This window comes from Rhinolophus ferrumequinum, chromosome 6 (assembly GCF_004115265.2).
Source record: "Rhinolophus ferrumequinum isolate MPI-CBG mRhiFer1 chromosome 6, mRhiFer1_v1.p, whole genome shotgun sequence".
Classification (NCBI taxonomy): Eukaryota; Metazoa; Chordata; class Mammalia; order Chiroptera; family Rhinolophidae; genus Rhinolophus; species Rhinolophus ferrumequinum.
In genome coordinates this window covers 72,536,854-72,608,942 of record NC_046289.1, presented here as the reverse complement: position 1 = coordinate 72,608,942, position 72,089 = coordinate 72,536,854, and the positions used below count along the sequence as shown (strand labels likewise).

At 37.7% G+C, this 72,089-nt stretch overlaps 1 pseudogene and 5 gene segments (V, D, J or C); 1 reads left to right on the top strand and 5 right to left on the bottom strand.

Moving 5' to 3' along the window:
* LOC117023173 (T cell receptor alpha variable 9-2-like) overlaps positions 1-3,247 on the bottom strand; it is an 8,127-nt gene extending 4,880 nt beyond the window's left edge. Inside the window, 1 exon segment of the V gene segment in view lies at positions 3,199-3,247. Coding sequence covers positions 3,199-3,247 — 49 coding nt within the window.
* Positions 3,248-8,348: 5,101 nt separating this feature from the next.
* Positions 8,349-8,985, bottom strand: LOC117023172 (T cell receptor alpha variable 13-2-like). The segment is given in 2 exon segments: positions 8,349-8,728; positions 8,885-8,985. Coding segments are annotated over 2 exon segments (444 nt in total).
* Positions 8,986-13,984: 4,999 nt separating this feature from the next.
* On the bottom strand, positions 13,985-16,367 carry LOC117023171 (T cell receptor alpha variable 9-2-like). The segment is given in 3 exon segments: positions 13,985-13,995; positions 15,767-16,135; positions 16,257-16,367. Coding segments are annotated over 3 exon segments (426 nt in total).
* Positions 16,368-40,085: 23,718 nt separating this feature from the next.
* On the top strand, positions 40,086-40,275 carry LOC117022743 (cytochrome c oxidase subunit 7C, mitochondrial-like; annotated as a pseudogene).
* A 12,593-nt stretch (positions 40,276-52,868) lies between these two features.
* Positions 52,869-53,461, bottom strand: LOC117023170 (T cell receptor alpha variable 13-1-like). The segment is given in 2 exon segments: positions 52,869-53,245; positions 53,407-53,461. Coding segments are annotated over 2 exon segments (432 nt in total).
* A 15,213-nt stretch (positions 53,462-68,674) lies between these two features.
* On the bottom strand, positions 68,675-69,473 carry LOC117022739 (T cell receptor alpha variable 14/delta variable 4-like). The segment is given in 2 exon segments: positions 68,675-69,174; positions 69,343-69,473. Coding segments are annotated over 2 exon segments (423 nt in total).
* Between the last annotated feature and the right edge of the window lie 2,616 nt (positions 69,474-72,089).

Genomic DNA, 72,089 nt, shown 5'->3' with positions numbered 1-72,089 from the left:
ACCGATAAACACTGCAGTTTCATCCACAGCAATCATGTTGGAGAGTTGGTGTTTAGAAAAGTCGATGCCGTCAACAAACGACTTGAATGCAAGTGCACGTTTAATAACTTCAATATCTTCCAGCTTGAACAGTATTGTCGATCATAGAGACAGTACATATCACTGAAGGATGCCATCCAGCCAGTGTTTTGATGCTTTGAATTCTTCTGGGGATATTTCTAACTGTGGTGCCACTGCAAGGGCAAATGCTTGAATATCAGCCCTGCACACGACCAAAGCCTTTGCTCTCCTGTCAGCAATCCATTCACAGATGATGTCTTCCAGCTCAGGAAATAATGGTTGCTGACCTGATCCACACTTGTGTTTCTTAGCATTTCCCTCGTCCACCTGTTGGCTGAGGTTATCGTACTCTGCTTCCAGCATTATCTCCATTTTCAGACCATTGAGAGATTCAACTTCTTCTCTTTGCAGTAAGCTGTAAGATTCTTGCCCTGGGAGTCCTCCACGATACCTTTTTTATACTTGATGGAACAGCTCTTTCTTTTTGCACTCATCTTGTCTGGGGGTCAAAATATTATTCCCTTTAAATCTACCATTATGTCAAGTGTTAATTGAAGACTTACGAGACAGGAGTGGCAACAAAAATGATGATAGTTAAGAGTGATGGTCCACACAAAAGCGACGAAAAATTGCAGACACCAAAATTCAGAAAATGTTTCTTTATTTCACATGAGTGCATTAAGTACGTCCATTACAATACACGACGTATTGAATTATGAAGGTTCATATTTCCTAGTTTCGTTCTTTCACCAAAGAGGAAAGAAAGTTCACTATACTATTATTTCAGTTCAAGAGCTGACAGTCAGAGGCTTGACCATTCCTTTCAGAATAATTGTGAGACACCCACTTGAGCAATGCATTGTAGCAAGGGTGATAAACTAGGTTTTGTGAATCACATTCCTCTTCTAAAACCATTTTCATTCATAGCTAAAATCACTTTTTCAATGATTGTTGAAATTTGCTTTTAATAAAGCAGTTTAGAGCATAATTTTTCAAATTAATCACTATAACGTTTCAAAAACTTTTTCAAATAGAATTGCCATATGTACCAGCAATTCTACTTCTGAGTACATACTCAAAAAAATTGAAAGAAGCTGTGTATATACCAAAAATATTGGTATATTTATATACATTTTCAGCAGCCCAAATGTCCAAAACACCTGAGTGGATAAACATAATGTGGTGAATACATACACTGGAATGTTATTCGACTTGAAAGAAGACAGAAATTCTAACACACACTAAAACATGGGTGAACAGTGCAACATTGCGCTAGGTGAATGTATCACAATATGACCAATATTGCATGATTGCTCTTATAGGTGGTATCTGAAATAGTCAAAGTCTACAAAGAGACAGAAGAATGATCATTGCCAGGCATTATAGGTACAGGAAAATGGGGAGTTATTGTTCAATGAATACAAATTTTTACTTTTTCAAGATGAAAAGAGATATAATGATAGATGGTGAACAACAATGAATATGAAGTTAATAGCAGTGGATTATACACTTAAAGTTATTAAAGTGATAAACTTTTATGGTAAAATTTTAAAAACTTAAAACACTTTTTAAAAACTTAAAACATTGTTTAAAGACATGCCTTTTCAGGTTTCTGTGTATCTGCTTTCCAAATGCAAATATAAAAATGGGTTACAAGGTACACCTGAAACTTTTGTAACTTTACTAAAAACTATCACCCCAATAGACTTTAATTTTAAAAATATGAGTGACAAGATTACTTAGAAAGCAAACATTACTACTCAAATTTTAAGGCACTGAGAAAATGGGTTAGAAGAGCAAGGTAAGAAATAGGAGAGAATGCAGGGTTTAGATTGTAGAACATTGAACAAAGAGAGCCTGAAGGTGTGCAAATGAGTCACAGATGGTAAAAATGCTTTGGGAGGAGTGGTGAAATGAAAGGCAAGAGTAGAGAAGAAAAGATACTTCACACTTTGCTTCTTCACAATGTCTCCTATTAGAAATAATAATTAGAAACAGTAATTATTGATCATTTTGTGAATAAGGTGGGGAGGGGGAGTTAATTCTACATTATGGAACTGAGTTCTTCTGTGCTGGAGTTAATAAGACAGAAAGAGGAGCAGCACAAAGTTTGTCACATAGTAGACATCCTAGGAAATAAATGAGAGCATCCTTAACTCAGCTAACAAATCTGAAGAAAACTAATTCATTAAACAGTATAACATACAATAGCATAATATACAATAAGAGGAAAAACAGACAGATTTATTCGCTTTTTAAAATTTAGAACAATGCCTATAACATAAAATATATTCCCTAAATATTTATGGAAATATTGATCTCAAAAATCCAATGATTCACACATAGTCACACTGAATTTTGAGTCAGATGTTTCTGAATGCCCTTAGTCAATTCTTTTAGCTCAACCTTTTACCAACAACAAATTATTTATTTTAGCTGATCCATATCTTTAATAAACAATTTAAAACCAAATATTCCATCTTTGATAAATGATAACTCTACACATGGTATATGAACCTAGATTTTTTTAGATTGTTTGCCCTTGAACACTACCGACACCTGTGCTACCATAACCCTTGCCACTTCCTGTCTCTGATGGCACTTCCTAGCCTTCCTCTCTACAGCAGGTGGAGACATCAAGCAGAGCCCTGGCATCCTCCAACAGGTCTCTCACTGTGGGCTCTCTCAGGGCACAGAAATACAATGCAGCATCCTCCAGTTGTGAGGCTGAGATGATAAGCTGGACAGAATTCTTTGCTTTCTGAAAATTCAAGGAGTAGCGACCTTCTGTGGCCTTTTGCTTATTGTAAGAGTCCTGACGAATAAGGAAAATCATTGCTCCACTGCTGAGCTGCTTGTACCAGAATAGACTATAAGTACCAGCAGTCGTGTCATATGTGCAGTCCGGGGTCACAACCTCCTTCTCCTGCACTAACAATGCTGGTTGGCCTGCTGGGCAATGTTAGCTCCTAAAAGAAAAAAGATACAATCACAAGGCTTTGGGATAAGTGGTATAGGGCAAAGAATTTATTTTTCACACCCCACTACCTTTCCTTCCCACGATACCCATCAAATGCTGCCTGGACCCCCAATCCTAGGGTCATAGAGAAGGCCAATTCCCACGGGTGCCATCCTTACCCAGCAACGTGGAAGCCATGACCACCTTCAGAAGGATGGAAAGCAACATCTTTGATTTATGCTACTAGACTGACAATGTCTTGTTCTTCCTCATGTCAGGGATCTACAAGGAGAGATGACTCTGAAGGGAGAGAAGAAATGCTGGTCTGCTGCTGCCCTAAAACCCCTCAAATAGGGTTTCCTGGTGTAGCAAGTTGCTGTGTTAAGGTCAAACTTATCTATGTTCTGGCTGAGAGGCTCACCCAACCCAAAGTTCCTTTTGAATTAATCAGCTAACTCTTTGTTTAAAAAGAATTACAACTGAAAATCAACACTAGTAAAATTGTATATTGAATATTTGATATTTCTAATATTCCTGATTTTGCTCTCTTGCTAATACAATGACTTCTTACACACAGCCTTTGTTTGAGATAATTCCAACACTAGTGCTACAGTTCAGCTCTACAAAGGCATTGCTAGTGCAACAAAGTAAACAATTATTGGATATCTCATTCAATGCCAAGTCCTGGAAAAGTCAAATAATAACTGTACCCCAATAGGTACTGCTAGAGTGAATCATCATCGATAGAAATTCAAACAATTAAAATGATGAACTATGCCTTTAAAGTTTACTGAAAAGTTCAAAACACCAAGCTAGAAAAACCTGAGAGTGGTGGCAGTGACGGAAATCATGCAGGAGCCCAGTGGCATGTGCTTCCTCTCCCCAAGATTCAGACACCTCAAAAGACTTTGTGCTATATGGTTCCATTCATATAACAGTCTTAGAAGGATAAAAATATAGAAGAACCGATGAACGTTTGCAAGATTTAGGAATAAGGGAGTGCATAATTGCAAAAGTGCAGCAAAAGGGAATTCGGAAAGCAGTGAAATTTTTTGAATCCTGATCATGTGTTGGTTTATGACCTACACAATGTACTCAAAATTCACAGACCAATGCACCAAAAATATGCAATTTTTCTATGTGATTATTTAAAAATACAAATTAGAAACACTGAGATAAAAATGACAGAACAGGAATTATCTGCCATCACACCCACCCCCCCAAAAATTTCAACATTCACAATCATACACTAAATAGAGTACCTTTGGGGAAGTCCAGTAGCCCAGCAGAGAAGGTACACTGTGGGAGAAGAACACTGTGTGGGACAAAAATATCAGAGACTGGAAGTATGGAAAAGGGTGGAAGAACTATTTCACTTTACCCTAATCATCTGAGCCCACAATACGCACAGCTCAGTGCCAAGAGGAATCTTCTAGTCCTTTGATTTTCCCATAGGGGAAAGTGATAGCATGTGAGTGAGTACCTGCCTGCCCATCTTTGGGGGACACTGCCGAAGAGACCCATCTCTTTCTTGCTTCATCCAGAACAACGAGGTGTGCTGACCAACTGGGAGTTGGGTGCACCTGAGAGAACAGCTGCCAGGGCCTCAGGGGGTATTAAAGGGCCACAGAGCCTACTAACCACAGACTCCATCAGGAACCTGCCCATGAGCTGCTGGGGATGCAGTGCCAGAGGATCGTAACAATGGCCCACAGGCATCCCAAGGCTCAGCGCTCGTCTACACACCATTCCACCCTGTGGATGGCTATCACTGCACACTGAGGGCAACAGGAGTGAGCTTTGACCACAAAGAGATCCCTACCTCACTCCTGTTGGAATGGCTATTATCAATCAATGAGACAAAATCATAACAAGTGTTGGAGAGGTTCTAGAAAAAGAGGAACTCTCACACACTGCTGGTCGGAATGTAAATGGTGCAGCCACTGTGGAAAATAGTATGGATGCTCCTCAAAAATTAAAAATAAAGCACTTGTGAACCCTGCAATTTCTCTCCTGGGTATCCACCCCAAAAGTGTGAAAACATTTATCTGTAAAGATATATGATCACGATGTTCATTGCAGCATTATTCGTGGTGGCCAAGTCATGGAAACAACCAAAGTGTCTTTGTATAGGAGATTAAATAAAGAAGGTGGGGTACATACAAGGTCAGACAATTAAGTTCGCAAACTCATCCTAGAAAAAGTGCTACATACCTCATTGGTGAATATCACAATGTTCACTTTCAAAGTACTCCACTTGGGAAGCTATGCACTGATGCCAACACCTAGTCCACCCTTCAAAGCAATTTTGGAACTCATTTTCTTCTGGAATGGCCATCAGAGGTGTCTCTGTATTACCTTGATGTCCTAAATGTCATCAAATGTCTTCCTTTCAAAATATTTATAAAGGAAAGATAAATGTCTTCCTTTCCAAATGCTTATAAAGGAAAGATAAAAAAATTATAAAGGAAAGACAAATGTTTTCCTTTCCAAATATTTATAAAGGAAAGATAAATATTTCCTTTATCTTCAGGTAAAGAAAGAAGTCATTGGGCTCCAGATCAAGTGAGTAGGGAGGGTGTTCCAATACAGTTATTTGTCTACTGGTTAAAAACTCCCTCACAGACAGTGCTGTGTGAGCTGGTTCATTATCATGATGCAAGATCCATGAATTGTTGGAGAAAAGTCCAGGTCGTCTAACTTTTTCATGTAGCCTTTTCAACAATTCTAAATAGTAAAGTTGGTTAACTGTTTGTCCAATTGGCACAAACTCATAATGAGTAAGCCCTTTGATATCAAAAAAAAGTTAGCAACATCATTGCAACAAGTTCCCAAACTTAATTATCAGACCTCACATATACAATGGAATATCACTCAGCTATTAGAAAAATGAGTCACTGCCTTTGCAATAACGTGGATGAAATTTGAGAATATCATGGTAAGTGAAATAAGTCTGACAGAAAATGTCAAGAACCATATGATTTTACTCATATGTGGGATATAAAACGGAAAGCAACACACAAACAGACAAGATAAACAAACACACAAAAACTCATAAATACAGACAGTATGCTGGTTATCAGAGGGAAAGGAGTGGGGGGAAGGTAGAAGACGTATAGGGGGTGGAAAATATGGTGATGGAAGGAGACTTGACTTTGGGTAGTGAACACAATGCATATACAGAAGATGCATTATGGAATTGTACACATGAAATCTATATAATTTTGTTAACCAATATTACCACAAGAAATTTAATAAATTTAAAAGAAAAACAGTGAACCTTTGCACATGTGCTCCAGTGAGCATGTGCAGAAAGTGTCCCACTTTGCAGACGTGGAAGAAACCGCACAAATTTGAACAGTCTGTACCACTGTAGGAAGGCAAGACAAAGGCAGGCTGTTAACACGCAGTCGGGCTTTGTGGGATCAAGAGAAGGCCATACAGTTTGTAGTAAATTGCCCAGAGACAATAGAAAACCAATCCAATAAAGGTGGTGAAGATTTCAAGTTTGAATGTGTCTAAGTATGTACTGATTCTGCACACTCTGACAAGAACATTGATTTTTTCTTTCATTAAATAAATTCTCATCTAAGTGGGCTAAAGCAATTAAGTCCATAATAACTGGACACTCTCTCTGTTGTAGCTTGGTTTAAGAAGAATAAACCAATAAAATAGAAGCAGTGCATCCTTCTCACCCCATCAGACTTGTCGGAAATGGACCAATCAAGAGTCACCTTGCTTTCACTGCACAGGAAATAGTGATTATAGTGACGGAATAAATATAAGCCATTAGGGAAATGGGCCTTTCTTGCTCAGATGTTATAAACCTAATTTAACCTGATGACTTTCCTCACAAAAACAAACCAGTTAGTTAATAACCACAAACATAACTCAGCCAGGAGAGATCATCTCACCCTATTCTCACAGACAGTATAAGGGTTCTTGAAAATAGCCTCACCTTAACCAGGGGTGGGAGAAGTAGGCAATGAAGTATTTACGCAGCATCTTTCATTCCATTGCTTCTCTATAACACTAAAAGTAGTAACTTTACCAAATATTGTGGTTAGCACTGTTTAATTCAGCCATATGAAGATGAGGCAGAGAGATTGGCAACAAACTGTCTCTAAATTAACCATTATTCTAATGCCTTTCTGCAATCTACTAACAATAGTCAGGTAGCAGACAAATACATATAAAAATTTACCCACCCACCCCAGAGAGAAGGATTTTATTGATAGTAACAAAAATCACAAGTCAGGGAATAAATTTAATTACCTTAGAACAACACAACTTTATTGAAAAAGAAAGACAGTTACAAACGGAAAAAATAGTACATTCTAGAACAATCTAATAATTTAATATACATGGTAGCAGTTTTGTTTTTCATAAATCAATTTCTAAATTTAATTCTATCACAAAGCTTTTTTTAAATTTTTGAATAAATAGAAAAAATCACCTTTCCTTCTTCCTTTAACAAACATCTACTGATTATCAACTACGTGAAAAAGTTTGTGTAGGTGCTGCAGCTATGGCAGTGACTAGTACAAAACTCCGGTCGAAAATCTATCAGAGAGTAACTGTGAACAGACACGTATAGGGTTTGGTAAAAAAGAACAGATCAGTGAGTTTAAATGAAAATCACATTCTGAAATCACTACTTATCCTGTTTCTTCAAACGCACAAGTAATATATACCATAACTGGGCTCTAAAAACAAAGTGGTCAGAGCACGTAGAAAGAACTGTCAAACGAGCCACAAATATAAAAGCAAAAAATTAATATAAAACTGAAATTTATTAAAATCTCACAAAACTATTAAGAAGCAATTATTTGGAGAGAAAAATGATGAACTGAGGAATGTTCAATTCAAGATAGAACACTGAGCAAAATTAATATGACACTAAGTACAATAAAAATTGATAGAACAAATAATCTGAATATTAGCAATATTATATGATTACAGAATTATAGATTTCATTATTTTATTTTGTACATGATTTCTATACATGGTATATAATGGTTAATAACCAAAAAAATAATAAATACTGTTTTCAAAACACAGTCATTAAGACTTCATTACTAATAAAAGATTGTGATATCGAGGCTAAGGTTTTATTTATCAGACCAGAATCTGAATAACAAATATAGAGTCATTGTTATAGCTTAAATATCAATAAAATATAACTAACTCCCATCAAGAATTCACAAAGCAACAGTTACCCAACACAATGTTCTAATCCTTCCTGGGTCATCTTGAACCCAACCTACCTACTATGTGTTTTTAACATCCAACACATTAGTTTTCACTTGCAGGCAAAATATGACAAATACTATCTATGCTTCAAGATTGTCCCAAAGGAGAGCGGTGGCTCCTCCCACAGGTTTGCGTACAGGTTGCAGGTGCCTGAGAAGCAATGTGTACTCGCTGCGCAGAAGTAGACAGCTGAGTCTCCAGGTTGGGTGGCCTCGATGTGCAGGGAGAGCTGTTTGGTTGCCTTATTCAATGAAACAGTGAATCTTCCATCTTCGGTTTTGTCCTGATTTGAACGAATGTGTATAATAAACTGGGGACCTTTTCCAGCTTCTTGCTTATACCAAGGAAAGTAGTCTAAGGCACTGTTTGAATAAGAACAGTTCATGGCACAGCTGTTTCCCTCCTGGACACTCAGGGTGGGAGGACTCTGATCCACATTGTCACCACCGCTGACCCCTGTGCAGAAAGAAAAAGTCAGAGGAAGAGTTACCACATCATTATGCTTCAGAATTTTCTTTTTCTACAGCAGATAGGGGATACCCGAATTAAGCCACTCTTGGCTACTAAACAATATCCACTAATATCAACTGTTTCCCAAAAGCCTCAACTTACAGTCCAGCTGCAGATAAAAGAACATGAATAAAGCACCAATGGATGTCTTCAGCATTCTTCCCATTTAGGATCAACCGTGCACCTGCAAACTACAGCCGGGGAGATATTTCTAGTATCAGGTTATCTCTTCTTTCCTCTAAAAACACAGGGGTTTCTAACACTCTACCCAGCCAATAAGAAAGAGGCTCCACATCTGCCTTAGCCCATTCATTCAGAATCCACTGAAATGAGCCTCCACATGTTCTGTATCAGCAGATGTGCACTACCACCTTGTGGTCACATCTGTAACGACTGAACGCACTGGTTAAATGTTTTCTTACCCTGTGCCACTGAGACTCGGATATGTAAGTAAAGGCAGCAATAAGTCAAATGAATTAAGTCTTAAATCAGAGATTAAGTAAGAATGTAGAGATCAAGGTTTATATCTATGTACACTACTGAGTCATTATTAATCTATAGGAAAGAGACCGATGCTGGTAGTTATTCAATGATGGCCTGGATATAAGTGCTTGAAAACAGGAAAATGCCAAGATTCACTCTCTTAAACATAGAAATTACAAAACCTTCCTTTCCAGCTAAATCTGCCATCCTCATTTGTCTGTTATGGAGGAAAACTCTTTCTAAAAGCAACGTGTAAGTCAAAGATCAGAATAAGAGAGAATCATTCGATATTCCTAGTGCCCATTATCTCAGACTCTGCCCCTCTCAGCTGGCCTTGCCTGTGACCTTGTTTTTCCCAGAGAACAGACAGTACCAACAGTCAAAATGAGGAATCTTCCCTCAGTTAAGATGATTGTGATAAAAAGTAAAAGAGCAAACCTTACTGTTAAAGGAGCAGGGGGATATCTTCCACAAGTTATTAACACTTCAGCCATAGGAAACCATTTGACCCATGGTTGGATCTGACAGGCTTAAACACATCTATTTCAGTGCTCTGTGTCTTACATGCTTCAAAGTACTGAAAGAGTACAGCTTCTGAGAAAACATCGAGCTGTAGATTCAGAAATTGGACCACATGTCAGTTTATTCTAGAGGTGGTTTCATTTTCTCATGTGAACATGGATGACATGTCCTAAAATTACTGACTCATATCCTCAGCGGAATCTCTTCTAACATATAAGCCACCTCTCCTGGCTTGTGTTCCTGCTTCCCTGACCATTGCTGGCTCATATTTCATACTCAGTCACTTTTCTCCCAAGCTCCACTACAGTGTACTTTCCCTAAGACATTGATAAAGTCCTCCAGTCCTCAGAGTATTCAGAATTACGTTTCCCGACCAAATTCCTTTCTCATCCACTTTAATTGCTTGGAATTTTCTGATTACCTCTGTGAGAATAAATCTACAGAAGCCCAAATATTGCCTGAGTCTGCCAGGGGCATCTTACAAATAGAATCGGGTGCTAAAAAGCTGACCGTGAAAAATGGTCCCTGGGAAACCGAGACTACCCCATTTCCAGAAGTGTGAGCTCCTTTCCTGTGATTTGAACTCAGTGTTCCTCTGAAATTACAAGAAGAATTCCACTCTCTCTTCCACATCTTACTCCCTTGACAATTTAAAGACAGTGATGGTGAAGACTATCAACTTACTCTATAAATATATGTGTATGTGTAAAATGTGTGTTTTTATGTATGTAAAACATCCTGATTTTGAGGAATTTCCATTCTCTCCCATTCCTCATAATATAAGATTTCTCAAATCCTTCCCCGTATTGGGTTCCCTTTTTGGGGAGATAGATGCTTAGGTCGATATTTGCCCTTTTGAAGTATGCATACAGAACTGAATGTAATTGTGTGAATGTTTATATGAAAATCACTGTGTCACATATTAACTACAGCACACATATAGTCATACCTTGGAAAAAATTCACAGCTCCATGATGATTTCACAGAATATTGCTTTACTTGCTGTCAAAGCTTTGGCCTAGAAAACCTTCATGTAGCATCTCCATGGACTGCCAGCTGCATGAGTCTTCCAATTCCAATTATTGCTTTTGCTGACAGTGTGTGAGTTATGCTCAATATACTCATATCCTGCCTTTAAGGAATGTCCACCTGTGATAATGAATATATTTTCTATTTCCAGGCAAGTCTTTAGAAATACATCTGGGTGTTGAGGATGGCCCCATCATCCTTGGCTTATTCTTACGGAGGCCAGTGAGTGATGCACTGGTTTCCTGGTAGAATAAGGGGCTCAGCATGAGTCTCCTTTCCTGCTCAGTATGTCAAACAATTACACCAACTGGAATTCTCATTCAGGTGGTCAAACATTGAACATGGCTTTGCTGGATCATATTGCAGATATCTAAGTACCTGGACGTGCACTAGACAGTTTCTCTTTGCCCAGCAGTATGACCCTGCAAGAAGGAAGCAGGGGAAAGAATGTTAAAGACGAAGTGAAAACGTGCAGGATCTTCCTTCCCCCACCTCATATATTACCTAATTGTTTCATATTGGCATTTTATTTTAGTCTGTTTTTGTAAAGTAAGGTTGGACTAAAAGTTTTTTGGAGCTCTAAAATTATTTTAATTGAGGACTGGTTGTGTGCAATGTAGAGTTGTGTGAGAGTGGGGAGAAATTGTCCTGCATCATAGAACCGCAAACCCATTTTCACATCCACATGCAACTACACATCCACATGGGTCTGAGGTGCCCCTGAGCAATCCTGGGGCCTCTTCACTGGCACAGAAGGGTCCTCCGGATGAGTTCCTATCTAAGTTTTCATTTCTCCTATAAGATCTCTGATGGATCAGGGAGAACCTAAGTCCATAGTAACATGAATAAAATGGGATTTTACCACTGAGTATAAAGGTCATTACACACATGTGGTCAGGGTGGCTCCATGATTGAACCATGGGTAAGCAGGATGTTCTTCTGGAGACATATATCTGATATGTGTATCTATACCTGATCATTCAGATCATGTGGGGGAAAAGAAGATACTCTCCACAACTGGGAGAACCTAGAGGTTCTGGGTGAGCTTTCTCATCTGAAAAGCAAGAAGCACTTTGTAAAACCACCTAATTACACTCTGCCTTCTTGCCCTTCTTCTTGCAAGGTTAGTTTGGGGGTTCAAAATTCCGAACCAGGGCTAGATATATAATTTTTGAGATCAAGTGGAAAATGAAAATTTGTGGTCTCTTATTCAAAAAAGCAGGGGAAATTCCATAACATTTCCAGTGGAACAACTTTTTAAAAATACTTAACTCTTCATACAAATCACTTTCATGTAAGTCTGAGATTAATTTTTAAGACTTTTTTTTCAGTCATTTGAGAGTTACAGAAAAATGAAGAATGTACAGAGAGTTCCAATATTCCTCCGGCCCTCACGCATGAATTTCCCCCATGAGAGTGATATATTTCTTACAATTGATAAATGTACATTGACACATTATAATCACCCAAAGTAAATAGTTTATTATTAAACAGGGTTTACTGTTGTTCTTGTACATTCTTTGGGTTTACACAAATGTATAATGGCATATATCCATCATTATAGTATCAAGAGACTAGTTTCATCACCCAAAATTTCCTCTTTGCTCAGCCTAGTCACCCCTCTCGCGCCCCTCAACACTGGCTACCACTGGTCTTTTTACTGTCTCCATTGTTTTGCCTTTTCCAGAATGTCACATGCTTAGAATCATACAGTACGTATGTAACCTTTTCAGATTGGCTTCTTTCCCTAAAAGGAACGAAGACTAAAAGTTATATCATCCCAGAGGAAGAAAACCTACATGTATGTGGAGTAGCTGAATAAAATCCTATGAAGAAAATGTGATTTTCTACTTTCCCCATTTATTGATGAGAAGAAGAGAAATGGATAATGCTTTACAGTGGCTTATGACTTTAATTATTTTTAATAATAGGAGGAATTCATGAATATATGAATTATTAAAATTAATAAAACATTACACATAGACTAAAATACCGTTTGAAAACCATTCCCAATTCTCATTCTCCATCACTTAATACCCTGATTCTTTCTTCACCTTGATTACTTTGTATGGATACTTTCAGGTTTTTTACTGTAGGTGTAAATCAAAAGAAAATATATAGTATTACATTTGTACTTTATTATAATACATATACATTGAGTATTCCATACTTTAACTGATTTTTATAACCTTAATAATAAACATGTATGTCTTGTTATGTTAGCACACACAGATCCTTTGCTACATTATATCCTATGTTATGGATATAATACCATTTATACAACCCTTCCTATATTGACAAACACTTAGGATATTCATGTATTTTTGTCTATGCAATGCAACACTACAATAAACCTTTTTGCGATTCATCTTTATTCACATGTACACATGTTTGCCTAGGAGCAGAGACTAGAAGAAATGAAGGTACATTGTGAGGCTACAAGGTGAAAGTCACTCCAGGCAAAGGGAAGATCAGGCAGAAAGGAGTGAATTCATGTTCTGATTATTGTGTTAAATGGTTTTTCTATTTTATTCCTCTTAATGTGCATTAGAACTGAAGTTTTTGAGCTCATTCGATAAACTCTCTCTGAAATTACTGTCCTAATATATCGCTGGAGTGTAATTTGCTACGACAGCCACTGAGTTCATTCTAAAGATTGTAAATCAGCAAGACAAAAAGTATCCTCAATGAGAAGGAGTAGCATATACAAGGGTGGAAATGGTATAAAATAACACACACATAATTTATGGATACTTGTCTAGAAAAAGAAAGTGTGTGTATATTCATACAACACTCAATATTTCCTAAATCAACAGAGAGAGAAAAAATTTATAAATGCAACAGAGGACAGACTACAAAAGAAAACAACAAGCGCATGTGGAGCAAAACAAAAACTTTTAGAAATGAGTTTAAATATATCAGGAATCAAAATATATACAAAGAGATTATTTGATGGAATCAAAATTTACAAAATTGCTACATATTGCTTAAGAGAAAAAAATGAAGGAAAACAACTAAGAAAGCTGTCACATTGGAAGGGATTCTTCCTGCTTCCACTCTGTCACACACTAATCCCACCATACTCACCACAGGAAGGCCAATTCTGCGAAGAGTAGTCAAAGAGGACTCCAAAGAAACACCAAGTTAGTGAACTAAGTTAACTCCTACCTAGGTGAGATCTAAGAAAAAAGAAAAAAGACAAAGGTTTAAAAAATTAATGTATAGATAAAAAAGAGAACAGAAAAAAAAGGAAAACTTGTAGAGTGGAAACACCAGCAAGATATTAAGATTTACAGGAAAGCAGGAAACTAAAATTAAGGAAATCTATACCTTGGTTTACAGGAATGCAGAGAATAAAAAAGTCAAGTGTTGGTAACAGCTTTTACACTGTTATAAGTTATCCCTCCACCTTCATTCTTTTACGATATGGAATCTTTTATGAACAACTTATAAAAGCACATTTCTAAATCTCCTTAAAATCTATTAAGAGAAGGTGGAAAACCCCCTTCATGAAAATAACGTACAATTATCTGTACACAAATAATTAGCGGAAAGTTGAATTAAGAGGGTTTTAACGTTTAATTTATAAACTTCATATTTATTTACTAGGAGGATTGATTTTAATATCTTATATAAAACATACCACAAAAAGATTTTGATCAAAGTAAAGACCTTCTGCACAGCAAATGAAACCATCCACAAAACAAGAAGGCAACCAACCGAATGAAAGAAAATATTTGCAAACAACACCTCCGATAAGGGGCTAATATCCAAAATATATAAAGAACACATACAACTCAACAACAAAAGAACAAACAAAATAAATTAAAAATGGGCAGAGGACCTGAAACACATTTATCCCAAGAAGACATACAAATGGCGGAAAAATATACTAAAAATGTGCAACTTCACTAGCTTTTAGGGAAATGCAAATCAAACCCACAATGAGATACCGCCTCACACCTGTTAGAATGGGTATCATCAACAAGACAAGTAATAGCAAATGTTGGAGAGGCTGTGGAGAAAAAGGAACCCTCATACACTGCTGGTGGGAACATAAATTCGCACAGATGCTATGGAAAACAGTATAGAGGGTCCGCAAAAAATTAGGAATGGAATTACCATTTGACCGAGCGATCCCTCTTCTGATTATCTACCCACAAAATCTGTAAACATTTATCGGTAAGGATATATGTACCCCTGTGTTCATTGCAGCATTTTTCATGGTACCCAGGACAATGAAAGCAAAGTGTCCTTTAATAGATGATTGCATAAAGAAGTTTGGTACATATATACAATGGAATATTACTGAGCCATAAGAATAAAGATGAAATACTGCCATTTGTGACAACATGGAAGGAACTTGAGATTATCAGACTAAGTCAGGCAAAAAAAATCGAGAACCGTATGACTTCACTCATATGTGGGATATAAAACTGAAGCAACAAATGAACAAAACAAACAAACAAAAACTCACAAGCACTGACAACAGTTTAGTGGTTATCAGAGGATAAGGGGGCGAGGGTAAGAGAACAGGGTAAAGTGGTCAAATATATGGTGATGGAAGGAGAACTGACCCTGGGTGGTGAACACTTAACGCTGTATATGGATGACGTTCTATAGAATTGTACACTTAAGACATATATAATTTTACTAACCAATGTCATCCCCACAAATTTAATAAAATTTTCTTAAAAAGAAAGTATGAGTCACACCTATAATATAAAATATATTCAAAATTTCAGCAATTGATTATTTTAATATACATGTTTTAGTGCATTGTTTCCTAGCAAAAAAATGTTCCTTTGTGTTAGATACCACTCATACGTATTGTGTACGGAAGTCTAATTATCCTAATAACTCTATTAATGTGATAAACTGTTGGAAATGTGTAGGAAAGGTACTGTGTATTTGATATTAAATAACAAAATCCGCTAGAATGGATCAAACAGTCAGAGACACTCAGCAGCCAGGCTCTAGTGCTGCTCAGTTTGTGCGCAGCTCCCCCTGCAGTTTCTGTCACTGTGTCACTCAGAGCACAGTAGTACATAGCCGAATCTGACTCGTGGACAGAGGCTTTCTCCAGGTGGAATGATTTTGATTCTTTGTGGTAGGTGGCTTCAAAACCTTTGTTGCGTCCCTTCTCACCATTGATGAAGGCTTTCAGAAGGAGCTGTGGACCTTCTCTGGGGTACTGAACATACCAGAAGAGAGTGGGGTTCCCTGAGGCTTCATAAGAGCAGCTCACATTCAGGGAACTCCCTTCTGAGAGAGTCACTGGGCCTTCCATCTGGGACACTGAGTCTCCATGGGCTCGTCCTGGGGAAAATAAAACAGATCTGTGATTCCTGGGCATAAAGCTCTTCAATAAAATTATGGTTAAAGCATTTGCTGATGTAATAGAGGAAAGAAAACATATTTTAAGAGGCATGTTACTTACCAAGCACTAAGAGTACCACAGTCACTAAGGCTGGAGAAGACTTCATCTCCAGAGTGTCCCCTAAATAATGTTCTTGATTCTTAGCATGAGGAACTGTGGAGGAAACAGTGAAATGAGAAATCAAAGCCTGCATTTCATACAGGAAATGCTTTTGTGTTAGGAAGTTGCATCCCCTGGTGGACAGGGACTGAAATGGGCGCCCATTTCCTAGGCTCCTCCCAAAGTCAGTTCTCATCTCTGACTGTACTTACCAAGTACAGCACAGTTTTCTGAACAACGGCTGTCATTTACTTTAAGCTCTACAGGTATTTTCTTCTTAGGCCATCGTATCACAGGGAGTTGTCTAACAAAGCAGAGAAAATACCAAATCGAGCATTTTAATCCTTTTTTTATATTTTTGTGTAACCATAGTGGGCCAGGCTATATGATATCAGATTGAATATCAGAAAAGACTTTGGATGGCAATGACAGGAAAGATTAAGTAGAGTTATTATTGAATGATTCCCTGTTATTTAGCACTGTAATTCAGCATATAGAACAACAACTGACAATTATTATGCATTCACTAAATATTTGTTAAATTAAAAAATAATAAAAACAATCAATCTTTGATACAGGAATCACTATTACCAGAAATACAATATTTCCTCAGTCCTAAATTATGTCAAATTTAACTCTGCTCTTTAAAATAGGAGCGCTTTAGGAGAGTAGTCACACTATCTTATCAGTAGGCAAATGTTCCTGAATTTCACAATCATTAAAATGTGATACTATGAATGCCAGAGAGGAAAAAAAAACACCATGAGGGAGGTTACTGATTTCCTGTAAAATAAACTGGGATCACTACCTCTTTCTCCCACTGTCGTTCACTCTGAGATAGTGGCTAGGCTATGTGAATCAGACGAGTACTAATCCTATCGTGCCAATGCAGAGCTAGCTTCAGGAATGGTTTGCCTTTTGTCTCCATTCAACATTTTGTTGTTGCAAAAACTTAATCAATTAATTTTCCTCTATAGGGCAGGGAACACAGAAAAATGTGAATTTGCATCAGAAGTCAGGATTCTCTTCCTTCCCAGCTTTTCATATTGTTAAACCAGCTGATATTCATACAACAGTGGAATCAATGTGTGAGAGATTTAACATTACAGATTCTGGAATTTCACCACTAATTGCTGAATCATTGTTTCCAGGATTGAGACCCACTGATGTGCAATTTTTGAAAGCTCCCTCAGGTGGCTTTGGTGCAGCCAGCCCCATACCACTTTACAAGATCTCATTTGTGATACTGTACTAGACCAAGTTAGTCCTCAAAGATCAGGCAGAAACTTTGGGATCAGCCTGAAAAATATCCCTATGACTACACAACTTTTTGAAAGCGAGTCTCTTTCTTTGAAGTGCCTGCAACAAAAGCAAGTACTTTCTTAGCTCCCTTTTTATGACCAGTCTTTTAAAAAACAAAACAAAACAAAACTTTTGAGGGTGTCTGGATGAAGTTCTGGAGAAGGATACCTCTTTCTGTAAGGTCCTGTGAACATGTACCCATAGACATGCACGTGAAAGCTTAGCTGAGTGCGTCCCCGGAGCTCTCTCCATAGCTTCCGGTCAAGGGGCTTCGTGAGTCCACAGGCAATGTGTGAATAGTCTCCCAGATGTGGCTCTAGTAGGAAATTCAGGCTCAGGTACTGTTTGGGTTCACATATCCTTTCTCCTTCTTCTCCATCATCCAAATCACATTGTCAGAACCTGACACAAAACTAATCTAGAAAGAAACTCTGGAAAAGGAGCTGCAAACATCTGTTCTGACAAGCAGAGAGAGTGCAAACTAGGTAGGGATGACGGTGGGTTGCAAATCAACAGTATAGCCCTGGATGCAGAAAGTTGTATCTACGCCTTAAACAAAACAAAACTGTTTAAGCCAATGACCCTCAGCAGTGGGATCAGTTTGCATTTAGGGTCACACCGAAGGATGGGTACACATTTGGATTTTGAATGGTTTTAGAAATGCGTAATTTTCACAGAAATAAATGGCACCTACTAAAGTATACAATTTTATAAATTGGACATTTGTATACATTTGTGAAGCCACCACCACAAACAGGATAATGGACGTATGCATCCCCCAAAAGGATCCCTATGTCTCTTTGAATCCTCTCTCGAACTGCTCCCCACCCCATTTTCAGAAAATACCTCTGTCATAACATAATTTGCATATTTTAAATTTTTATATGAAGAGAATCACATGTATTTTTTTGTCTGGCTTCTTTCTCTCAGCATAATTACTTTGAGATTACTTTGAAATGGATCAATTACAAATGATCCATTTGTTTATGTTACTCAGTAGTATTCCATCAAAGCGATGTAAAAGAATTCGTTTATCTATTCACCTGGTGATGTACATTTCAGCTGCTCCCAGATTGGGGCTGTTACAGATAAAGCTGCTACGAACATTTATCTTTAAGATATTTTATAGACATTTGCTTTCATTTCTCTTTGGTTAATGCCTGAGAGTGCAATGGCTAGATCATATGATAGGTACACATTGAACTTTGTTTTTTCTAGTAACTTTTCTGTAGATACCTTGGATTTTCTCCTTAGACAATGAAGCTGTCTGTGGATAAAGATAGGTTCACTTCTTCCATTCCAAAGTCTATGTCTTTTGTTTCTTTCTTGCCTTATTTGACAGGCTAGACCTGTCGAATAATATGAAATACAAGTATTATATGAAATATAAGAGGTAAGAGTCAAAATTTTTACCTTATTCCTGATCTTAGGGGAAAGCATTCAGTCTTTCACCATCAAATATGACACTTGATATAGGTTTTTTTGTACAGGCCCTTTGTTTAGTTGAGGAAATTCCCTTTGATTACTAATTTGCTGAGAATTTTTAATCATGAATGGATGCTGGATTTATCCAATGTATTTTCTGTGTCCACTGAGATTACTATCATTAACTGATCATGTGCTGCTTGTCAATTCCTTTGGATGCATTATTGATAAATTGTCACAACAAAATATTAAAGAAGATATTCTCCCATTTAACAAATGATGAAACAAAGCTCACAAGTGTCTACAAAGCACATGGCAGAGCTAATAGCTGTGAACACAGCTCCCTCTGATAGTAAAAACTTGTTCCCTGGATTTTTCACTACAGATTATTTTTGAGAAAATTTCAGAGAAAGACTACAGGGCAGCAAAATTAGTACTTGAGACTTTGAAATATCTTGACAGTTTGTTAACAGGTTATTTATGCAAATAGCACTAATAAAATAACTAAATAATTGTGTTGCAGAAAAGGGAGTTCTTGGTATCATCACATGAAATAATTGAAGGACACACAAAATAAGCCAAGAAAGCAGTGGCCTTACTGAAAGAAGATAAGATAGTACATTCCCAAAATAGTGGGAACGGGCAAGCCAGGAGAAGGGCAACTACATCAAAGAACAAAGGGAGCTAGGAATTTATTACCCTCAAAGTGAGGGCAGAAAATATCAAAATTTAGCGGTGATGCTATAGGCGTTCCTAGGTTGGGCCTTATGACCACTCCTTCCTGGCAGAAGGAGAGATTTTCTTCCTTATTTGGCTCTAGTGGACTGTCATGGCAGTACAGGGGGTGCAGACCTTCCATGCTTCTACCATATTTCCCCCAAAATAAGACTGGATCTTATATTAATATTTACTCCAAAAGATGCATTATGCCTTATTTTCAGGGTGTGTCTTATTTTTTCATGTAAAACAATCTATATTTATTGATTTATTAATGTACAAAAATCTACATTTATTCAAATACAGCCACGTCATCTTCTGGAACATCGTCATAACTCTCCAAACCCCAAATTCTGGCTTGAATTTCTTGCGACTCCATTTTCTGTAGAACCATTGGCCCCAATCCCTCATGTCCAGCAATGGAACTCTCCTTAAATGAGCCCTTCTTGTCCATGTAGCCTGCTCGTAGTGCATTGGCAACACAGCTGTCAGTGATCTTATCCCATGAATTCTTCACCCAAGTCACGACCTCTTGCAGGCTAGGCTTCACAATGTTTCCACCCTGATTTCTCTCCATTCTATTTTCAATGTAGTCATTGATTACCATGCACAAATCGTCCTTGAATGGCTTGTTTATTGCAATATCAAGGGTCTGGAGATAGGCAGTCATTCCTGCGGGAATCATTATTTGATCTATTCTTCTCTCTGCAATAAAGTTCTTCATGTCTTCAGCGCGGTGAGTGCTGGCTGAATCCCAGACTAGCAGACCTCTTTGGACACCTCACAAAACAAGTGGCAGCATTAAATCAACCCACTTCCTTATAACTGCTTGTGTGCACAGGCTTTTTCAGTTTCAAGAACATAAATGCCTAAAACACGTTCAATTTTATCTTTCTTGCCCTTAGTGATGATTAGAGATGGGGTTTTCATTCCATCCAGACGAATTGCCAAAATACAGGCAATACGTGCACTTTCATAACCAATGGAGGGAATGCAGATTGGCGAGACACCCCTCTGATCAATAGTCGTTTGAGATCCTGATCCATAAAGACTGCAGTTTCATCCATAGCAATCATGTTGAAGAATTGGTATTTAGAAAAGTCTATGCCATTAATAAAGGACTTGAATGCATGTGCACGTTTAAAAACTTCAATATCTTCTAGCTTGAACAGTGTTGTCGATCTTAGAGACAGTTCATATCGCTGAAGGAAGCCATGCAGCCAGTGTTGTGATGCTTTGTATTTTTCTGGGGATATTTCTGACTGTGGTGCCATTGCAAGGGCAAATGCTTGAATATCAGCCCTGCGCACAGCCAAAGCCTTTGCTCTCCTGTCAGCAATCCATTCACAGACGATGTCTTCCAGCTCAGGAAATAATGATTGCCATCTGATCCACACTTGTGTTTCTTAGCATTTCCCTCGTCCAACTGTTGGCTGAGGTTATCGTAATCTGCTTCCACCGTTATCTCCATTTTCAGACCATTTGGAGATCTGATTTCTTCTGTTTGCAGAAAGCTGTAAGATTCTTGCCCCGGGAGTCCTCCACGATTCCTTTCTTGTACTCTACGGAATAACTCTTTCTTTTTGCACTCATCTTGTCATTGGGTCCAAATATTATTCCCTTTAAATCTACCATGATGTCAAATGTTAATTGAAGACTTACGAGACAGGAGTAGCAACAAAAATGATGACAGTTAATAATGATGGTCCACAGAAAAGCAATGAAAAATTGAAGTGACCAAAATTCAGAAAACATTTCTTTATTTCCCATGAGTGCATTAAGTACATCCTGTACAATTCATGTTAGACACAACCACATCCGTTCGTTATCAAGTGCACATGTTATTTGTGCATTGTGTCTGTTCTCCGATTGGACATTCGGAAATAAGTCTCAAGTTTATCTGTTTACATAGGCGTTTACCTTTCGTCCACAGGCGCCTACTTGAGTATTTACAAATACTTAATTATAATTTTTATTATCATTTATTTTTAAGTATTAATGTCAATAATATTTTTATTTACATTTAATTATGTATCAATAATATTATTTTATAATTCCATACGTCCATTGTATGTTGCAATGGATGTGTTAAATGCATCCGTTTGGCTTACAATCTTAACAGGGGCTTATTTTTGGGGTAGGGCTTATATTACGAGCATCCTGAAATATCACATTAGTGCATATTTTCCTGTTAGGTCTTCTTTTCAGGGAAATACGGTAGTGCTAATCATATTATGATCTATTATAATTAGCTAAAGTTCACTTTGAGAGGTAAGATGGCGTCCTGGGTCTGTTCTTGGCCACTGAAATTTAGTTCTAGCTCATCTGGTAGCTGCACTTTTTCTTAAGGATAATCTCATCTCCTCTCTCCTCTGTCTCCCCTTACTTTCTTCTTCCTTTCCTCCGACCTATCTCCCCATCTCCCCGGGGCCCTATTGTTTCTTTGTGCAGCAACATTTGCTAGTTTGGTTCTTTCACCAAAGAGGAAATAAAACATATTATATTATAAAGAACACGCAAACTTCAGTTCAAAAGCTGATAATCAGTTAGAAGCTTGACCATTACTTTCAGAATAATTGTGAGACACCCGACTTGAGCAATGCATTGTAGCAAGGGTGATAAACTAGGTTTTGTGAATCACCTTTCTCTTCTAACCCCATTTTCATTCATAGCTAATAATCACTTTTTCAATGATCATTGAAATTTGCTTGTGATAAAGCCATCGAGAGCATAGTTTTTCAAATTAATCACTATAGTTCTCAAAATATAAAAAATAGAATTGCCATATGTACCAGCCATTCTACTTCTGAGTACATACTCAAAAAAATTGAAAGAAGCTGTGTATATACCAAAAATATTGGTATATTTATATACATTTTCCACCAAAAGGTGGAAGCAGCCCAAATGTCCAAAACACCGGAGAGGATAAACATAATGTGGTGAATACATACACTGGAATGTTATTCAACCTGAAAGAAGACAGACATTCTAACACACACTAAGACATGGGTGAACGGTGCGGACATTACGCTAGGTGAATGTATCACAATATGACCAATATTGCATGATTGCTCTTATAGGTGGTATCTGAAATAGTCAAAGTCTACAAAGAGAAAGAAGAATGATCATTGCCAGGCGTTATAGGTACAGGAAAATGGGGAGTTATTGTTCAATGAGTACAAATTTTCACTTTTTCAAAATGAAAAGAGATATAATGATAGATGGTGAACAACAGTGAAAATGAAGTTAATACCAGTGGATTATACACTTAAAATTGTTAAAGTGGTAAACTTTTATGGTAAAATTTTAAAAACTTAAAACATTTTTAAAAGACACGCCTTTTCAGGTTTCTGTGTATCTGCTTTCCAAATGCAAATACAAAAATGGGTTAAAAATGTACACCTGAAACCTATGTAACTTTACTAACCGTTGTCACCCCAATAAATTTTAATTTAAAAAATGAGATACAAGATTACTTACAAAGCAAACATTACCATTGAAATTGTAAGGCACTGAGAAAATGGATTTAGAAGAGGAAGGTATGAAATAGGAGAGAATGCAGGGTTTGGATTGTAGAACATTGATTGAACAAAGAGAGCCTGAAGGTGTGCAAATGAGTCACAGATGGTAAAAATGCTTTGGGAGGAGTGGTGAAATGAAAGGCAAGAGCAGAGAAAAAAAGATAATTCACGCTTTGCTTCTTCACAATGTCTCCCTAGAAGCACTAATTATTAATCATTTTATGAATAAGGTTGGGGAGGAAGAGTTAATTCTACATTATGGAACTGAGCTCTTCTGTGCTGGAGGGCTAATAAGACAGAAAGAGGATCAGTACAAAGTTTGTCACATAGTAGGCAGCTTAGAAAATAAATGAGAGCATCCTTAACTCAGCTAACAAATCTGAAGAAAACTAATTCATTAAACAGTATAATAAACAACAGCATAATATACAACAAGAGGAAAAACACAGCTTTCATCGCTTTTTTAAATTCAAAACAATGCCTATAACATAAAATATATTCCCTAAATATTTATGGAAATATTGATCTGAAAAATCCAATGATTCACACATATTCATGCTGATTTTTGAGTCAGATGTTTCTGAGTGTCCTTAGTCAATTCTTCTAGGTGAACCTATCACCAAACAGCAAATTATTTATTTTAGTTGATCCATATATTTAATAAACAATTTCACACTAAATTTTCCATCTTTTGATAAATGATAACTCTACACATGGTATATGAACCTAGAGAGGTATTTTCTTAGATTGCCCTCTAACACTACCTACACCTGTGCTACCATAACCCTTGCCACTTCCTGTCTCTGATGGCAATTCCTGGCCTTGCTCTCTACAGCAGGTGGAGACATCAAGCAGAGCCCTGGCATCCTCCAACAGGCCTCTCACTGTGGGCTCTCTCAGGGCACAGAAATACAATGTGGCGTCCTCCAGCTGTGAGGCTGAGATGACAAGCTGGACAGAATTCTTTGCTTTCTGAAAATTCAAGGAGTAGCGACCTTTTGTGGCCTTTTGCTTATTGTAAGAGTCCTGACGAATAAGGAAAATCATTGCCCCACTGCTGAGCTGCTTTACCAGAATAGACTATAAATACTAGTAGCAGTCCGGGGTCACAGCCTTCTTCTCCTGCACTAACAATGCTGGTTGGCCTTCTGGGCAATATTAGCTCCTAAAAGAAAAAAGATACAATCACAAGGCTTTGGGATAAGTGGTATAGACCAAAAAAATTATTTTTCACACCCCACTACCTTTCCTTCCCAAGATACCCATAAAATTCTGCCGGGACCCCCAATCCTAGGGTCGTAGAGGAGGCCCATTCCCACGGGTGCCATCCTTATCCAGCAACGTGGAAGCATGACCACCTTCAGAGGATGGAAAGCAACATCTTTGATTTATGCTACTAGACTGGCAATGTTTTGTTCTTCCTCATGTCAGGGCTCTGCAAGGAGAGATGACTCTGAAGGGGGAGAGAAGAAATGCTGGGCTGTGTGCTGCTGCTGCCCTAGAACAGGAAACGGGTTTCCTGGTGTAGCAAGTTGCTGTGGTGAGGTCAAACTTATCTATGTTCTGGCTGAGAGTCTCACCCAGCCCAAAGTTCCTTTTGGATTAATCAGCTAACTCTTCGTTTAAAAAGAATTACAAGTGAAAATCAACATTAGTAAAATTGTATATTGAAAAGAAGACTGATGACTTCACCAACTGCTGGATTCAGTCATTGTATCTTCGACGGAACTAGGTGCTAACACTTATTTGAAAATACTACATGTATTTTCATGGAAACAACATGGAACATGGAAACAACACAATGTGCAATAATCATGTATCCTCACACCTATGTCTGCTGTTATTTCACCAAAGGTTGGAATCACTTTCTGATAAGAAGGATAAGCTGTTTGAACTAATCACTATAGCTTTTTTGGTGTACCGATTATTATGGCAATATACCTCCTCACTACCAACGACTGTCCAGTTAGCTACCTTGTGCCAAATGGGAGGGAAAAAAAATGATCTTCCTTTGCTAAAGACTAGAATGAAGCCCTCAGACATGGAGTCCTGTCATAGAGGTCCCCTTTCTCTATTCCATTTAATGTGATAGCTCAGCTCTGTTCAGAAAGGCCAGCTAAGACACCAGAGTGTGGTCATTAGGTTATCAAGACTTTAAATTTACATTTTTTCCATTATCTCAACTAAGACCCTAAATGGGCTACAACAAGCCTCTATATTCTGTATGCCCAATTCTAAAGAGAATATATCTTAGGTGACCCCATACACCTGCACAGGAGAGCTGATCATGAAAACACGGATTGCAATAAACCATTATGTACGGATATGAAAGAAAAGCCATGTCTAGGGATATTACTCAACAATATGCCAAACCGCAAACACCCATTGCCTATCACTGTGAGTCTCTTGATACAATAACCAAAAGTTATCCTCCTTGTCTCGAAGTAATTGAAGGCTCAGCTCAATTGGTTGAAGAATCTTCAGATCTTGCACTGCAATCACCATGAAATCTATGGTACCACATACAGTACAAAATGTTTTTCTATTTATGAACACCCAACGTTTTTTGACCAATTTTTTTAATAACTAGAAAATAGTATTAATTTTTCTTTATATTATTCAATTCTGTCATACTTTTCAATTAAAAGAATCTCATGATTATACTTCTGTATTTAAGGAAGTGTCCATGTCCAGTACAAATCATTTGGACACTCTTACCAAATTCTGCATTAATCAGTTTTTAATGTCTTAAATTAAAGATTAAAAGGGCAATACTAGACTGGTTATACCATAACTACTTTAGATTCTTATATAATTCCAATCGTAACAGAAACAAAGTTAAAATTAAATCTAATGGCTGACTTCTCCTAGGCATATTTAATTACAAATATATGTAGTGGTAATCATAAATTTTAATGTTGTTCAGAGTTTTCAAATACTATGAGAACAATGGGGTTTGTTAACCATCTTCCTCCTTTTTAAATCCTCTCATATATCTCATGTATTCCTGTTAAGAATAACATTAAATACATGAACTGTTTGATGTCTTCAAGCTACTCAAAGAAATTTTTGTCATCAAGACAAAATATCACATTATAAAAGTCAATGGAGAAGATAGGAAAAAATTCGTGAGCAAAATATCATGCTAAGCATGCATTTCTCACTCAAGTCCTTATTCAAGCTACTCTTTGAAAACATAAAAATTAACCCATAGAAAAGAATGCTGGGTCCCCAATTTTATAAAGCATCAATAGGAATTATTGATTTATTTGATCCATGGGGACAAGATAAGTCAAAACCAGAACAGCTGCCTTGGAAAGCCAAATGATCTTCAATGATCATTTGCTAAAACACTCCAGAAACAACACATCACAGTAGGAACATATTGTCTTCAACAATAAACAAACTCTGGTGGGGAAACTTTTCTAGAATGGCAAAGAATTGGACCAGTTTTTGCCTTCCTGGGAACCAACAAATCCCATAAATACTATAAATTTGGGATATCAACCAGAATACTGTCCCAAAGAAACATTTGAATATCTCCAAAAGGAACATACACAATTGCATTCCCTCCATGGGTCATAATATCAACTAAATAAAGTATTTTATATTCTGTGTGAGTTGAAGTACTGTCGTATCAGAAAACCATGACTCGCAGAGTAGTTAAAAATCAACCTGATATTGTGTTTCCTACCTGTGCCAGTTCAATCTATCTATAGGGGAACAAATTTCTCAGGGACACATATGTAGGGTTTTGCCCGCACCCAGAATCTTTACTTTTTTTATCAACACACCATGCCCTGAAAACATGGGTAAAGCAAGAGGAATATTAAAACTGAAATGAATTACTGTTGCAGACACTCCTGCACCCCTGTGGCTTAATGCGTTGTTAGCCTTAGCTCTCATAACCCTGCATAACTTCCCTCACAAAGTCATATGTTGTCGCACTATGAATTGGCCACTGACAGACCCATGTAACTCAGCATGTTCCAAACCATACATCTTTTAATCTTTCACAAACTTCACTAGAAAAATAAACCCATAAACCCAAAGAACCTTGGTTCTTTCATCAACAACTATAGGTTGCTTTTCTTTAATCAGCCTTTGTGTGTCCTATGCTGTTTGACTGGGTGCTCTGGAAAAAATTCTAGAGACAGACTGCCACTAGGACATGGAAATAACCTGATTAGATACTATTTACGACCAGTTCAGCAGATGAAATACAAGGAATTAATCCTTCATTACATGTTTACCAACTAGAATAACATCACACATCCTTAAAAGACAAGAAATGGAAAGTTAGAGACCACCAGAAGCAGACAGTCCACAGAACATGAGTACCGACACAACATCACTAAAACAAACATATAATTGCATGAAGAAAATATCTATTAGAAGAGAATTCTCCTAGGTGGTTAGAACCACTCATTGTCATAGTCTTCTTTGCATTCTTTCATTTCTTATACATTCAGAGGTATTATGTTTCCCTGAAAATAAGACCTAACTGGACAATCACCTCTAATGTGTCTTTTGGAGCAAAAATTAATATAAGATCTGGTCTTATTTTACAGATCTGGTAAATATAAGACTCAGTACTATAATATAATATAATATAATATAATATAATATAATATAATATAATATAATAGTGGGTCTTATGTTAATTTTTGCTCCAAAAGACGCATTAGAGCTGATTGTCTTGCTAGGGTTTATTTTCGGGAAACACAGTACGTTCCATGTTAATAGTATAATATTTGATATTTCTAATATTCCTGATTTTGCTCTCTTGCTAATACAATGACTTCTTACACACAGCCTTTGTTTGAGATAATTCCAACACTAGTGCTATAGTTCAGCTCTACAAAGGCATTGCTAGTGCAACAAAGTAAAGAATTGTTGGATATGTCATTCAATGCCAAGTCCTGGAAAAGACAAATAATAACCATACCCCAATAGGTACTGCTAGAGTGACTCTTCATCAATAGGAATTCAAACACTTAAAATAATGAACTATGCCTTTAAAGTTTACTGAAAAGTTCAAAACACCAAGCTGGAAAAAACTGAGAGTGGTGGCAGAGACGGAAATCATGCAGGAGCCCAGTGGCATGTGCTTCCTCCCTCCAAGATTCAGACACCTCAAAAGACTTTGTGCTATATGGTTCCATTCATATAACAGTCTTAGAAGGAAAAAAATTATAGAAGAACAGACGAATGTTTGCAAGACAGGAATAAGGAAGTTTGGAATTGCAAAAATGCAGCAAAAGGGAATTCGGAAAGCAATGAAATTTTTTGAATCCTGATCATGTGTTGGTTATATGACCTACACAATGTACTCAAAATTCACAGACCAGTGCACCAAAAATATGCAATTTCTATGTCATTATTTAAAAATACAAATTGGAAACCCTGAGATCAAAATGACAGAACAGGAATTTTCTTCCATCACCACCCCCCCCCAAAAAATTCCAACATTCACAATCATACACTAAATAGAGTACCTTTGGGGAAGTCCAGTAGCCCAGCAGAGAAGTTACACTGTGGGAGAAGCACACTGTGTGGGACAAAACTATCAGAGACTGGAAGTATGGAAAAGGGTGGAAGAACTATTTCACTTTACCCTGGTCATCTATACCCCGCAATGCGCACAGCTCAGTGCCAAGAGAATCTTCTAGTCCTTTGATTTTCCCATAGGGGAAAGTGATAGCATGTGAGTGGGTGCCTGCCTTCCCATCCTTGGGGGACACTGCCTAAGAGACCCATCTCTTTCTTGCTTCATCCAGAACAGCGAGGTGTGCTGACCAACTGGGAGTTGGGTGCACCTGAGAGAACAGCTGCCAGGGCCTCAGGGGGTATTAAAGGGCCACAGAGCCTACTAACCACGGACTCCATCAGGAACCTGCCCACGAGCTCCTGGGGATGCAGTGCCAGAGGATCGTAACAATGGCCCACAGACATCCCAAGGCTCAGCGCTTGTCTACACACCATTCCACCCTGTGGACGGCTATCACTGCACACTGAAGGCAACAGGAGTGAGATTTGACCACAAAGAGATCCCTACCTCACTCCTGTTGGAATGGCTATTATCAGTCTATGAGACAAGATAATAACAGGTGTTGGAGAGGTTCTAGAAAAAGAGGAACTCTCATACACTGCTGGTCGGAATGTAAATTGGTACAGCTACTATGGAAAATAGAAGCTATCTCTAAATTAACCATTACTTTAATGCCTTTCTGCAATCTACTAACAATAGTCAGGTAGCAGATAAATACATATAAAAATTTACCCACACATCCCAGAGAGAAGGATTTCATTCATAGTAACAAAAATCACAAGTCAGGGAATAAATTTAATTACCTTAGAACAACACAACTTTATTGGAAAAGACAGATACAAATGGAAAAAATAGTACATTCTAAAACAATCAAATAAATTAATATACACGGTAGCAGTTTTGTTTTTCATAAATCAATTTCTAAATTTAATTCTATCACAAAGCTTCATTTAAAATTATGAATAAATAGAAAACATAACCTTTCCTTCTTCCTTTTACAAACATCTACTGATTATCAACTAGGTGAAAAAGTTTGTGTAGGTACTACAGCTATAGCAGTGAATAATACAAAACTCTGGTAGAAAATCTATCAAAGAGTAACTGTGAACAGACACGTATAGGATTTGGTAAAAAGGAATAGATCAGTGAGTTTAAATGAAAATCACATTCTGAAATCACAACTTATCCTGTTTCTTCAAACACACAAATAATATATACCATAACTGGGCTCTAAAAGAAAACAAGGTCATTTTCTTAAAAACAAAGTGGTCAGAGCACATAGAAAGAACTGTCAAATGAGCCACAAATATAAAAGAAAAAAATTAATATAAAACTGAAATTTATTAAAATTGCACAGAACTATTAAGAAGCAGTTATTTAGAGAGAAAAATGATGAAACGAGGAATGTTCAATTCAAGATAGAACACCAAGTGAAAATAACTGTGATACTAATTACAATAAAAATTGATAGAACAAATAATATATTAGCAATACTATGTGATTACAGAATTATAGATTTCATAATTTCATATTGTACATCATTTCTAAATATGGCATATAATGGTTAAAAACCAGAAAAAAAACTAATAGAGATTGTGATATCGAGGCTAAGGTTTTATTTATCAGACAAGAGCCTGATAACAAATATAAAGTCATTGTTAAAACTTAAATATCAAAATTAAATATAACTAACTCCCATCAAGAATTCACAAAGCAACAGTTATCCAGCACAATGTTCTAACACTTCCTGGTCATCTTGAACCCAAACTACCTACTATGTGTTTTTAACATCCAACACATTAGTTTTCATTTGCAGGCAAAATATGACAAATACTATCTATGCTTCAAGGTTGTCCCAAAGGAGAGTGGTGGCTCCACTCGCAGGTTTGCGTACAGATTGCAGGTGCCTGAGAAGCAATGTGCACTCGCTGCACAGAAGTAGACAGCTGAGTCTCCAGGTTGGGTGGCCTCGATGTGCAGGGAGAACTGTTTGACTGTCTTATTCAATAAAACAGTAAATCTTCCATCTTCGATTTTGACCTGATGTGAACGAATGTGTATAATGAGCTGGGGACCTTTTCCAGCTTCTTGCTTATACCAAGGAAAGTACTCTGAGGTACTGTCTGTATAAGAACATTTCATATCACAGCTGTTCCCCTCCTGGACACTCAGGGAAGGAGGACGCTGAACCACATTCTCTCCTCCACTGACCCCTATGCAGAAAGAAAAAGTCAGAGGAAGAAGAAGAGTTACCACATCATTATACTTCCGAATTTTCTTTTTGTACCACAACTAGAGGACACCCGAATTAAACCACTCTTGGCTTCTAAAGAATATCCACTAATATACTCTGTTTCCCACAAAACCTCAACTCACAGTCCAGTTGCAGCCACAAGAACATGAATAAAGCTCCAATGGATGTCTTCAGCATTCTTCCCATTTAGGATCAACCGTGCACCTGGAAACTACAGCCAGGGGAGCTACTTCTAGTATCAGGTTATGTCTTCTTTCCTCTGAAAAACACAGGGGTTTCTAACACTGTCTACCCAGCCAATAAGAAAAAGGCCCCCTTCTGCCTTAGCCCATTCATTCAGAATCCACTGAAATGAGCCTCCACATGTTCTGTATCAGCAGAGGTGCACTACCACCTTGTGGTCACATCTGTAACGACTGAACGCACTGGTTAAATGTTCTCTTACCCTTTGCCTCTGAGACTCAGACATGTAAGTAAAGGCAGCAATAGATCAAACAAATTAGGTCTAAAATCAGAGACTAAGTAAGAATGTAGAGATCAAGGTTTATATCACTGCACACGACTGAGTCATTATTAACATGTAGGTAACAGGCAGATGCTATTGGTATTTATCCAATGATGACCTGGGTTTACATGTTTGAAATCAGGATAGAACCATCATTCACTCTCTTAAAAAAAAAATTACAAAACCTTCCTTTTCAACTAAGTCTACTATCCTCATCTGTCTCTTATGGAGAAAAACTCCTTCTACAAGCAACATGTCAGTCAGAGATCAGAATAAGAGAGAATCATTCGATATTCCTAGTGCCCATTATCTCAGACTCTGCCCCTCTCAGCTGGCCTTGCCTGTTACTCATTTTTCCCAGAGAACGGACAGTACCAACAGTTAAAATGAGGAATCTTCCTGCAGTTAAAATGACTGTGATAAAAAGTAAAAAAGCAAACCTTACTATCAAAGGAGCCGGGGGATATCTTCCACAAGTTATTAACACTTCAGCCATAGGAAACCATTTGACCCATGATTGAATCTGACAGGCTTGAAGACATCTATTCCAATGCTCTGTGTCTTCCATGCTTCAAAGTACTGAAAGAGTACAGCTTCTGAGAAAATATCGAGCTGCAGATTCAGAAAATGTAACCACATGTCAGTTTATTCTAGAGGTGCTTTCATTTTCTCATATGAACATGGATGGCATAAAAGACTCATATCCTCCGTGGAATTACTTCTAACATATAAGCCACGTCTCCTGGTGTGTGTTCCTGTTTCTCTGACCATTGCTGGCTCAGACGTCATACTCAGTTACTTTTCTCCCAAACTCCACTACAGTGTACTTTTCCCCCAAAATTGATAAAGTCCTCCAGTCCTCAGAGTATTCAGAATTAAGTTTCCTGCTAAACATCCTTTCTATACCATTTTAACTTCTTGGAATTTTCTGGGTACTTCTGTGAGCATAAATCTACAGAAGCTCAAATATTGCCTGTGTCAGCTAGGGTAGTTTTACAAATAGAAACGAATGCTAAAAGGCTGATCATGAGACATGGTCCCTGGGAAACCAAGACTATTTCCAGAAGTGGAAGCTCCTTTCCTGTGATTTGAACTCAGCGGTCCTCTGGAAATACAAAGAATAATACTAACCTCTCTTCGGCATCTGACTTGACAATTTAAAGATACCAATGGAGAATACTATCAACCCACTATATAAATATACGTGTTACTATAAAATGTGTGTTTTTATGTATGTAGAACATACTGATTCTGAGGAAATTCCATTCTCTCACCCATTCCCCGTAAGACAAGGTTTCTCAAACCCTTCCCTGGGCAGTTTTCCCTCTTTTGGGAGACAGATACTGAACCCAATGTTTGCCCTTTTGAGGTATGCATTCAGATCTGAATGTAATGACATGAATGTGATCATTCACATGAAAACCAGCAATTCATATTTTAACTATAGCAAAGACATAGACAAAGACAAAAACATCCATTGGGCAAAATTCCCAGCTCCGTGATGATTCCATAGACTATTTCTTAACTTACTGTCAAAATTTTGGCCTAGAAAACCTTTGCAAAGCATCTCCATGTGCTGCTTTCTGCATGAGTCTTCCAATTCCAATTATTGTTTTTGCTGACAATGTGTGAGTTTTGCTCAATAGACTCATATCCTACCTTCAAGGAATGTCCATCTGGGATAACGAATATATTTGCTATTTCTAGGCAAGTCTTTAGAAATACATTTGGGTGTTGAGGATGGTCCCATCATCTTTGGCTTACTCCTACAGAAACCAGATAGTCTAGTTTCCTGGTAGAAATAAGTGTCTCAGCATGGACCCTACTGCCGATATCTAAGTACCTAGACTTGCACTAGACAGTTTCTCTTTGCTCAGCAATATGACCCTGCTAGAAGAAAGCAGGAAAAGGAATATAAGAGGAAGTAAGGAAGTGCTGTATCTTTCTACTCTCAGCTAATATATTTCCTAATTGTTTCATATTTGCATCTTAATTTTAGTTTGTTTTCATAAATGAAGCTTGGACTAAAGGGTTTCTTGAAGCTGTAAAGTTATTTTTACTGAGGACTGGTTGTGTGCAACGTAGAGTTATGTGAGAGTGGGGAGAAATTGTCCTGCGTCACGGAACCCCAGGCCCATTTTCACATCCACATGCAACCTAGTGGGTCTGAGCTGCATCTAAGCAAATCTGGGGCCTCTTCACCAGCAAAAATATGGATCCTCAGGATGACTTCCTTTCTTAGTTTTCATTTCTCCTACAAGAGCACTGATGTATCAAGGAGAACCTAAGTCCCTAGTAAAATGGAATAAAATGGGACTTTACCACTGAGTGTAAAGGGCATCAGAGATAGTGTGATCAGGGTGGCTCCATGTGGGATGTCCTTCTGGAGACATATTTCTGATATGTGTATCTCTATACCTTATCATTCAGATCTTGTAGGAGAAAAGACAAATACTGTCCACAACTGGGAAAATCTAGGGGTGGTGGGTGAGCTTACTCATCTGCAAAGCAAAAAGAACTTTCTGAAACAACTTAATTGCCTCTTCCTTCTGGCATTTCTCCTTGCAAGGTTCGTTAGGAGGTTCAAATTCCCAGCCTGGGATAGCTATTTAATTTTTTTAGATCAAATGTAAAGTGAAAATTTGGGATCTCCTATTCAAAAAAGCAGGAGAAATTAAATAACGTTTTTAGTGGGTCCACTTTTCCAAAGTGCTTTAATTCTTCATACAAATCAGTTCCATGGAAGTCTGAGGTTAATTTGTTTAAGGAATTTATTTTTTTCAATCATTTTAGGGTCACAGAAAAAGAAAAGAGAAGGTACAGACAGTTCCAGTATTCCTCCTGCCCCCACACATGAACTTCACTAAAGAGTGATATATTTCTTACAACTGACAAAAGTACACTGACACATCATAATCACCCAAAGTCCATAGTTTACATTGGGGTTACTCGAGGTGATGTATATTCTGTGAATTTACACAAATGTAATGACATTTAGGCATCATTATAGTATTATAGAAACAAGATTCACCAATTCAAAAGTCCTCTGAGCTCTGCCTACCTGTCCCCTCAACCCTGGCTACCCCTGGTTTTTTACTGTCTCCATAGTTTTGCCTTTTCCACAGTGTCATATAGTTGGAATCATACAATGTATAGCCTTTTCAGGATGGTTCCTTTCACTTAGTAATATGTTTTCTCCCTTTCTTTCCATGGTTTGATAGGTCATTTATTTTTAGCATGGAATACTATGCCATTGTCTGTATGTACCACCATTTATTTATCCATTCACATATTGAACAGCATCTTTGTTGCCTCCAAGTTTTAACAGTTATGAATAAACCTGCAATAAACACCTGTGGAAAGGGTTTTGTGTGGACACAACTTTTCAACTCCTTTAGGTAAATACCCAGGAATTCCATTACTGGATGGTATGGTAAGACTGTGTTTAATTTTGTAAGAAACAGCCAAACTACATTATTGAATAGTCCATCTATGCACTTTCATTTTGTATTAATTTACCAACAAAGTTTACTGCACCGTTTTCTGCATGTCAGAGTCCCAGAGAAGGAAAACACGCACAGGCAAAACAGGTGACCCTGACAACTGCTTCACTCTCACACTCCCTCCTGTGACCATGAACCTGAGCCTGCATGTGTCCCTGTCCTGTGTCCTCCTGCCCCATGTATCTCCTCTGCTCACATTCATGTTCCAGCCACTTATGGGACCTCCTTAAAAAACACAAGTAAAAGATAAAATTATTAATAATTTCTAGACAGCAATCACAGAGCATTGAACCAAGAGCAGTGTTTCTTCTGCAACTGCACAGGTCACATGCCTAGGAAGCTGCCCTGCTCCCAGCTGCACTGGACTCTGCCCATTTGTCCTTATGTTAATTTTCAGGGTCACAGTCCTTCCTATCAATGCCCTGACATTAACATAAAAGACAGAGTGTGTTGGTATTCAGTTTGCATTGTAGTTATTCCACATGGAAGGGGTGGGACTGCAGGCACAGCTGAAGTTTTGGTAGAGGCTTCAGATCACTCTGCATCCGCGGCACAGAGGTAGGTGGCTGAGTCCTCTAGTTGGGAGGCCGTGATGTGCAGGGTACTGTACAGTTTCTTAAAATTCAATGTGGAGCTTAACCTTCCATTCCACTTTGGTCCTGAAGTCGTGAAAAATAGACTGATGAGGCCACCTCCAGGATTCTGTCAGAACCACTGCACATAGGTCACAGCGATAGAAAAATTGCACCCGAGAGTAGAGTTGCTTCCCTTCTGAAGGTTCAGGGATGAAGGATTCTGCTCCACCTTCAATCTTCTCACCCCTGCTTGGAAAGAGGACAACAAACACTAATGATGTCTTTGGGGAGGGATGATGCAGTTTCCAAAGCTATAAATACCCCAAGAAATACTCATGAGGTTGAAGGAGCATCGAGGAGCTCTGATGGGCCCACGTCCTTACCTTCCTCCCACGGTCAGCTGTGCATCACTCCCCAGTTTCCCATCTGGGACAGCCCCAACTCACAGCAAACCTGGACCCACGGAAGCCCCAGCAGAGCTCCCCAGTGTGTCTTCATGACGCTTTGCCCAGTTGCTGTGGTGCCTTTGCCCCTGCTCAGGAGTGTGTAGAGTCCTAGACCAGGAAAATGTTGTCTAACAGTCAATATGTCCCACCAGAGTCACTGAGCATAATCCACATCTGAGCTCCATCATTCACTTAACAGGAAACTCCACCCACAGTGGCTCAGTCAGATGGCCCTGTCATCTCTTCAAAATTGTGAGTGCAAACATTGCAGGCAGGTAAGAGGCAATATTTCCAATGTATGAAGATACTTATATAGGCTTTTATTTTCTTTAAATATTTTACGTAAGAGAAGTTTGTTGAATTGTATGTGAGGAAGTACATATGACATTTCTAAAAGAATCAGTGTCTCAGTGGGTACCCTACAACCTTGAAGAATCCTAGGAAGAGAGTGACTCCACTTCCGAAATTGCACAGTTTGACAGAGAATTTGACAATTCGATTATATGAAAATTCTGATTAACGAAAACTATCTGATAACATCAGTTGTGCACTGTAGAAATAAATATATTTTCATGAAATCAGGAGAGTTCTATAAACCAAGACATACAAGCACAATCTGAACAGAAAATGATGCCAACAAAATTGGGGTAGTGAAAAGTAAAATATGTGTGTAATATACACTCTGACTTAATTTTCACCTCCCTCCGGCCCTTGTCGAACCCTTGGGAATCCTGCTGACACACATAGCTCTTTCTAATCTGACTGCACTCTGCTGGTCAAATTAAATATCGTCCTCTCCCTTTTCTTCTACTTTTTCCCTGCCTATTTCCTCTGTCTTCTCCTCTCTTTATTCTTGTTCCTTCTACTTTAGGGAGATTTATGAAAAGGTAGACTAGCTGTGCTATTGTCATAATTTCTAGGTCAGTGGGTTTGGGGGATTTTAGTCATAACAATTAAAAAATTAAAAACAAGTTATGGAGATGTTTTCAGTTGCGCTTCCACGTTGACAATGACCAGTAGCATTGTTACTCCTGTACCTCTGCTCAGAGAATCATCCTCACAGTGGGTTTATGGAGTGTGGACTCCAGCTTTCCGAAGTTTACAGAGTGGCAGAGCTGAAAATCATGAACATTACACCAACAGTGTTACCCCACTCCTCATCTCTGCTGTCCATAATTTATTGGCTCACATGCTCACTGTTCTCCTCCCTTAACTGTTCAACAACTCTGAGACCACCAGAAAAATTCATTTCTTGTAAAGCCTACAGTAACGCCTAGTGGGCTGAAACCATCAATAAAGTCCACTTCAGACACACTAACTCAGCTGTCACACTACCCCGGCCCCAATTACTCCATGTTTCCTGATGAAGAAAATGCAGGCGGTCAGAAAACAAAGTAACTGCCGAGATGGAATGGGGATTACGAACGAACAAAAGACTACTTTTAAAATTTCATTTCATGAAAACTATTATCTTGAAATAATTTGGTGAATCTCATCTTGTGCTATTTACCTGATTTCTTTACTTTAGTTCAAGATAAATCCATAAATATTTATTGAAGTTTTAGTGTAAATGGGGCAATTTACTAGATCTTAAGAATATAGAAAAGATGATAACACACTAATGTATGGTCCACTGGGGAAGACAAAAATATACATAACTGTAATACAGTTAAAGAGTAGGCCCCTAAGAGGAATGAAAACTAAAAGCTATATGATCCCAGAGGAAGAAAAATTACATATCTGTGGAGTAGTCGAATAAAATTTTATAAAGAAGATGTCATTTTCCAGGGCCTCCCTTTATTGGTGAGAAGGAGAGAATGTGAATAAACCTCTATAATGTCTTATGATTTTTTATTAATTGTACAATAGGAGGAATTCATGAATATCTGAATTATTAAAAGTAATATGACATTACATATAGACTAAAATACCCTTTAAATACCAACCCCAATTGTCATTCTTCCATCACTTATTACCCTCATTCTTTCTTCATCTTGATTACTTTGAATTGATGCTTCCAGGTTTTTTACTAGATTTAAATCAACAGAAAATATGTAATATTTCTTTTATACATTATTATAATGCCTAGGTAGAGACAGAGTATTCCATTCTGTAACTAGTTTTATAAAATCAATAATAAATTTGTAGGTCTTGTTATGTTAACACACACAGGTCCTCTGCAATATTATATCCCATATTATAGATATAATACCATTTATACAGCCCTTTCCAAATTGACGAACAATTAGGATATGCATTTATTTTTGTCTGTGAAATATAACACTACAAAAACATTTTCCCCCCTTCTTCTACCTCCCCCCCACCCCACTCCGGTTCAAGCCATTGTGTAGGACACAGCTCACTGGTCCATGTGGGAATCAAACCAGCAACCTTGGTGTTAGGAGCATGGTGCTCCAACCACCTGAGCCACTGGGCCGGCCCCTATGAAAACATTTTAAAAATTCATCTTTACTCACATGTGCACATGTTTGCCTAGGAGCAGAGACGAGAAGAAGTGAAGGAATATCTTGAGGCTATAAGTGAAAGGCACTCCCGGCAGAGGGAAGATCGGGACAAAGGCTCTGAGGAAGAAGGCAATGAATTCCTGTTCTCATTATTGTGTTAGATGGTTTTCTATTTTATTCTTCTAAATGAGCATTGGAACTGTAATTTTTGAGCTCATTTGAATTTACTGTCCTAATATATAGCTGGAATGTAATTTGCTATAACAAGTACTGAGGTCATTCTAAAGACAGTAAATCAACAAGACAAAAAGTATGCCCAATGAGAATGAGTAGCATATGCAAAATGGCAAATGGTATAAAACAACACACACATAATTTATGAACACTTGTATAAGAAAAGAAAGACACTCTACATTTTCTAAATCATCAGAGAGAAAAATATTATAAATGCAGCAGAAGACAGATGAAAAAAAAAGAAAAAAGAAAAACGTGGAGCAAAACAAAATATTAGAAATGAGCCCAAATATATCATGAATCAAAACATATATAAAAAGAGATCATTTGATGGAGTCAAAATTTACAAAATTGCTACATATGGCTTAAGAGACAAAACTGAAGAACACAACCAAGAAGGCTGTGCACATAAGATGGCCTTCTTCCTGCTGCCCTCCCTCATGTGCTTACCCCACCATACCCACCAAAGTGATATTAATATCCCAAAGGAAGGACAATTCTGCTGAAGGACAGACCAAGAGAACTCCACGGAAACATTAAAAGTGAACTAAGTTAACTCCCACCTAGGTGAGATCTAAGAAAAAAGAAAAAAGACAGAGGTTTACAAAATTAATATTCAGATAAAAAAGACAACAAGGAAAACAAAAGAAAAACTTGCAGAGAGGAAACACCAGGAAGAAATTAAGATTCCAGGAAAGCAAGAAACTAAAATTAAGAAAATTTACATCTTGATATAGCAGAGAATAAAAAAAACAAATGTTGATCACAGCTCTTACATTGTTGACAGTGGTCCCTCAAACTTCATTTATTTACAATAAGGAATCTCTTATGGACTACTTATAAAACTCATTTCTAAATCCCCTAAAAACTGATTAAGAGAAAGTAGAACATGCCCCTGATCAAAATAACATATAATTATTCTGTGCACAAGTACTTTGTGGAAAGTTAATAAACTTAGGCACTACCTGTCATATTTATAAACTGCACATTTATTTACTAGGGGGGTTGCTTTTAATATCTTATTGTATAAAACATACCACAAAAAGAAATTTTGATCAAACTAAACACTTCTGCACAGCAAAAGAAACCATCAACCAAACAAGGAGGCATCCAAGCTAATGGGAGAAGATATTTGCAAACAACACCTTCGATAAGGGGATAGATAATATTCAAAATATATAAAGAACTCATACAACTCAACAACAAAAGAACAAACAATCCACTTACAAAATGGGCAGAGGTGTTTCCTACTTTTTGGTCTCTGTGCCTTTCACAGGCCTCCCAACAGCCCTATGTTGGGACAGAGCATCCGGTGGTTCACCACCCCTTGGTCCGGAGGAGCCACTATGAGGAGCGCCAGGGAAGAATGCGCGATTTTCAGTGGGAAACAAGAGGCGATTGCTAGTGATGATGATTCTGTCCTTTGGATCTGGATTTGCCCTCCTTTTCTTTATAGCAACACACCAACTGCTTAAGAAATAAGGACGTTTTACTGCATGAAAAAGATATGAAGAGGAGCATTTTAAGAGGTGCACTCACCTTGAAAATGGATCAAAATCTTGAACTCAACATACTAGATATGTTTGTAAATAAACTGATGGCATGAATCCTAAATGCCTCTTCTCTGAAATACAAAATGTGATCATTGAAAGACAAAAACAAAACAAAACAAATGGGCAGAAGATCTGAACAGACACTTAATCCTGTTCAGACAAGAAGAGCTACAAACAGCCAACAGATATATGAAACATGCACAACTTCACTAGCTATTAGAAAAATGGAAATCAAAACCACAATGAGACACTACCTCACACCTGTTAGAATGCCTATTGTCAACAAGACAAGTAATAACAAGTGTTGGAGAGGCTGTGGAGAAAAAGGAACCCTCATATACTGCTGGTGGGAACGTAAATTGGCACGGCCACTATGGAAAACAGTATGGAAGTTCCTCAAAAAATTAGGAACAGAATTGCCATATGACCCAGCGATCCCTCTTCTGATTATCTACCCACAAAATCTGAAAACATTTATTGGTAAAGATATATGTACCCTTGTGTTCATTGCAGTAATGTTCATGGTAGCCAAGACATGGAAAAAAACCAAAGTGTCCTTTAATAGATGATTGGATAAAGAAGATTGGTACATGTATACAATGGAATATTATTGAGCCATAAGAATAAAGATGAAATACTGCCATTTGTGACAACGTGGAAGGAACTTGAAATGGAAGTTTGGAAGGAACTTGAGATTATCATGCTAAGCCAAATAAGTCAGATAAAAAATGTCAAGAACCGTCTGACTTCACTCATCTGTGGGATATAAAATTGAAAGCAACAAAAGAACAAAAAAAAACAACAAAAACTCATAAACACTGACAACAGTTTAGCGGTTACCAGAGAATAAGTGGGAGAGGGTAGGAGAATAGGGTAAAAGGGTCAAATATATGGTGATGGAAAGAGAACTAACCCTGGGTGGGGAACACTTAATTCTATATATAGATGACGTTGTATACATTTGTACACTTAAAACCTATATAATATTACTAACCAATGTCGTTCCCACAAATTTAATAAAAAAATTTTAAATAATAAATTAGGAGTCAAACCTGTAATATAAAATATATTCAAAATTTTAACAATTGATTATTTTTATATACATGTTTAAGTGCATTATTTCCTAGAAAAGAAGTGTTCCTTTGTGTTAGATACACCCATGGGTATTGTGTATGCATGTGTAATTATCCTAACAACTCACTTAATGTGATAAAAGTTTGGAAACGTAGAAAAGGTATTGCGTATTTGACATTAAATAACGAAATCCACTAGAGTGGATCAAACAGTCAGAGACACTCAGCAGCCAGGCTCTAGTGCTGCTCAGAGTTTGTGCTCAGCTCCCCCTGCAGTTTCTGTCACTGTGTCACTCAGAGCACAGTAGTACATAGCCGAATCTGACTCGTGCACGGAGGCTTTCTCCAGGTGGAATGATTTTGATTCTTTGTGGTAGGTGGCTTCAAAACCTTTGTTGCGTCCCTTCTCACCAACCGTCATGGCTTTCAGAAGGAGCTGTGGACCTTCTCCGGGATACTGAACATACCAGAAGAGAGTGGCGTACCCTGAGGTTTCATAGGAGCAGTTCACATTCAGGGAACTCCCTTCTGAGAGAGTCACTGGGCCTTCCGTCTGGGACACTGAGTCTCCATGGGCTCGTCCTGGGGAAAATAAAACAGATCTGTGATTCCTGGGCATAAAGCTCTTCAATAAAATTATGGTTAAAGGATTTGCAGACGTAATAGTGGAAAGAAAACATATTTTAAGAGGCATGTTACTTACGAAGTACTAAGAGTACCACAGTCACTAAGGCTGGAGAAGACTTCATCTCCAGAGTGTCCCCTAAATAATGTTCTTGATTCTTAGCATGAGGAACTGTGGAGGAAACAGTGAAATGAGAAATCAAAGCCTGCATTTCACACAGGAAATGCTTTTGTGTTAGGAAGTTGCATCCCCTGGTGGACAGGGACTGACATGGGCGCCCATTTCCTAGGCTCCTCCCAAAGTCAGTTCTCATCTCTGACTGTATTTCCCAAGCAGATGACAGTTTTCTGAACAACAGCTGTGATGATCTTACAGCCTAATTTCTTCTTAGGCCACCGCCTCACATGGGAGTTGTCTAACAAAGCAGAGAAAAAAAGTTGTCTAACAAAGAGAAAATAACAAATTGAGCATTTTAACACTTTTTTTTATATTTTTATGTAACCATTGTGGGCCAGGCTATATAGTACATTGGATATCAGTGGCAATGACAGGAAAGATTAAGAAGTAGAGTCATTATTGAGTGATTCTCTGTTATTCAGCCTTGTAATACATCATATAGAACAACAACTGATATTATGCATTCACTAAATATTTGTTAAATTAAAAAATCATCAATCTTTGATACAGGAACCATTACTACCTGAAATGAAATATTTCCCCAGTCTTAAATTATATGACATGTAACTCTGCTCTCTTTTAATAGGAGCGCTTTAGGAGAGTAGTCACACTATATTATTAGTAGTCAAATGTTCCTGAATTTCAGAATCATTAAAATGTGATACTATGAATGCTAGACCAAAAAAAAAGCCATGACTGAAGTTACTGACTGCCCATAAAATCCAGTGAGATCACTATCGCATCTGCCACGATGTCTGAGATGACACAGCTGACCGACGTGGATGAGGTGCTGTGTGCTAATGCTGTACTGTTAATGGAGAGCTCGCTTCAGGAATGGTTTCCGCTGTCGTCTCTCTTCAATATTTTGTTGCCAAAGGTTAATAATTAATTTTCCACCACAGAGTAGTGAACCCAGAAAAATGTGAATTTGCATCAAAAGTTTGGTGCATAACTCAGGATTCTCGTCTTTCCCAACTTTTCATAATGTTAAATAGACCAGCTGATATTCATACAGCAATGATAGTGGAATCAATGTGTGAGAGATTTGACATTACAGATTCTGGAATTTCACTACTAATTGCTGAATCATTGTTTCCAAGATTGAGACCCAATGATGTGTATTTTTGAAAGCTCCCCCAGGTGACTTTGGTGCAGCCAGCCAGATACCAGTTTACAAGATCTCTTTTATGATAACTGTCCTAGATCAAAAGGGTCCTCAAAGATCAGGGAGAAAGCTCTGGAATCAGCCTAAAAAATGTCCCTATGACTACACAACTTTTTGAAAGCGAGTCTATTTCTATGAAGTGCCAGCAAGAAAAGCAAGCACTTCTTTAATTCTTTTTATGGTCAGTCCCTTATAAAACAAAACCAATCAAAACCTCTGAGGATGTCTGTATAAAGTTCTAGAGAAGGACACCTCTTTCTGTAAGGCCCTGTGAACATCTCCCACAGACGTGCACATGGAAACTTAGCTCAGTGCGTCCCCGGAGCTCTCTCCACAGCTCCGGGTCAAGGGGCTTCGTGAGTCCACAGGCAATGTGTGAATAGTCTCCCAGATGTGGCTCTAGTAGGAAATTCAGGCTCAGGTACTGTTTGGGTTCACGTATCCCTTCTCCTTCTTCTCCATCATCCAAATCACCTTGTCACAACATGACGCAAAACTAATCTAGAAAGAAACTCTGGAAAAGGAGCTGCAAGCATCTGTTCTGACAAGCAGAGAGAGTGCAAACTAGGTAGGGATGACGGTGGGTTGCAAATCAACAGTATAGCCTGGGATGCAGAAAGTTGTATCTACGCCTTAAACAAAGCAAAACAGTTTAAGCCAATGCTCATCTGCGGTAGGATTACTTTGCACTTTGAGTCACACAAAAGGACTTGTACACATTCAGGGAAGATGTTTCTTAAATTTGGATTTTTAATGGCTTTATAAATGCATAATTTTCACAAAAATAAAGGCACCTATTTGAAGTAAACAATTTGATTGGATATTTCTACGTACTTGTGAAGCCACCCCCACAAACAAGATAATGAACATATGCAACCCACCAAAAGGATTCCCATGTCTATTTGTAACCCTTCTCTCACCTTTCTCTCCACTTCCCACTCCCATTTTCAGACAACACCTCTGTCATAACTTAGCTTGCATACTTTAAAATTTTATATAAAGAATCATATGTATCATATGTATTCTTTTGTCTGGCTTCTTTCTCTCAGCATAATTATTTTGAGATTCTTCTATGGTCTGATAAGTATCAACGGTCCATTCGTTTTTGTAACTCAGTAGTATTCCATCATAGCGGTATAAAACAATTTGTTTATCTATTCACCTGGTGATGTACATTTCAGCTGCTCCCAGATTGGGGCTGTTACAGATAAAGCTGCTATGAACATTTGTCTTTAACAAATTTTATAGACATTTGCTTTCATTTCTCTTTGGTTAATGCCTGAGAGTGCAATGGCTGGATCACATGATAGGTACACATTGAACTTTGTTTCTTGTAGTAGCTTTTCTGTAGATACCTTGGATTTTCTATTTAGACAATGAGGCTGTCTGTGAATAAAGATAGGTTCACTTCTTCCATTCCAAACTTGATGTCTTTTGTTTCTTTCTTTTGCATTATTCCACAGGCTAGACCTCTAGTATAATATGAAATACAAGAGGTGAGAGACAAAATTATTCCCTTATTCTTGATCATGGGGGAAAGCATTCAGTCTTTCACCATCAAGTACGACACTTGACATAAGTTTTTTATACAGTCCCTTCATTAAGTTGAGGAAATTCCCTTTGATTACTAATTTGCTGGGAATTTTTTTTATCAGGAATGGATACTAGATTATCAAATGCGTTTTCTGTCCCTGCTGAGGTTGCAGTCAATAACTGATCATCTGTTGCTTGTCAGTTTCTTTGGATGCATTATTGATAAATTATCACAACAAAATATTAAAGAAGATATCACTCTCTCATTTAACAAATGATGAAACAAAGCTCACAAGTGTCTACAAAGGACATGTTCAAGGTAATAGTTTTGAACACAGTTCTCTCTGATAGTAAAAACTTGTTCCCTGGTTTTTTCCCTACAGATTATTTTCAGAGAAAATTTGAGAGAAAGATTACAGGGTAGCAAAATCAGTTCTTGAACTTTGAAATATCTTAAGACAGTTTGTTAACAGGTTATTTATGCAAATCGCAGTAATAAAATAATTAAATAACTGTGTTGTGGCAAAATGGATTCTTGGTACCATCACTGGAAATAATTCAAGGACATACCAAATGAGCCAAGCAAGCAGAGGTCTTACCAATAGAAAATAAGATAGTACAATTCCAGAACAGTGGGTTAGGCAGACAAGGAGAAGGACAACTGCACCGAAAAACAAAGGGGCTTAGGAATTTATTACCCTCAAAATGAGGGCAAGTTATAATCAAACTTTAGTTGTGGATTTATAGGTGTTCTTAGGCTGCTCCCTACGACCTCTCCTGCTTGTAAGGAGGAGAGATTCTGTTGTTTTTATTTGGCTCTAGTGGAACTGTCATGGAGGTACAGGGGTAAAGGTTTTCCCTATTTGTAATGCTAATAATCTTATGATCTAAGAATAATAATAATAGCTAAATAATATTTACCTAATTATGATTATAATTAGCTAAAGTTCACCTTACGAGGCAAAATGGCATCCTGGATTTGTCCATGGCCACTGAAATTTAGCTCTGGCTCATTTGGTAGCTGCACTTTTTCTTAAGGATGATTTTTTCTATTCTCTCCTTTATCTCCCCTTACTTTCATGTTCTCTTGCTCCCACTTCTTTTTCCGTTGCCCCATTCTTTCTGTCTATGGTAACATTTGCAGGTTTGGTTCCTTCACCAGAGAGGAAATAAAACATATTATAAAGGATACACAAACTGCAGTTCAAGAGCTGACAATGAGTTAGAGGCTTGACCATTCTTTCCAGAACAATTATTAGTCAAAGACTTGACAAATACATTGTAGGAAGGGTGACAAACTCTTCTAGGCTTTAAAAATCACCGGGAAACTGAAACTTCATGCATGGCTAAGAATCACTCTTTCAACGATCCTTGAAATCTGCTTGTGATTAAGCAGTCTAGAGCGTTATTTCTTCAAATTAATCACTATGAAGTTTCACAAGACTTTTAAATAGAATTGCTGAATGATCCAGCAATCTACTTCTGAGTACATACTCAAGAAAAAAAAATTGAAAGAAAATGTGTATATACCCAAAATATTGATATATTTATACACGTTTCCACTGAAAGGTGGAAACAACCCAAACATCCATCAACAGCTGAATGGATAGACATAGTGTGATGTATACATACACTGGAATATCATACAACGTTAAAAAGGAAAAAAATTCTAACACACACTAAAACATGGGTGAAACTTAAGGACATTATGCTAGGTGAATGAGTTACAATATGACCAAGGTTGCATGATTCCATTTATCTGTGCTGTTTAAAACAGTCAACCCTGGAAAGAGAAAGTAGAATGATAGTTGCCAGAGGCTACAAGGACAGGAAAATTGGGAGTCATTGTTTAATGAGTACAAATTTTCAGTTTTTCAAGACGAAAAAACATATACAGAGAGATGGTGAACAACAATGTAAGTGGACTTGATGTCAGTAGATTATATACTTAAAAATTGTTAAAATGGTAAAAGAAAAATTATGTTAAAATGATAAAATTTCAAAAACCTGAAATATTTATAGAAGACACACCTTTTCAGTCTCTGTTCTACAAATCTGCTTCCAAATGCAAATACATTTAGGAACAAAACATTACCATTCCAAATTTAGGGCACTAAGAACATGGATTGGGGGTGGGGGTAGAAAATAGGAGAGAATGCAGAGTTTGGATTGCAGAACATTGATGGAAGAAAGAGGACCCATGTGTATGCAATGAGTCAAGTGATTGCAAAAATGTTTTGGGAGGAGCAGTGAAATGAAAAGCAAGAGCAAAGAGAAAAGATAATTCACACTCTGCTTCTTCAAAATGTCCCCCTAGAGCACTAACTATTGATAATTTTGTGAATAAGTTTGGTGAGAGGAAGGGAAATCTACATTATGGAATTGAGCTCTTCCATGCTAGAGTGTTAAGAAGACAGAATAGCATCAGAACAAAGTTTGTCACATGTAGGCTCCGTAGAAAATAAATGAGAGTACCCTTAACTCAGCTAACAAATCTAAAATAAACTACTTCATTAAACAGTATATAAGAGCATAATATACAGCAAGAGGAAAAACACGGACAAATTTCATGGCCTTCCTTAATCACAACAATAATGCCTGCAACAAAAAATATACTCCATAAATATTTATAGAATATTGATATGAAAATCCAACAATTCACACATATTTTTACTAATGTTTGAGTCAGATGTTTCTGAATGTCTTCAGTCAATTCTTCTAGCCAAATCTATCACCAATAGGCAAATTGTTTATTGTGGCTTCTCTTTCTCTTTAATAAACAATTTCAAACCAAATTGTCAAACATTTTCATGAATGATAACTCTTGTCATGGTATATGAACCTAGGGAAGTATTTTCTTAGATTGTTTGCCCTCTACCACTACCTACACCTACGCTGCCACAGACTTCACCACTTCCTGTCTCTGATAGCAATTCCTGGCCTTGGTCTCTACAGCAGGTGGATGCATCAAGCAGAGCCCTAGGGTTTTGATACACCTCCTTCCAACAGGTCTCTCACTGTGGGCTCTGTCAGGGCACAGAAATACAATGCGGAGTCCTCCACCTGTGAAGCTGAGATGACAAGGTTGACAGAATTCTTTGCTTTCTGAAAGTTCAAGGAGTAGCGACCTTCTGTGGCATTTTGCTGGTTATAAGAGTCCTGACGAATAAGGAAAATCATTGTTCCACTGCTGAGCTGCTTGTACCAGAATAGATTATAAGTTGGAGCACTGGTGCTATATTTGCATTCCAAGGTAACAGATTCCTTCTCCTGCACTAGTATTGCTGGTTGGCCTTGAGTAACCTTCTGGGCGATATTAGATCCTAAAAGAAAAAATATACAATCACATGGTTTTGGGATAAGTGGTGTGGGGAAAAGAAATTATTTATCACACCCTGCTACCTTTCCTTCCCAGGATACCCATAAAATTCTGCCTGGACCCCCAATCCTAGGGTCATAGAGGAGGCCCATTCCCACGGGTGCCATCCTTACCCAGCCACATGGCAGCCATGACCAACTTCAGAAGGATGGAAAGCAACATCTTTGATTTCTTCTACTAGACTGACAATGTTTTGTTCTTCCTCATGTCAGGGCTCTGCAAGAGAGATGACTCCGAAGGGGGAGAGAAGAAATGCTGGGCTGTGTCTGCTGCTGCCCTAGAACAGGAAACGGGTTTCCTGGTGTAGCAAGTTGCTGTGAGTGACGTCAAACTTCTCTCTGCACTGGCTGAGAGTCTCATCCAAGCCAAAGTTTCTTTTGGATTAATTAGCTAACTCTTCATTTAAAAACAATTACAACTAAAAATAAACATCAGTAAAATAGTATATTGAAAAGAAGACCAATGACTTCACCAACTGCTAGGCTCAGTCATTGTATCTGCAATGGAACTAGGTGATAGCACTTATTTGAAATACTACATGTGATGGATCATGGAAACAACATGAGATGTAATAATCATGTATCCTCTCAAGTATGTATGCTGTTCTTTCACCTAAAGTAGAAATAAATCACTTTCTGATAAGAAGGCTAAGCTCTTTGGACCAATCATTATAGCTCTTTGAATATACCTATTATCATGGCGATATTCCTCCTCATTACAATATCTGCTCAGTTACCTATCTTATGCCAAATGGCAGCGGAAAAAAAACTATCTTCCTCTGCTAAAGACTAGAATGAAGTCTTCAGGCATGGAGTTCTGTTACAGAGATCCCCTTCTCTTCTGCATTTAGTATGATAGCTCAGCTCTGCTCAGAAAAGCCAGATAGGTACCAGAGTTTGGTCATTAGGTTATCAAGACTTTAAATTTACATTTTTCCCATTACTTCAATTAGGACCCTAAATGGGCCACAACAAGCTTCTATATTCTGTATGCCCAATTCTAAAGAGAATGTATCTTAGGTGACCCAATATACCTCCACAGGAGACTGATCATAAGATCACTGACTGCAATAAACCATTGTGTATGGATATAAAATGAAAGCTATGCCTAAGGATATGAATCAACAATATGCCAAACCGCAAACACCCATTGCCTCTCACTGCTGGTCTCTTGATACAGCAGCCAAAGATTACTCCTTGTCTCAAAAAATTGAAGCCTCAGGTAACATGGTGGAAGAATCTGCAGATCTTGCACTGGAATCACCATGAAATCTTACGGTACCACACACAATACAAATTCTTATCTATCTAAAAACACCCAACTTTTTTCTACCAGGTGGTTGAATAACTAGAAAATAGTATTAATTTTTCTCTATATTGTTCAATTCTGTCATACTTCTCAATTAAAAGAATCTCATGATTATACTTCTGCCTTTCAGGAAGTATCCATATCCAGAACTAATCATTTGGACACTCTCTTACCAAATTCTGCATTAATAAGTTTTTTAATGTCTTATATTAAAAATTAGAAGAGCAAAACCAGATTGATTATACAATATCTGCTTCAGACTCCTATATAACTCCAACTCCTTAAGAGAAACAAAATTAAATCTAATGGCTGAATTATAGATTTCTCCTGGTCATATTAATTACCAATATATACAGTGGTAATCATAAATTTTAATGTTTCATTGTTTTCAAATACTATGAGAACAATGGGGTTTGTTAACCATCTTCACCTTTTCTTAACCCTCTCATATATCTATATCTTCCTATTAAGAATGACACCAACATGTAAATTGTTTGATGTCTTCAAACTACTCAAAGAAATTTATGTTATCAAGACAAAATATCACATTATAAAAGACAATGGAGAAGGTAGCAAAAATTCTTGAGCAAAATATCATGCGAAACATGCCTTTCAGAAAACATTTATCTGTAAAGATATATGTACCCCTACGTTCGTTGCAGCATTATTTACGGTGGCAAAGACATGGAAACAACCAAAGGGTCTTTCGAAAGATGATTGGATAAAGAAGATGTGGTACATATATACAATGGAATATTACTGAGCCATAAGAGAAGATAAAATACTGCCTTTTGCGACTACATTGATGAAATTTGAGAATATCTTGGTAAGTGAAATAAGTCAGATGGAAAATATCAAAAGCCATATAATTTCACTTATGTGGGGAATAAAACTGAAACAATAAATAAACCAGACAAACAAACTGACAAAAACTCATAACACAGACAACAGTATGGTGGTTATCAGAGGGAAAGGAGTGTGGAGAGAAGTAGAAGAGGTATAGGGGATAGAATATATGGTGATGGAAGCAGACTTGACTTTGGGTAGTGAATACACAATGCATATACAGGTGTTCATTATAGAATTATACACTTGAAATCTATATGATTTTATTAACCAATGTCACCACAAAAATTTAATAAATTTAAAAGAAAAACAAAATGCCTTTGCACATGTTCACTAATGAGCATGTACAGAAAGGGGTCTGCTTTGCAGAACTGGAAAAACCACACAAATTTGAGCAGTCTGAACCACCCTAAGGAAAGGAAGCAAAAAGAAGGCTGTTAACACCCAGTCTGGCTTTGTAGGATCAAGAGAAGGCCATAAAGATTACAGTGAGGATCGAGAGAAGGCCATAAAGATTATAGTGAATTGCCCAGAAGCAACAAGAAATTAATCCCTAATAGTGGAGAAGATTTAAAGCTGGAATGTGTCTAAGTGTATACTGATTCTGTCACTCTGACCACAGCATTTATTTTTTTCCATTAAATAAATTCTCAGCTAACTGTGCTAAAGCAAGTCCATAGTAGTTGCACTCTCTCTTCTAAGTTGATTTAAGAATAATAAACCAATAAAATTGAAGACATGCATCCTTCTCACCCTATCAGACTTGTAGGAAATGGACTAATCAAGAGTCACCTTGCTTTTGCTGCACAGGAGATAGCTGTTATAGTGACAGAATTAATATAAGCCATTGGGGTGATGGGCCTTTCTTATTCAGATGTTATAAACCTAATTTAATCTGATGACTTTCCTTATGAAAACAAACCAGTTAGCTAATAACCAACAACCATAACTCAGCCAAGAGGGATCATCTCACCCTAAAAATCACCAACATAGTCATCCTCAGGAAGACTACAAGCGATCTTGATAATAGCCTTACCTTGAGCAGGGGTGGCAGAAATAGGGAATGAAGTATTTATGCAACATCTTTCATTCCACTGATTATCTATAACACTAAAAGTAGTAACTTTACCAAAAAAAATGTGGTTACCACTGTTTAATTCAGTCATATGAAGATGAGGTAGAGGGATTGGCAGTAAGCTATCTCTAAATTACCCATTATTCTAATGTTTTTGTGCAACCCACTAACAATAGTAAGGTGGCAGATCAATACGTATAAAAATTTTGTGACACACTCCAGAGAAAGTATTTCACTCATGACTAAATTTAATTACCTTAAACCAACAGAGTTTTACTGAGAATGAAAGATAGATACAAATGGAAACCAATAGCACATTCTTAAACAACCAAATAATTTAATATACCCGGTAGCAGTTTTCTTGTCCACAAATCAATTTATAAATTTAATTCTATCACAAAGCTTAATTTAAAATTGTGAAAAAATAGTAGAAGTCACCTTTCCTTCTTCCTTTAATAGACATCTACTGATTATCAAAGACATGAAAAAGTTTGTGGTGGGTACTGCAGCAATGGCAGTGAATAATACAAACTCTGGTCTAAATTCTATGAGAGAGTAACTGTGAACAGATCCGTATAGAATTTGGTTAAAAGGAGCGATTAGTGAGTTTAAATGAAAATCACATTCTCAAATTACTTCCAACCTCTTTCCTCAAAAACACAAATAATATATACCATAACTAGGACTTAAAACAAAGGTCACAATTTCTTAAAAAAAAAACAAACAAAATAAAAAACAGTGGTCAGAGCACATACAAAGGGCTGTCAAATGTACCACAAATATAGAAGAAGAAAATTAATGTAAAACTGAAATATATTAAAATCTCACAGAGCTATTAAAAAGCAGGTATTTGAAGAGATAATGATGAAATGGAGACTCCTCAATTCAAGGTATAACACTGAGTGAAAATAATCATGATCCTAATTACAACTAAAAGTGATGGAATGAGTAATGTAAGTATTAGCAATATTATGTGATTACAGAATGATCATTTTCATACCTGTATATTGTACATCATTTCTATTTATGATTTATAATCAGAAAAACAATAAATGCTGTTTTCAAAACACTGTGATTAAGAGCCCAACCTAATGAGCATTGTGATATTGATGCTAAAGTTTTACTTACAGGACTGGAGTCTAAATAACAAACGTAAAATCATCTTTAAAGCCTAAATTTCAAAATAAAATATAACGAACGCCGATCAAGAATCAACTAACTAACAGTGAACCAACAAAATGTTCTAACCCATTCTGGGTCAGCTTGAATCTAACTTACTTATGTGTTCTTGACATCCAAAACACTAGTTTCCATTTTCAGATAAAACATGACAAATACTATCTATATTTGAAGGTCAGTCCTAAAGAAGGGCGGTGGCTCCTCCCACAGGTTTGTGTACAGGTTGCAGGTGCCTGAGAAGCAATGTGTACTCGCTGCACAGAAGTAGACAGCTGAGTCTCCAGGTTGGGTGGCCTCGATGTGCAGGGAGAACTGTTTCACCGTCTTATTCAATGAAACAATAAATCTTCCATCTTCGATTTTGACCTGATGTGAACGAATGTATATAATGAGCTGGGGACCTTTTCCAGCTTCTTGCTTATACCAAGAGAAGTACTGTGAGGCGCTGTCTGAATAAGAACAGTCCATATCACAGCGGTTACCCTCCTGGACACTCAAGGAAGGAGGATGCTGAACCACATTCTCTCCTCCGCTGACCCCTGTGCAGAAAGAAAAAGTCAGAGGAAGGAGAAGAGTTACCACATCATTATGCTTCAGAAATTTCTTTTTCTACAGCAACTAGAGGACACCCGAATTAAACCACTCTTCCTTCTAAAGAATATCCACTAATATAAACCGTTTCCCACAAGCCTCAACTTACAGCCCAGCTGCAGCCACAAGAACATGAATATGGCTCCAATGGATGTCTTCAGCATTCTTCCCATTTAGGATGTACTGTGGACCTGCAAACTACAGCCAGGGGCTCTACTTCTAGAATCAGGTTATTCTTTCTTTCTTCTAACAAACATGGGGGTTTCTCACATTGTCTACCCAGCCAATAAGAAAAAGGCCCCGCTTCTGTCTTAGCCCATTCATTCAGAATCCACCTAAGAGAGCCTCCACATGTTCTGTATCAGCAGAGGTGCACTACCACCTTGTGGTCACATCCATTACCACTAAACGCACTGGTTAAATGTTCTCTTACCTTGTGCCTCTGAGGCTCAGACAGGTAAAGGCAGCAATAGGTCAAACGAATTATGTTTTAAATCAGATATTAAGTAAGAATGTAGAGACCAAGGTTTATATCAGTGCACACTACTGAGTCATTATTAATCTATAGGAAAGAGACAGATGCTGGTCGTGGTTATTCAACGATGGCCTGGATTTAAGTGCTTGAAAACAGGAAAATGCCAAGATTCACTCTCTTAAACATAGAAATTACAAAACCTTCCTTTTCAGCTAAATCTACCATCCTCATCTGTCTGTTATGGAGAAAAACTCTTTCTAAAAGCAACATGTAAGTCAAAGATCAGAATAAGAGAGAGAAGATCAGTCAATATTCCTAGTGCCCATTATCTCAGACTCTGCCCCTCTCAGCTGGCCTTGCCTGTGACCTTGCTTTTCCCAGAGAATGGACAGTACCAACAGTCAAAATGAGGAATCTTCCCGCAGTTAGATGACTGTGATAAAAAGTAAAAGAGCGAATCTTACTGTTAAAGCAGCAGGAGGATATCTTCCACAAGTTATTAACACTTCAGCCATAGGAAACCATTTGGCCCATGGTTGGATCTGACAGGCTTGAGGACATCTCTTCAAATGCTCTGTGTCTTCCATGCTTCAAAGCACTGAAAGAGTACAGCTTCTGAGAAAATATCAAGCTGCAGATCAGAAAATAGACCACATGTCAGATTGTTCTTGAGGGGGTTTCATTTTCTCATATTTACATGGATGGCATATTCTAAACTTAGTGTCTCATATCCTTGACAGACTTTCTTCCGATGAATAAGTCAACTCTCCTGGCATGTGTTCTTGCTTCCCTGACCATTGCTGGCTCAGATGTCATACTCAATCACTTTTCTCCCAAGCTCCACTACAGTGTACTTTCCCCAAGACATTGATGAAGTCCTCCAGTTCTGAGAGTATTCAGATTAAGTTTCCTGCCCCAAATCCTTTCTCATCCACTTTATCTTCTTGGAATTTTCTCGTTACCTCTGTGAGAATAAATCTACAGAAGCCCAAATATTGCCTGTGTCTGCTAGGGTCATCTTCCAGATAGAAACGGATGCTAAAAAGCTGACCAGGTAGAAATGGTCCCTGGGAAACCGAGACTACCCCATTTACAGAAGTGGGAGCTCCTTTTCTGTGATTTGAACTCAGTGGTCCTCTGAAATTACAAGAAGACAGTGATGGTGAAGACTGTCAACTCACTATATAACTATATGTGTATGTGTAAAATGTTTGCTTTTATGTATGTAAAACTTCCTGATTTTGCGGAACTTCCATTATCTCACCCATTCCCCATAAGATAACATTTCTAAAGTACTTCTCTGGGCAGATTTCCCTCTTTTGGGAAACAGATACTTAGTCATTATTCGCCCTTTTGAGGTATGCATACAGAACTGAATTAATGGCTGGAATGTAATCATTCGTATGAAAACCAGTGTTTCGTATATTAACTACAGCACAGACGTAGCCGCTCTCGTACAAAACTCCCTGCTCCGTGATGATTTCATAGAATATTACTTTACTTATTTATTGTCAAAGTTTTGGCCTAGAAAACCTTTACGTAGCATCTCCATGGACGGCCAGCTGCATGAGTCTTCCAATTCCATTATCGTTTCTGCTGACAATGTGTGAGTTATGTTAAATACACTCATATCCTGCCTTTAAGGAATGTCCACCTGTGATAATGAATATATTTTCTATTTCCAGGCAAGTCTTTAGAAATACATCTGGGCGTTGAGGATGGCCCCATCATCTTTGGCTTATTCTTACGGAGGCCAGTGAGTGATGCACTGGTTTCCTGGTAGAAGTAAGTGGCTCAGCACGAGTCTACTTTCCGGCAAAAGATTTCAAACATTTATACCAATTGGAATTCTCATTCATGTGTTCAAACATTGAGCATGGCTTTCCGAGACACATACAACAGATATCTAAGTACCTGGATGTGCACTAGACAGTTTCTCTTTGCTCAGCAATATGACCCTGCAAGAAGGAAGCAGGGGAAAGAATGCTAGAGAGGAAGTGAGGAAGTTTTGTTTCTTTCTACTCCCAGCTCATATACTATCTAATTGTTTCATACTTGTATCTTCATTTTTAGTTTGATTTTATAAATTAAGATTGGACTAAAGGTTTCCTTGGAGCGCTAAAATTATTTTTGTTGAGCACTGTTTGTGGGCAATGTAGAGTTGTGTGAGAGTGGGGAGAAATTGTCCTGCATCATAGAACCCCAAACCCATTTTCACATCAACATGCAACCTAGTGGGTCTGAGGTGCCCCTAAGCAATCCTGGGGCCTCTTCACTGGCACAGAAGGATCCTTAGGATAAGCTCCTATCTAAGTTTTCATTTCTCCTATAAGATCACTGATAGATCAGGGAGAACCTAAACCATAGTAAAATGGAATAAAATGGGATTTTACCACTGAGTGTAAAGGTCATCACAGGCACTGTGATCAGTGTGGCTCCATGGCTGAGCCATGGGTAAGCAGGATGTTCTTCTGGAGATACATTTCTGATATGTGTATCTATACCTTATCATTCAGATCTTGTAGGAAGAAAGAAAAAAACTCTCCTCTATTGGGAGAACCTAGATGTGGTGGGTGACCTTACTCATCTGCAAAGCAAGAAGAACTTTCTAAAACCACCTAATTGCATTCTGCCTTCTGGCCTTTCTACTTGCAAGGTTAGTTTGGAGGTTCAAGATCACCAGCCAGGTGTGGCTATATAATTTTTGAGATCGAATACAAAATGAAAATTTGCGGTCTCTTATGCAAAAAAACAGATGAAATTAGGCAACGTTTATAGTGGTATCACCTTTTAAAAATGCTTTAACTCTTTATACAAATCAGTTTCATGTAAGTATGAGTTTAATTTTTTAAGACTTTGTTTCTTTCTGTCAATTTACAGTCACAGAAAAATGAAGAAGTACAGAGAGTTCCAATATACCTCCTGTCCCTACACATGAAATTCCCTATGATAGTGGTATATTTGTTACAATTTATAAAAGTACATTGACACATCATAATCACCCAAAGGCCATGGTTTAGCATAATTTACTATGGTGGGCATTTTATGGCTTTACACAAATGTTAAATGGCATATATCCATCATTATGGTATCATAGAGACTAGTTTCACCAACCTAAAAATCCTTTGTGCTCTGCCTACTGATCCCGTCCTCTTTGTTCAACCCTGGCTACCACTGGTCATTTTAGTGTCTCCATAGTTTTGTCTTTTCCAGAATGTCATATATTTAGAATCATATTACAGTATGTACGAGGTCTGACAATTAAGTTCACGAACTTGTTGCAACAATGTTGCTGTCCTTTTTTGATATCAGAAGGATTATTCATTATGAATTTGTACCAACTGAACAGTTAACCAAGTTTACTATTTGGAAGTGAGGACAGGCTGTGTGAAAAAGTTAAATTCAACTTTTCGCCAACAATTCATGGCTCTTGCAACACGGCAATGCACCAGCTTGCACAGCAGTTACTATGTGGAAGTTTTTAGCCAGTCGACAAATAACTGTATTGGAACACCCTCCCTACTCACCTGACCTGACCCCCAATGACTTCTATCTTTATCTGACCATAGAAGAAATATCAAAAGGAAGACATTTTGATGACATTCAGGACATCAATGGTAATAGGATGACAACTCTGATGGCCATTCCAGAAAAAGAGTTCCGAAATTGCTTTGCAGGGTAGACTTGGTGCTGGCGTCGGTGCATAGCTTCCCAAGGGGAGCACTTCGAAGGTGATGGTACTGATATTCAGTGATGAGGTATGTAGCACTTTTTCGAAGAAGAGTTTGTGAACTTGATTGTCTGCCTTCATATAGAACATTTTCAGATTGGCTTCTTTCATTTAGTAATATGTGCTTAATTTTCCCTTTCTTTTCACAGCTTGATAGCTGATTTCTATTTAATACTGAATAAGATTTCATTTTTTGGATGAACCACCACTTATTTATCTATTCACCACTGAACAACTCTTGGTTGCCTCCAAGTTTTGACAATTATGAATAAAGTTGCTATAAACACCTGTGGACAGGATTTTGTACACAGATAATTTTTCAACTCCTGTGGGGAAATACCGAGGAGCACCATTACTGGATTACATAGTAAGAGGATGTTTAGTTTTTAAGAAACCGCCAAACTGCTCCATTGAAATGTCCATCTATGCACTTTCATTTCATAATAATTACCGACAAAGTTTACTGCACCCTTTTGCTGGATGTCAGAACACCATAGAATGAAAGCACGCAGAGGCACTACATGTGATCCTGACAACTGCTTCACTCACACACTCCCTCCTGTGACCATGAACCTGAGCCTGCACGTGTACCTATCCCATTTCTACTCCCCCATGTACCTCCTCTGCTCACACACATATGTTCCAGATGCTTATGGGACTTCCCTTAAAAATCACAAGTAAAAGATAAAATTATTAAGAATTTCAAGACCACGATCAAAGAGCATTAAATCAAGGTCAGGGTTTCTTCTGCACCTTCTCAGCTGTCATTCATTGTGGAAAATTCCACCCACAGTAGTCCAGGCAAATGTACTCTTACAGTCAATGTGCTCCACCACATTCACTGAGGAGCACTCACATCTGAGCTCCTTCATTCACGTAATAGGAAACTTCACTCACAGTGGCCCAATCCGACAGCACAGTAATCTCTCCGAAACTGTACCTGCGAACACAGCAGGAAGGTAAGAGGCAATATTTCCAATGTATGAAGATAGAAGGGTTTTATTTTTTTAAGAACCTTATGCAAGAGAAGTTTGTGGGATAGAGACTGAGGAAGGCTTTATAATGTTTCTAAGAGAATCAGTGTCTCACTGGGTAACATAGAATCTTGACCAATCCTAGGAAGAGTTGACCCATTTCCCAAATGCCATAGTTTGACAGAGAATTTGAGAATTCAGGTATATAAAAATTCTGATAATGGAAAAACTATGTGATAACATCGATAGTGTACTGTAGAAATAAATGTATTTTCTTGAAATCAGGAGAGTTTTATAAACCAAGGCGTATAACCACCATCTGAACAGAAAATAATTCCAACAAAATTTGGGTAGTGAAAAATAAAATATGTGTATAATGCCCAATCTGACTTAATTTCCACCTCTCCCCTTCTATTGTCCAACCCTTGGGCACTCTGCTGACACAAATAGAACATTCTGACCTGCCCACATTTTGCTTGTCCAATTAAATACTGTCTTCTCCCTGTCCCTCTATTTCTTTTCTGTTTTTTTTTTCCCTCTACCTTTTTCTCTTTATTTTGTTTTCTGTACATTCAGGGAGATATATGAAAAGGTAAGATATTTGAGGTATGGGAATAATTTCTAGGTCATTGGGTTTGCGGAATTTTAGTCATAAGAATTAAAAATATGGAGATGTTTTCTGTTAACCTCCATGCTCACAATGACCAGTAACATTCTTACTCCTGTACCTCTGCTCAGAGAATCATCCTCACAGTGGGTTTATGGAGTATAGACGGCCACTGAGCTGGCCCCTATGAAAACATTTTAAAAATTCATCTTTACTCACATGTGCACATGTTTGCCTAGGAGCAGAGACGAGAAGAAGTGAAGGACTATCTTGAAGCTATAAGTGAAAGGCACTCCCGGCAGAGGGAAGATCGGGACAAAGGCTCTGAGGGAGAAGGCAATGAATTCCTGTTCTCATTATTGTGTTAGATGGTTTTCTATTTTATTCTTCTAAATGAGCATTGGAACTGTAAGTTTTGAGCTCATTTGAATTTACTGTCCTAATATATAGCTGGAATGTAATTTGCTATAACAAGTACTGAGGTCATTCTAAAGACAGTAAATCAACAAGACAAAAAGTATTCCCAATGAGAATGAGTAGCATATGCAAAATGGCAAATGGTATAAAACAACACACACATAATTTATGAACACTTGTATAAGAAAAGAAAGACACTCTACATTTTCTAAATCATCAGAGAGAAAAATATTATAAATGCAGCAGAAGACAGATGAAAAAAAAAGAAAAAAGAAAAACGTGGAGCAAAACAAAATATTAGAAATGAGCCCAAATATATCATGAATCAAAACATATATAAAAAGAGATTATGTGATGGAGTCAAAATTTACAAAATTGCTACATATGGCTTAAGAGACAAAACTGAAGAACACAACCAAGAAGGCTGTGCACATAAGATGGCCTTCTTCCTGCTGCCCTCCCTCATGTGCTTACCCCACCATACCCACCAAAGTGATATTAATATCCCAAAGGAAGGACAATTCTGCTGAAGGACAGACCAAGAGAACTCCACGGGAACATCAAAAGTGAACTAAGTTAACTCCTACCTAAGTGAGATCTAAGAAAAAAGAAAAAAGACAGAGGTTTACAAAATTAATATTCAGATAAAAAAGACAACAAGGAAAACAAAAGAAAAACTTGCAGAGAGGAAACACCAGGAAGAAATTAAGATTCCAGGAAAGCAAGAAACTAAAATTAAGAAAATTCACATCTTGATATAGCAGAGAATAAAAAAACCAAACGTTGATCACAGCTCTTAGATTGTTAATAGTGGTCCCTCAAACTTCATTTATTTACAATAAGGAATCTCTTATGGACTACTTATAAAACACATTCTAAATCCCCTAAAAACTGAGTAAGAGAAAGTAGGACATGCCCCTGATCAAAATAACATATAATTATTCTGTGCACAAGTAATTTGTGGAAAGTTAATAAAGTTAGGCTTTACCTGTCATATTTATAAACTGCACATTTATTTACTAGGAGGGTTGCTTTTAATATCTTATTGTATAAAACATACCACAAAAAGAAATTTTGATCAAATTAAACACTTCTACACAGCAAAAGAAACCATCAACCAAACAAGGAGGCATCCAAGCTAATGGGAGAAGACATTTGCAAACAACACCTCTGATAAGGGGATAATATTCAAAATATATAAAGAACTCATACAACTCAACAACAAAAGAACAAACAATCCACTTACAAAATGGGCAGAGGTATTTCCTACTTTTTCAGTCTCTGTGCCTTTCACAGGCCTCCCAACAGCCCTACGTTGGGACAGAGCATCCGGTGGTTCACCACCCCTTGGTCCGGAGGAGCCACTATGAGGAGCGCCAGGGAAGAATGCGCGATTTTCAGTGGGAAACAAGAGGCGATTGCTAGTGATGATGATTCTGTCCTTTGGCTCTGGATTTGCCTCCTTTTCTTTATAGCAACACACCAACTGCTTAAGAAATAAGGACGTTTTACTGCATGAAAAAGATATGAAGAGGAGCATTTTAAGAGGTGCACTCACCTTGAAAATGGATCAAAATCTTGAACTCAACATAATAGATATGTTTGTAAATAAACTGATGGCATGATTCCTAAATGCCTCTTCTCTGAAATACAAAATGTGATCATTGAAAAACAAAAACAAAACAAAACAAATGGGCAGAAGATCTGAACAGACACTTAATCCCAAGAAGAGCTACAAACAGCCAACAGATATATGAAACATGCACAACTTCACTAGCTATTAGAAAAATGGAAATCAAAACCACAATGAGACACTACCTCACACCTGTTAGAATGCCTATTGTCAACAAGACAAGTAAAAACAAGTGTTGGAGAGGCTGTGGAGAAAAAGGAACCCTCATACACTGCTAGTGGGAACGTAAATTGGCACGGCCACTATGGAAAACAGTATGGAAGTTCCTCAAAAAATTAGGAACAGAATTGCCATATGACCCAGCGATCCCTCTTCTGATTATCTACCCACAAAATCTGAAAACATTTATTGGTAAAGATATTATGTACCCTTGTGTTCATTGCAGTAATGTTCATGGTAGCCAAGACATGGAAAAAAACCAAAGTGTCCTTTAATAGATGATTGGATAAAGAAGATTGGTACATGTACACAATGGAATATTATTGAGCCATAAGAATAAAGATGAAATACTGCCATTTGTGACAACGTGGAAGGAACTTGAGATGGAAGTTTGGAAGGAACTTGAGATTATCATGCTAAACAAAATAAGTCAGATAAAAAATGTCAAGAACCGTCTGACTTCACTCATCTGAGGGATATAAAATTGAAAGCAACAAAAGAACAAAACAAACAAACAAAAACTCATAAACACTGACAACAGTTTAGCGGTTACCAGAGAATAAGTGGGAGAGGGTAGGAGAATAGGGTAAAGGGGTCAAATATATGGTGATGGAAAGAGAACTGACCCTGGGTGGGGAACACTTAATTCTATATATAGATGACGTTCTATGTATTTGTACACTTAAAACCTATATAATATTACTAACCAATGTCGTTCCCACAAATTTAATAAAAAAAATTTAAAAATAAATTAGGAGTCAAACCTGCAATATAAAATATATTCAAAATTTTAACAATTGATTATTTTTATATACATGTTTAAGTGCATTATTTCCTAGAAAGAAGTGTTCCTTTGTGTTAGATACACCCGTGGGTATTGTGTATGCATGTCTAATTATCCTAACAACTCGCTTAATGTGATAAAAGTTTGGAAACGTAGAAAAGGTACTGCGTATTTGACATTAAATAATGAAATCCACTAGAGTGGATCAAACAATCAGAGACACTCAGCAGCCAGGCTCTAGTTCTGCTCAGAGTTTGTGCTCAGCTCCCCCTGCAGTTTCTGTCACTGTGTCACTCAGAGCACAGTAGTACATAGCCGAATCTGACTCGTGCACGGAGGCTTTCTCCAAGTGGAATGATTTTGATTCTTTGTGGTAGGTGGCTTCAAAACCTTTGTTGTGTCCCTTCTCACCAGCCGTCATGGCTTTCAGAAGGAGCTGTGGACCTTCTCCGGGATACTGAACATACCAGAAGAGAGTGGCGTACCCTGAGGTTTCATAGGAGCAGTTCACATTCAGGGAACTCCCTTCTGAGAGAGTCACTGGGCCTTCCGTCTGGGACACTGAGTCTCCATGGGTTCGTCCTGGGGAAAATAAAACAGATCTGTGATTCCTGGGCATAAACCTCTTCAATTAAATTATGGTAAAGGATTTGCTGACGTAATAGTGGAAAGAAAACATATTTTAAGAGGCATGTTACTTACCAAGCACTAAGAGTACCACAGTCACTAAGGCTGGAGAAGACTTCATCTCCAGAGTGTCCCCTAAATAATGTTCTTGATTCTTAGCATGAGGAACTCTGGAGGAAACAGTGAAATGAGAAATCAAAGCCTGCATTTCATACAGGAAATGCGCTTGTGTTAGGAAGTTGCATCCCCTGGTGGACAGGGACTGAAATGGGCGCCCATTTCCTAGGCTCCTCCCAAAGTCAGTTCTCATCTCTGACTGTATTTCCCAAGCAGATGACAGTTTTCTGAACAACAGCTGTGATGATCTTACAGCCTAATTTCTTCTTAGGCCACCGCTTCACGTGGGAGTTGTCTAACAAAGCAGAGAAATAAAGTTGTCTAACAAAGAGAAAATAACAAATTGAGCATTTTAACACTTTTTAAAATATTTTTATGTAACCATTGTGGGCCAGGCTATATAGTACATTGAATATCAGTGGCAATGACAGGAAAGATTAAGAAGTAGAGTCATTATTGAGTGATTCTCTGTTATTCAGCCTTGTAATACATCATATAGAACAACAACTGACATTATGCATTCACTAAATATTTGTTAAATTAAAAAATCATCAATCTTTGATACAGGAACCATTACTACCTGAAATACAATATTTCCCCAGTCTTAAATTATATTACATGTAACTCTGCTCTCTTTTAATAGGAGCGCTTTAGGAGAGTAGTCACACTATATTATCAGTAGTCAAATGTTCCTGAATTTCAGAATCATTAAAATGGGATACTATGAATGCTAGACCAAAAAAAAAAGCCATGACTGAAGTTACTGACTGCCCATAAAATCCAGTGAGATCACTATCGCATCTGCCACGATGTCTGAGATGACACAGCTGACCCACGTGGATGAGGTGCTGTGTGCTAATGCTGTACTGTTAATGGAGAGCTCGCTTCAGGAATGGTTTCCGCGGTCGTCTCTCTTCAATATTTTGTTGCCAAAGGTTAATAATTAATTTTCCACCACAGAGTAGTGAACCCAGAAAAATGTGAATTTGCATCAAAAGTCTGGTGCATAACTCAGGATTCTCGTCTTTCCCAGCTTTTCATAATGTTAAATAGACCAGCTGATATTCATACAGCAATGATAGTGGAATCAATGTGTGAGAGATTTGACATTACAGATTCTGGAATTTCACCACTAATTGCTGAATCATTGTTTCCAAGATTGAGACCCAATGATGTGTATTTTTGAAAGCTCCCTCAGGTGACTTTGGTGCAGCCTGCCAGATACCAGTTTACAAGATCTCTTTTATGATAACTTTCCTAGACCAAGAGTGTCCTCAAAGATCAGGGAGAAAGCTCTGGGATTAGAATGGGAAAATGTCCCTATGACTACACAACTTTTTGAAAGCGAGTCTTTTTCTATGAAGTGCCAGCGGCAAAAGCAAGTACTTCCTTAACTCCATTTTTATGGCCAGTCCTTTTTAAAACAAAACAAAACAAAACTTTTGAGGTTGTCTGGATGAAGTTCTAGAGAAGGACACCTCTTTCTGTAAGGCCCTGTGAACATCTCCCACAGACGTGCACATGGAAGCTTAGCTGAGTGCGTCCCCGGAGCTCTCTCCACAGCTTCGGGTCAAGGGGCTTCCTGAGTCCACAGGCAATGTGTGAATAGTCTCCCAGATGTGGCTCTAGTAGGAAATTCAGGCTCAGGTACTGTTTGTGTTCACGTATCGCTTCTCCTTCTTCTCCACTTTCCAAATCACATCGTCAGAACCTGACATAAAACTATGCTTGACAGGAACTCTGGAACAGCAGCTACAAACACTTGTTCTGACAAACAGAGAGAGTTGCAAACTAGGTAGGGATGATTGAGGGTTGAAAATGAACAGTATAGCATGTGGATGCAGAAAGTTGTATCTACGCCTTAAACAAAACAAAACAGTTTAAGCCAATGCTCATCTGCAGTAGGATTATTTTGCATTTTGAGTCACACAAAAGGACTCGTACACATTCAGGGAAGATATTTCTTAAATTTGGATTTTTAATGGCTTTATAAATGTATAATTTTCACCCAAAAAAATGGCACCTACTTAAAGTAAACAATTTTATAAGATTGGACATTTGTATACACTTGTGAAGCAACCCCCACAAACAAGAAAATGGACATATGCTACCCTCCAAAAGGATCCCCATGTCTCTTTGTAATCCTTCTCTCACCTTTCTCCTCACCTCCCACTCCCATTTTCAGACAACATCTCTGTCATAACTTAGTTTGCATATTTTAAAATTTTATATAAAGAGAATCATATGTATTCTTTTGTCTGGCATCTTTCTCTCAGCATAATTACTTTGAGATTGTTCTATGGTCTCATAAGTATCAATGATCCATTCGTTTTTGTTACTCAGTAGTATTCCATCATAGAGACATAAAACAATTTGTTTATCTATTCACCTGGTGATCTACATTTCATCTGTTCCCAGTTTGGGGCTGTTACAGATAAAGCTGATACGAACATTTGTCTTTAACAAATTTTATAAACATTTGCTTTCATTTCTCTTTGGTTAATTCCTGAGAGTGCAACGGCTCGATCATGATAGGTAAACATTGAATTTTGTGTCTTCTAGTAGCTTTTCTGTAGGTACCTTGGATTTTCTACTTAGATAATGAGGCTGTCTGTGAATAAAGATAAATTCACTTCTTCCATTCCAAACTTGATGTCTTTTGTTTCTTTCTTTTGCATTATTCCACAGGCTAGACATCTAGTAAAATACGAAATACAAGAGGTGAGAGACAAAATTCTTCCCTTATTCCTGATCATCGGGGGAAAGCATTCAGTCTTTCACCATCAAGTATGACACTTGACATAAGTTTTCTTTGTACAGTCCCTTTGTTAATTTGAGGAAATTCCCTTAGATTACTAATTTGCTGGGAATTTTTTTTTATCAGGAATGGATGCTAGATTATCAAATGTGTTTTCTGTCCCCACTGAGGTTACTGTCAATAACTGATCATCTGTTGCTTGTCAGTTTCTTTGGATGCATTATTGATAAATTGTCACAACAAAATATTAAAGAAGATATCACTCTCTCCTTTAACAAATGATGAAACAAAGCTCACAAGTGTCTGCAAAGGACATGTTCAAGGTAATAGTTTTGAACACAGTTCTCTCTGATAATAAAAACTTGTTCCCTGGTTTTTTCCCTACAGATTATTTTCAGAGAAAATTTGAGAGAAAGACTGGAGGGTAGCAAAATAGTTCTTGAGCCTTTGAAATACGTTCAGACAGTTTGTTAACAGGATTTTTATTTATGCAAATGGCAGTAATAAAATAATTAAATAATTGTGTTGCTTCCAAACTGGGTCTTGGTATCGTTACCGGAAATAATTCAAGGACACACCAAATAAGCCAAGCAAGCAGAGGCCTTACTGAAAGAAAATAAGATAATACACTCCCAAAATAGTGGGAGTGCACAGGCCAGGAGAAGGGCAACTGCACCAAAGAACAAAGAGGCTTAGAAATTTATTACCCTCAAAATGAGGGCAAGATATATTCAAAATTTAGTGGTGGCATTATAGGTGTTCTTAGGCTGGTCGTTATGACCTCTCCTCCGTGGCAAGAGGAGAGACTCTCTTTTTCTTTATTTGGCTCTAGTGGAACTGTCACGGAGGTACAGTTAGTCACGATTTTCTCTACTTGTAGTACTAATATTATGATCTTTTATAATTAGCTCAATTTCACCTTGCGAGGCAAGATGGCATCCTGGATTTGTCCTTGGCCACTGAAATTTAGCTCTGGCTCATTTGGTAGCTGCACTTTTTCTTAAGGATGATCTCATCTATTCCCTACTTTGTCTCCCCTTACTTTCTTTTTCTCTTGCTCCCACTTCTTTTCCCGCTGCCCCATTCTTTCTGTCTATGGCAACATTTGCAGGTTTGGTTCCTTCACCAGAGAGGAAAGAAAACATATTATAAAGGAACACAAACTGCAGTTCAAGAGCTGACAATGAGTTAGAGGCTTGACCATTCTTTTCAGAACAATTATTAGTCACAGACTTGACAAATGCATTGTAGGAAGGGTGACAAACTCTTCTAGGCTTTGTAAATCACCAGGAAACTGAAACTTCATCCATGGTTAAGAATCATTCTTTCAACGATCCTTGAAATCTGCTTGTGATTAAGCAGTCTAGAGCGTATTTCTTCAAATTAATCACTGTGAAGTTTCACAAGACTTTTAAATAGAATTGCTGAATGATCCAGCAATCTACTTCTGAGTACATACTCAAGAAAAAAAAATTGAAAGAAAATGTGTATATACCCAAAATATTGATATATTTATACACGTTTCCACTGAAAGGTGGAAGCAACCCAAACATCCATCAACAGCTGAATGGATAGACATAGTGTGATATGTACATACACTGGAATATCATACAACATTAAAAAGGAAAAAAATTCTAACACACACTAAAACATGGGTGAAACTTGAGAACATTATGCTAGGTGAATGAGTCACAATATGACCAAGGTTGCATGATTCCATTTATCTGTGCTGTTTAAAACAGTCAACCCTAGAAAGAGAAAGTAGAATGATAGTTACTAGGGGCTACAAGGACAGGAAAATGGGGAGTTATTGTTTAATGTGTACAAATTTTCAGTTTTTCAAGATGAAAAAGATATGGAGAGAAATGGTGAACAACAATGTAAGTGGACTTAATGCCAGTAGATTATACACTTAAAAATTGTTAAAATGGTAAAAAAAAGAAAATGTTTGTTAAAATGATAATATCAAAAAATTAAAATATTTATAGAAGACCCACCTTTCGGTTTCTACTCTACAAATCTGCTTCCAAATGAAAATACACTTAGGAACAAAACATTACCATCCCAAATTTAGGGCACCGAGGACATGGGTTAGAGGGAGGGTGGTAGGAAACAGGAGAGAATGCAGAGTTTAGTTTGGATTGCAGAACGTTGATCGAAGAAAGAGGCCAATGGGTATACAAATGAGCTACGTGATGGCCAAAATGTTTTGGGAGGAGCAGTGCAATGAAAAAGCAAGAGCAGAGAAAGAAGATAATTCGCACTCTGCTTCCTCAAAATGTCCCCCTAGAGCACTAACTATTGATCATTTTACGAATAAGTTTGGTGGGAGGAAGGGAAATCTACATTATGGAACTGAGCTCTTCCATGCTAGAGTGTTAAGAAGACAGAATAGCATCAGAACAAAGTTTGTCACATGTAGGCTCCTTAGAAAATAAAAGAGGGTACCCTTAACTCAGCTAACAAATCTAAAATAAACTACTTCATTAAACAGTATATAAGAGCATAATATACAAGAGGAAAAGCACAGGCAGATTTCATGGCCTTCCTTAATCACAACAATGCCTGCAACAAAAAATATACTCCATAAATATTTATAGAATATTGATCTGAAAATTCAACAACTCACACGTTTTACTGATGTTTGAGTTAGATGTTTCTGAATGTCCTTAATAAATTCTTCTAGCTCAAACTATCACCAATAGGCAAATTGTTTATTGTGGCTGCTCTTTTCTTTAATAAACAATTTCAAACCAAATTGTCAAACTTTTTCATGAATGAAAACTCCTTTTTTTTTTTTTAATTGGAGAATATTGGGGAACAGTGTGTTTCTCCAGGGCCCATCAGCTCCAAGTCAAGTCATTGTCCTTCTATCTAGTTGAGGGGGTGCAACTCAGTTCCAAGTCCAGTCGCCGTTTTCAATCTTAGTTGTAGGGGGCACAGCCCACCATTCCCTGCGGGAATTGAACAGGCAACCTTGTTAAGAGCTCACGCTCTAACCAACTGAACCCTCCGGCTGCCCCCAGGAAGGATAACTCTTGACATGGTATATGAAACTACACAGGTATTTTTTCTTAGATTATTTGCCCTTAGCACTACCTGCCTATGCTGCCACAGACTTCACCACTTCCTGTCTCTGATGGCAATTCCTGGCCTTGGTCTTCATAGCAGGTGGATGCACCAAGCAGAGCCCTGAGGTTTTGATACAGCTCCTTCCAACACACCTCTCACTGTGGTCTCTCTCAGGGCACAGAAATACAATGCGGAGTCCTCCAGCTGTGAAGCTGAGATGACAAGGTTGACAGAACTCTTTGCTTTCTCAAAATTCAAAGTGTAGCGACCTTCTGTGGCATTTTGCGGGCTGTAAGAGTCCTGACGAATAAGGAAAATCATTGCTCCACTGCTGAGCTGCTTGTACCAGAATAGACTATAAGCTGAATCACTGGTGCTATATTTGCATTCCAAGGTAACGGATTCCTTCTCCTGCACTAACATTGCTGGTTGGTCTTGAGTAACCTTCTGGGCAATATTAGATCCTGAAAGAAAAAGGATGCAAACACACGGTTTTGGGATAAGTGGTGTGGGACAAAGAAATTATTTATCACACGCTGCTACCTTTCCTTCCCAGGATACCCATAAAATGCTGTCTGGACCCCAAATCCTAGGGTCGTAGAGTAAGCCCCTTCCCAGGGTGCCATCCTTACCCAGCCACATGGCAGCCATGACCAACTTCAGAAGGATGGAAAGCAACATCTTTGATTTCTTCTACTAGACTGAGAATGTCTTGTTCTTCTTCATGTCAGGGCTCTGCAAGGAGAGATGACTCTGAAGGGGGAGAGAAGAAATGCTGGGCTGTGTGCTGTTGCTGCTCTAGAACAGGAAACGGGTTTCCTGGTTTAGCAAGTTGCTGTGGGTGACATCAAACTTCTCTATGTTCTGGCTGAGAGTCTTGCCCAACACAAAGTTCCTTTTGGATTAATAAACCCACTCTTAATTTAAACACAATTAGAACTAAAAATAACATCAGTAAAATTGTTTATTGAAAAGAAGATCGAAGAATTGACCAATTGCTAGGTTCAGTCATTGCATCTGTGATGGAACTGGGTGGTAGCACTTATTTGAAAATACTACATGCAATAGAACATGGAAACAGCATCAGATGTAATAATCATGTATCCTCACACATATGGGTGCTGTTATTTCACTTATAGTAGAAATAAATCACTTTCTGATAAGAAGGATAAGCTGTTTGTACTTATCGATACAGGTCTTTCGATCTACCGATTATTATAGTAATATACTTCCTCACTACCAATGTCTGTTCAGTTACCCGTCTTATGCCAAATAGCAGGAGAAAAACTGATCTCCCACTCTGAACACTAGGATGAAGCCCTCAGGCATGGAGTCCTGTCACAGAGATCCCCTTCTCTTCTTCATTTAGTATTATAGCTCAGCCCTATTCAGAAAGGCCAGATAAGACACCAGAGTTTGGTCATTAGGTTATCAACACTTAAATTTACCTTCTTGCCATTACCTTAATTAGGACCCTAAATGGGCTACGACAAATCTCTATATTCTTTATGCCCAATTCTAAAGAGAATGCGTCTTAGATGACCCATATACCTCCACCGGAGACTGATCATAAGATTGCAATATACTGTTGTGTATGGATTTAAAATGAAAGCTATGCCGAAGGATATTACTCAACAATATACCAAACTGCAAACACTCATTGCCTATCACTGCCAGTCTCTTGATACACTAGCCAAAACTTATCCTCCCTGTCTCAAAGTAATTGGAGCTTCAACTAAATTGTTTGAAGCATCTTCAGATCTTGCACTGGAATCACCATGAAATCTTATGGTACCACATACAATACAAAATGTTTTTCTATTTATGAACACCCAAGATTTTTTTACCAATTTTTTTAATAACTAGAAAATAGTATTAATTTTTCTTTAGATTATTCAATTCTGTGATACTTCTCAATTAAAAGACTCTCGTGATTATACTCCTGCCTTTCAGGAAGAATCCATGTCCAGAACAAATCATTTGGACACTCTCTTACCAAATTCTGCATTAATAACTTTTTTAATGTCTCATATTAAAAATTAGAAGAGCAAAACCAGATTGATTATACCATAACTACTTCAGACCCCTATATAATTCCAATCCCTTAACAGAAGCAAAATCAAATCTAATGGCTGAACTCGTAGGTTTCTTCTGTTCATATTAATTACCAATAAATACAGTGGTAATCATAAATTTTAATGTTTCACTGCTTTCAAATACTATGAGAACAATGGGGTTTGTTAACCATCTTCACCTTTTCTTAACTCTCTCATATATCTACATATTCCTGTTAAGAATGACACCAGCACATGAATTATTTGATGTCTTCTAGCTACTCAAAGAAATTGTTGTCATCAAGACAAAATATCACCTTATAAAATACACTGGAGATGGTAGAAAATCTCTTGAGCAAAATATAATGCTACACAGATGGCAAATAGACATATGAAAAAATGCTCAACCTCACTAATCATTAGAGAAATGCAAATAAAAACCACAATGAGACACCACCTCACCCCAGTCAAAATGCCTATCATCAATAAATCAACAAACAACAAGTGCTGGTGAGGATGTGGAGAAAAGGGAACCCTTGTGCACTATTGGTGGGATTGCAGATTGGTGGGGGTGCAGCCACTATGGAAAACAGTATGGAGGTATCTCAAAAATCTGAAAATGGAACAACCTTATGACCCAGCAATTTCACTCCTAGGTATCTATTCAGAGAAATCCAAAACTCTAATTCAAAAAACTGTATGCACCCCTATGTTTATTACAGGACTATACACAATAGCGAAGACATGGGAACAACCGAAATGCCCATCGGTAGATGACTGGATTAAGAAACAGTGGTACATTTATACAATGGAGTATTATGCAGCCATAAAGAAGAAATAAATCTTACCATTTGCAACAACATGGATGGACCTAGAGAACATTATGTTAAGTGAAATAAGTCAGACAGAGAAAGACAAATACCATATGATCTCACTTATATGTGGAATCTAAAGAAAAGAATAAATGAATGAACTAATCAGAAACAGTCTCAGAGACATAGAGGAAAACTGAGGGTTGCTAGATGGGGGGGGGGGGGGTTGGGGGAAGGTGAGGGGATTAGAAAGCACAGTCGGTAATCACAAGATTGCCATGGGGAAACGAAAGTCAATTTGGGGAATGTAATCAATAATGTTGTAAAGATTTTGTAGGGTATCCAATGAACACTTGTCTCATTAGGGAGACCACCTCAGGGAGGATGTAGATGCCTGATCACTGCACTGTACACCTGACGCTGAAGCTGAATAATAACAAATGTCAACTGCAATTTTATACACATATATATATATATATATATATATGGTTACAAGAAGCGGAATGTGGAAAT